At 43.6% G+C, this 72,089-nt stretch overlaps 2 protein-coding genes across 2 annotated transcripts; one reads left to right on the plus strand and one right to left on the minus strand.

Moving 5' to 3' along the window:
* The first annotated feature begins 831 nt into the window (after positions 1-831).
* Positions 832-13,704, plus strand: GPR37L1 (G protein-coupled receptor 37 like 1). Its single transcript, XM_073666847.1, has 2 exons — positions 832-1,548; positions 9,343-13,704. The coding sequence occupies exons 1-2, from the start codon at positions 985-987 to the stop codon at positions 10,111-10,113; spliced, it is 1,335 nt and encodes a 444-aa protein (XP_073522948.1). The 5' UTR covers positions 832-984; the 3' UTR covers positions 10,114-13,704.
* A 4,595-nt stretch (positions 13,705-18,299) lies between these two features.
* Positions 18,300-56,223, minus strand: ARL8A (ARF like GTPase 8A). Its single transcript, XM_073666848.1, has 7 exons — positions 55,941-56,223; positions 47,631-47,711; positions 45,106-45,179; positions 35,249-35,342; positions 24,784-24,851; positions 23,763-23,833; positions 18,300-19,378 (listed from the first exon to the last, which is right to left on the minus strand). Exons 1-7 carry the CDS (start codon positions 56,061-56,063, stop codon positions 19,329-19,331), a joined length of 561 nt encoding a protein of 186 aa, XP_073522949.1. The 5' UTR covers positions 56,064-56,223; the 3' UTR covers positions 18,300-19,328.
* Between the last annotated feature and the right edge of the window lie 15,866 nt (positions 56,224-72,089).

The following is a 72,089-nucleotide window of genomic DNA, read 5'->3' on the forward strand; positions in this document are numbered from 1 at the left end:
AAAAGCATACGTTCATTCTTTTCAGCATTTTTAGGGCACTTTTTCATGCAGGTTTCAGAGCGGACCGGCCTGAGAAAGACATTGTGTGAATGTACCCTTAAGGGAAAAATCATTAAAGCAACAATCTATTCAAAAATGAGTAGTATTGTTTTATCTCTGCAGATATGTGTTTAATGATATTTGGGGAGTCAGACGCATAAATGATATGTCTTCCTCTGTCCCAAGATACAAGTTATCCCAATTATTTGTTGTGGTTAACTTCTAGCATCTCTTGTGTCTCTTGAATTAATTCCACCAAATGATATTATATTTTCACAACCTTTTTGATTGTTTTCCCAGCAAAGGATACAGTATACTGCTGTGTTATGTATGTTAGCATGCTTCCTACATTACACGGGGATTATGTTATGTTTATTATTATATATGAAGCACCAAGATATTCCACATCACCTTACAGACATTATTATCACTGTCCTCAATATTTACATTCCCTATCAGTATGTCTTTGGAGTGTGGCAGGAAATACACACAAACGTGGGAAGAACATACAAACTCCTTGCAGATGGTGTCTTTAGTGGGATTTGAACCCAGGACCCCAGCACTGCAAAGTGCTAACCACTGAGCCACCATGCTAACCACTGAGCCACTGTGCTAACCACTGAGCCACCATAGGTTTTTTTATATATACGTTGTGAAGCTTTTCCACATTAGTAGCTAAAATGCACAATACTATAGACCTCTAAGTCACACCACTAGGAGGCGGCAGAGAGCAGAAAGCAGAGGCTGGTACACAATGTATGTAAATAGCGAATGAGGAAAGTGTCTGGCACAGTATCAGGTCATGTGGGAAAGACATTGTGCAGCATTCACAGAGGGATAAGTGCTTCTTTGTGTTACTCTATAGAGTTTCTCGCCACAGTATCACTGCTTTATCTCAGCCCTCTCCTCTCTGCTGTAAAGGGGATTTTTTGTCTTTTTGAAAGTATGAAACTTTCAAGGGTTTTACTGGAGTCTTTTCTGTTTCTTCTGCTTTTACATTTGACAAACATCAGGAGCAGTGTCTGTAATGAAGGATCCAGACACACAACAGCAGTCCATGCGGCTGCCAAAGCTAGAGTCAGGAGAGGGTCACAGGGAGAAGGATCCAAAAAAGATGCTGGGAATTTAGGATACCCAAGGCTAATCTATTCGCCAACTACTGGATTACCAGACGTCAATCGGATGCAAAATGGCTCGTCACAGTCACCCACCTGGGGACCAAAGCTGAAAAACTCACTGTATCCTCTGAGCGAGAACTCACTGAGTGCGTACGGAGTGCTCCTGCTGTCACTGGTGGTATTTGCTGTGGGCATTGTTGGCAACCTGTCCATCATGTGCATTGTGTGGCATAGCATGTCTATGAAGAGCGCCTGGGACTCCATCCTGGCCGGCGTCGCACTCTGGGACTTTCTGCTTCTCTTCTTCTGTTTGCCTGTAGTTGTCTTCCAAGAGATCACACATCGCAGACTTCTGGGGGTCCTCTCCTGCCGCATTGTGCCATTCATGGAGGTAAGTTTGCTCTTTCTTCATTTATCTATATACGAACAGAAAACTCAATGCAACAAATTTATTTTGTCAAAAAGTTACATTCTCAAGAGGAGGGAATTTCTCTTACTAGACATGATGTAATATTTGCATCACTATTTAATAGATATTCTTATCAATTTTTATATTAAATGCTAGGACCAGAATAATAACAAAGGAACACGTCCAAATTTCAGACAAATCAAATCTAGTATTGTACTGACTAAAATATATTTGTCCCCATTGATACTGCTTGTTCTCAGACCACCTGTATGATTTGTGGACTCTTAGCAATGAAGTCATTTACAGGGGGTCTGTCACCAGGATTTTGCCACCTAATAGAGTAGCAAGATGAAGGGGCAGAGACCCTGATTCCAGAGATGTATAACTTACTAGGCTGCTTAATTTAAGTTTGACAAAATAACTATTTCATCTGCAGGAGATTATCACTAGAAGACTACACTGTGTGCAGAATTATTAGGCAAGTTGTATTTTAGAGGATTATTTTTATTATTGATCAACAACTATGTTCTCAATCAACCAAAAAGACTCATAAATATCCAAGCTTAATATTTTTGGAAGTTGGAGTGGAGTTTTTTTAGATTTGGCTATCTTAGGAGGATATCTGTTTGTGCAGGTAACTATTGCTGTGCAGAATTATTAGGCAACTTAATAAAAACCAAATATAATCCCATCTCACTTGTTTATTTTCACCAGGTAAACCAATATCAGTGCACAAAATTTATAAATAAACATTTCTGACATGCAAAAAACAAAAAAAATGAGTGATGAATATAGCCACCTTTCTTTATGATGACACTCAACAGCCTTCCATCCATAGATTCTGTCAGTTGCTTGATCTGTTTTCGATCAACATTGCGTGCAGCAGCCACTACAGCCTCCCAGACACTGTTCCGAGAGGTGTACTGTTTTCCCTCCCTGTAGATCTCACATTTTATGATGGACCACAGGTTCTCTATGGGGTTCAGATCAGGTGAACAAGGGGGCCATGCCATTATTTTTTCTTCTTTTAGACCTTTACTGGCCAGCCACGCTGTGGAGTAGTTGGATGCATGTGATGGAGCATTGTCCTGCATTAAAATCATGTTTTTCTTGAACAATACAGACTTCTTCCTGTACCACTGCTTGAAGAAGTTGTCTGGGAGTTGAGCTTCACTCCATCCTCAATCCAAAAAGGTCCCACAAGTTAATCTTTGATGATACCAGCCCATACCAGTACCCCACCTCCACCTTGCTGGCGTCTGAGTCGGAGTGGAGCTCTCTGCCCTTTACTAATCCAGCCTCTGGCCCATCCATCTGGCCCATCAAGAGTCACTCTCATTTCATCAGTCCATAAAACCTTTGAAAAATCAGTCTTAAGATATTTCTTGGCCTATTCTTGACGTTTTATCTTATGTTTCATGTTCATAGGTGGTCGTTTTTCAGCCTTCCTTACCTTGGCCATGTCCCTGAGTATCGCACACCTTGTGCTTTTTGATACTCCAGTAATGTTGCAGCTCTGAAATATGGCAAAACTGGTGGCGAATGGCATCTTGGCCGCTTCACGCTTGATTTTCCTCAATTCGTGGGCAGTTATTTTGCTCCTTTTTTGGCCAAAACGCTTCTTGCGACCCTGTTGGCTATTTGCCATGAAACACTTGATTGTTCGGTGATCACGCTTCAAAAGTTTGGAAATTTCAAGACTGCTGCATCCCTCTGCAAGACATCTCACAATTTTGGACTTTTCAGAGCCCGTCAAATCTCTCTTCTGACCCATTTTGCCAAAGGAAAGGAAGTTGCCTAATAATTAAGCACACCTTATATAGGGTGTTGATGTCATTAGTCAACACCCCTCCTCATTACAGAGATGCACATCCCCAGATTTACTTAATTGGTAGTTGGTTCTCAAGCCTATGCAGCTTGGAGTAGGACAACATGTATAAAAAGTATCATGTGATCAAAATACGCATTGCCTAATAATTCTGCACGCGGTGTAGTAACCTGCTGCCATGTAGTCCTCCATATTCATGAGCTCTGTGTAACCCCACCCCCACTACTGATTGGCAGCTTTTTGCCTATGCACAGTGTACACAGAAAGCTGCCAATCAGTGGTGTGGGCGGGTTATACAGAGCTCAGCATTCAGAAAACTGCAGCAGATAAAACACTGATTTGATCAGAACTGTATCAACAGTCCAGTAAGTGACACATCGCTGGAATAAGGGTTTCTGTCCCAATATTATGGTGCTCTCAGATAAGGAACCTGGTAACAGATTAAAGGATTGTTTGGTGAAAACAAGGACGTGTCAGTGCAAGTTTTTTAAGCTACATGGATTCTTGCCAGAAATGAGAGAAATAAATCTTAACCATTGAATAATGCGGCTTTCTAGTGTACTTTGTGCTTCCGGTCCTCTCACTTTTTGAAATACCTAATTGCTGTCAGTAAATTGAACCAGTGGTCTCGTCTAATGAGCCGTTCACACTCACTCTTTGCCTTTACTGATGGTGGCGATGTAATAATGAGGGAAAGCCAGCAAGAACATTAGTGACAGAATAGAGGGGCATAATCTTTAAGTGTAGCTATGCATTTGCAAATACAATAGAAAAGCACATCCAGGGGAATAACTCAAAGCTCCTAGGCCCCAATGTAGACTCGGAAACAAGGCCCTCCACTCCCCCACTTACTATGCGCCATTTACAATGCTTATGTGTCAGACAGCATGTGAGGCTACTCAGGCGCCAGGGCCTGTCGATGTTATGTCACCACTGCAGTCGAACAACAGAGACCGGCTTTAAGAGACACTAAAAGAAATCAAGATTAAAAATGTGGTACTCAGTAAGGGTAATTTTTTTCAGACCAAACAGAGGGAAAAAATTATGGAATCACTCAATTCTGAGGAAAAAATTATGGAATCACCCTGTAAATTTTCATTTCCAAAACTAACACCTGCATCAAATTAGATCTGCTTGTTAGTCTGCATCTAAAAAGGAATGATCACACCTTGGAGAGCTGTTGCACCAAGTGGACTGACATGAATCATGGCTCCAACATGAGAGATATCAATTGAAACAAAGGAGAGGATTATCAAACTCTTAAAAGAAGGTAAATCATCACGCAATGTTGCAAAAGATGTTGGTTGTTCACAGTCAGCTGTGTCTAAAATATGGACCAAATACAAACAACATGGGAAGGTTGTTAAAGGCAAACATACTGGTAGACCAAGGAAGAAATCAAAGCATCAAGACCGGAAACTTAAAGCAATATGTATCCAAAACAGGAAATGCACAACAAAACAAATGAGGAACGAATGGGAGGAAACTGGAGTCAATGTCTGTGACCGAACTGTAAGAAACCGCCTAAAAGAAATGGGATCTACATACAGAAAGGCTAAACATAAGTCATCATTAATACCTAAACAGAAAAAAACAAGGTTACAATGGGCTAAGGAAAAGCAATCGTGGACTGTGGATGACTGGATGAAAGTCATATTCAGTGATGAATCGCGAATCTGCATTGGGCAAGGTGATGATGCTGGAACTTTTGTTTGGTGCTGTTCCAATGAGATTTATAAAGATGACTGCATGAAGAGACCATGCAAATTTCCACAGTCATTGATGATATGGGGCTGCATGTTTACATTGATATTTTGGACAGTTTTCTTATCCCATCAATTGACAGGATGTTTGGGGATGATATTTTTCAAGATGATAATGCATCCTGCCATAGAGCAAAAACTGTGAAAACATTCCTTGAAAGAAGACACATAAGGTCAATGTCATGGCCTGCAAATAGTCCGGATCTCAATCCAATTGAAAATCTTTGGTGGAAGTTGAAGAAAATGGTCCATGACAAGGCTCCTACCTACAAAGCTGATCTGGCAACAGCAATCAGAGAAAGTTGGAGCCAGATTGATGAAGAGTACTGTTTGTCACTCATTAAGTCCATGCCTCAGAGACTGCAAGCTGTTATTAAAGCCAGAGGTGGTGCAACAAAATACTAGTGATGTATTGGAGTGTTCTTTTGTGTGTTGGTTTTTCATGATTCCATAATTTTTTCCTCATAATTGAGTGATTCCATATTTTTATCCCTCTACTTGGTCTGAAAAAAAGTACCCTTACTGAGTACCACATTTTTAATCTTGATTTCTTTTAGTGTTTCTTAAAGCCCTAAAGTTGCCATTTGAAATGACTTTAGTTTTGTGCCAAGTCTGTGATCTGCTTTTTTTCAACAACATTAAACAACTGAATGAACATCCTCCGAGCCCGCTGATTCCATAATTTTTGCCAGGGGTTGTAGTTTGTAGAAAAAGCTAACAAAGCCATTTTAAAAGGAACCTGTCAGTAGGTGGTCTTTCATGTATGAACCAACACCACCACTTTCCTCAGCGCCTGTGCTGCATTCCAGAAAGTTGTACAGTACAGACCAAAAGTTTGGACACACCTTCTCATTTAAAGATTTTTCTGTATTTTCATGACTTTGAAAATTGTACATTCACATTGAAGGCATCAAAACTATGAATTAACACATTTGGAATTATATACTTAACAAAAAAGTGTGAAACAACTGAAAATATGTCTTATATTCTAGGTTCTTCAAAGTAGCCACCTTTTGCTTTGATGACTGCTTTGCACACTCTTGTCATTCTCTTGATGAGCTTCAAGAGGTAGTCACCAGAAATGGTTTTCACTTCACAGGTGTGCCCTGTCAGGTTTAATAAGTGGGATTTCTTGCCTTATAAATGGGGTTGGGACCATCAGTTGTGTTGTGCAGAAGTCTGGTGGATGCACAGCTGATAGTCCCACTGAATAGACAGTTAGAATTTGTATTATGGCAAGAAAAAAGCAGCTAAGTAAAGAAAAACGAGTGGCCATCATTACTTTAAGAAATGAAGGTCAGTCAGTCTGAAAAATTGGGCAAACTTTGAAAGTGTCCCCAAGTGCAGTTGCAAAAACCATCAAGCGCTACAAAGAAACTGTCTCACATGAGGACCGCCCCAGGAAAGGAAGACCAAGAGTCACCTCTGCTTCTGAGGATAAGTTTATCCGATTCACCAGCCTCAGAAATCGCAGGTTAACAGCAGCTCAGATTAGAGACCAGGTCAATGCCACACAGAGTTCTAGCAGCAGACACATCTCTACAACAACTGTTAAGAGGAGACTTTGTGCAGCAGGCCTTCATGGTAAAATAGCTGCTAGGAAACCACTGCTAAGGAGAGGCAACAAGCAGAAGAGACTTGTTTGGGCTAAAGAACACAAGGAATGGATATTAGACCAGTGGAAATCTGTGCTTTGGTCTGATGAGTCTAAATTTGAGATCTTTGGTTCCAACCACCGTGTCTTTGTGCGATGCAGAAAAGGTGAACGGATGGACTCTACATGCGTGGTTCCCACCGTAAAGCATGGAGGAGGAGGTGTGATGTGTGGGGGTGCTTTGCTGGTGAAAAAAATTGAAGGCATACTGAACCAGCATGGTTACCACAGCATCTTGCAGCGGCATGCTATTCCATTCGGTTTGCGTTTAGTTGGACCATCATTTATTTTTCAACAGTACAATGACCCCAAACACCCCTCCAGGCTGTGTAAGGGCTATTTGACCAAGAAGGAGAGTGATGGTGTGCTACACCAGATGACCTGGCCTCCACAGTCACCAGACCTGAACCCAATCAAGATGGTTTGGGATGAGACATATTTTCAGTGGTTTCACACTTTTTTTGTTAAGTATATAATTCCACATGTGTTAATTCATAGTTTTGATGCCTTCAGTGTGAATGTACAATTTTCAAAGTCATGAAAATACAGAAAAATCTTTAAATGAGAAGGTGTGTCCAAACTTTTGGTCTGTACTGTATATAATGTCCTTATCCCTTTATATCCCCCCAAAACTTTTGATATGCTCCCGCCTCCCGCACTGTATACAAATCCAGACAGTCCGATCCGATGGGCGGCATTGCAGCAGCATACGTCCCTCGTTTCCGCTGGTAATCGCCGTCCTTCCACTGTGATTGATATGCATGACGTGTCCTGCATCATCCACATAGCCGAATAAAATCTCGCACCTGCACAGGGACATCGCCGGCTCGCGCCGCGCAGGTGCAATTTGTGCTGCCCCACTGCAGGCAGAGCAAAAAACACAACTGCGTATGTGCTGGTGATGTCCATGCGCAGGTGCGAGATTTCATTCGGCTATGTGGATGACGCAAGACACGTCATGCATATCAAGCACCGGTGGGAGGACGGCGATTACCAGCGGAAAGGAGGGACACACGCTGCTGCAATGAAGCTCATTGGACATGACCGTCCGGATTTACATTCAGCGTGGGAGCAAATCAAAAGGTTTTCTGGGGGGCTATACAAAGGGGGGGGTGAGGGGGTCAGGACATAATAGACAACTTTCTGGAATACAGCTCAGCCGCTCAGGAAGGTGGTGATATTGGTTCACACACGAAAAAACTGGTGACAGGTTCCCTATAAAGGGGTTGTCCCCTTTTAGAAAATCCCAGTCCCCAAGCACAGTCTATTATAGAAATACAAACCACGCTTTGCTCACCATCCCCATTTCCAGTGCTGAGTCTCCGCTGTTGCTCTCTGTAACCAATCATTTAGCTCAGCAGCTCTGCTTGTGTAGACAGAACGCCCGACACAGAGTCGCTGATCTCACCGACTGACTGCCATGGTGTTGGTGAGTAAAGTGCTGTTTATTTTTTATAATGGACTGTACCCGAGGACCAGGATTTTCTGAAAGGGAACAACCTCTATAATTCCTATTACATATATCTTGATGACTACAAGCAATTTTCCATAAGGAGAAACTTTAAACATTAGATCCCCTGTCAGAGGCCTCTCACCCGGCCAAACCAGTTGGCTTGCTTTGCACTGATGAGGTGCAAACACCCCGAATCCTAAGTCATGTGTCAAGAACAATGGGTGGCACTATAATTCCTGCCCTCTTCCTATTTGAAGAGGCTATTTGCATATAGAAATTGTATATAAATCAGGTGCAGACAGTGCGGGGCCCCTGTGTAGAAAACATATGGGGCTCCACTGTTGTTTAACAGCTGATTTACCAAATGTGATGGGATCATTATAGAGCTCCCTACTATGATGTTCTTTTAATCTTTCATCTGACAGATAAGATTCTATCAATAATTTTGAGAAAAGAAAATCATGGTGCCCTTTGTTAGATGTGTAGCCCCTTTCCCTTATACAAATGACTTATATACTCTGAAAATAATATGAAGAATACTTAAAATGATTGTGTCATCAGAAAATGGCCTATTGTTTAAATCACGTGTTTGTGTTAAATTCCATATTACAATCTGTATTAAAATAAAAATGAGAAATATTGCAATTTTCACAAGGACCAATGGGACTATTCTAAACTCAGACTTCCTGATTTTTCTAGAAAAACAGTCCCATTAGCAGTCATAGACTGACTGCAACCATATCTTTTGTATTTGAGCATTTAATGAGGTCATTGTGAAAGCAGGGTCAGTTGTGAAATCGCCTATTGTGATTGGTGGATCCTGTTTTATCAGCTGTGTATAGTACTACCTGACGTTATTTTGCTGCCCTTGATGATAATGAACCTGCTGTAAATGCTTCATGAAAAGAACAGGATGTGTGAGTCTACAATAGCCCCAGTGGCCAATTTGTAAATTCTACTTACTAATTAGGTTGGCCAGGCTGTAGCAGCAATTTTAAGTCTACTAATGTCTAATCTAATGTCAGTATCGACATAAATGAAGGTTTGAGACGTATTTATTTTATTTTTTCTGGTATAGGTTTCTTCCCTTGGCGTTACAACCTTCTCCCTATGTGCACTGGGCATAGATCGCTTTCAGTCAATAACTTCGTCCCAGCTCTCTCCAAGACCAGTGGAGCAATGCCAGTCCATCCTGGGAAAGGTATCGGTTATCTGGATTGGATCCTTAACTCTTGCGCTCCCTGAAATCCTACTGTGGCAGCTAAACCAGGAGCGCTCGCCAGTGTCAGGGTTGGTCAGTGACTCCTGCGTGATGCACCCCTCTCCGGATCAGCTTCCAGTTCTGCACTCCTTAGTGCTGACGTACAAGCATGCCCGCATGTGGTGGTTCCTTGGATGCTACTTCTGCCTTCCCCTCCTTTTTACAATGACATCGCTACTGGTGACTTTGCGAATTGTTGGAAACACAAAGAATATGAAAAATGGCCAGTGTCAGCGTCAACTGAGCTGGATTGTGGCAGGGTTAGCTATTGTATATGGAGTGTGCATCCTCCCTGAAAACATCACAAATATCTTGGTAGCCTACACCAATCTGGACCTTCCCGAGAACCTCCTGACACTTATCACTCAGTTTTTCTTGTTCTTGAAGTCTGCAGTAACACCCGTCCTCCTCTTATGCGTCTCTAAACCTCTAGGACAGGCTTTCCTGGACTGTTGCTGCTGTTGCTGCGATGATGAGGCCAAACCAGGAGCTGAACATAATGCTGAGGAGAACAGTGCAAAAATGGAGCCCCTCAATCCTCCGTATGGTGCAAATGATTCGGCACTACAGCTGGGCACCCCCTGCTAAGAGAGAATGAATGCAAACCTTGTAGAAACTGGTAGTGATCCTCTCCCCATCACCTAACAAGGCAAATAGAAGACCACCGGAATAACACAGTCTGGGGATGTCTGAGGTGGACAGAAGAGAATGAATGGAGAAAAGAGTGAAGTGCAATGTTAGTGCTGGACAGTCTGGACTAAAAAACACAAGACAACCTAGAGGGACCGACAACTCGAAAACACCCCATTAAAAAGATATTCGGGTCTAAACTAGTCTTCATCTATCCACTGATAAGTGATAATTGTTAGATCGGTGTCAGTTCCACCGCTGTCTCTCCCATTCTTTCCTGGCTGCAAAAATGAAGTCAGGAACAGAGAGTCTGGTTGCACCAATGGGTCACGGTGCTCCATTTAAAGAGGACCTGTCACCAACTAAAAAGAGCCCAGTTTTTACTCTTAATTTATTCCCGCTGTTCCACTGAGAGTTCCATTTTTTATTTTTTTTAAATCCACCATACGGTCCCAGGGTTATGGGCCTTTTAATTTAGTGCTAATTTTTAGAAGATGTCATGGCCCACAGAGAAATAATGCAGAGCAGCCCAAGACACGTCCCAGAGAATCCTGTGATCACGTCCCATCTCAAAAGACCACAAAAATTAGCACTAAATAAAAAGGTCCATATATCTGGAACCATATGGGAGATTTAAAAAAATGAATATTCAGGGAAGCAGCAAAGTAAAAAGTAAGAGCAAAAAGTAAGAGCAAAAACTGGTCACTTTTGACCTGGTGACGAGACCTCTTAAGTCCATGGCAATGAAGAAAGGAAGATAATGGAGTGCAATGCAGTGACATAGGCTTGAATTGAGTGCATACAGTCTGGGCATATGTGTGTGGGACACAAGATCTGTCAAATGGCGGAGGTCCGGGTGGTTAGACCCACACCAGGCTAACAGTTGTCACCAATCCAGCATATAGATTCAAATAACTCTTTAAGTAGATTTTGTACAGTAACATTGGTGACTTAAAGGGAACCTGTCAGTAGATTCATGCCGCCCAAACCAGAGATGCCATGAATCAGAGCCTTGCTGTAAATGTGCAGTCAGGTTCTGGTACATGAATCTAAGGACAGGTTCCCTTTAAAATCTGCATTATACATCCGAATGGTGCATGGATTTCTGCAACCCCCTTTTAGATGAATGGGAGATATGCAGAAAGTTCTGCAACAAATTTGAGGCATGTGACTATTCCCTTATAGGAAACTATTTGCGCTATTTTACATTTAGCACAGCCCTGTTGGCCATAGCTTTAGGAATGCTATGATAAGTCGTAAAACTCAATTCCATTGCCTTATATATGTATGTCTTTGTAAGAAAAGTGTCATCCGTGTGTACTGCGGCCAGGCCGCTCGGCAGAACTCTACTGAACCGGAAATAAAGCCTAAACTAAAGTGTTTAGTAAGAAATAGAAAATGTGCTTAATTCAGCTCAAGCCAAATGTGAAGATACAGTAAAAATGACCATTGTTTTCTACGAGTATTTGTTGTAGCAACTTTAAAAGAAGGTGTATCCCCCAAAATGAATGCAAAACTATAAGAAACGAAGATTCCCCGGACGCCTGTGTTCATCCCATCACCAGCTACTAATCCTGTGGGATCCAGCACATTGACAATATAAAGTGAAACTCCGCATTTGAGAACGTCGCCAGATTAGATCAAAGCGTCTATGACCTGTGAACATTGTGACCTTGGTCTATTTTCTCTTTTCTGACTGAATGCTGTGACTTAACTTATTTTTTTTAAGGTCTGAAATGTTTTCATTATGTATTGCCCAGTAAAAAACAAACAAAATAATGCCTAATCTATCAAGTCCCTAAAATGTACTTTCCTCAAATGCAGTACATTGCACAGTCATCGTGAATGGCCGGCATCACTGACGACGTGCTGTATACTCACTTCAAGGGACTGTCCACCCATTCTTAAATGCCATAGTCCCCCGAGTAAAATAAAAACTTTTACTCACCTCCCGCACCGGTGCCATTCTGCCGGGCTACTTTACTCGCATTTCCATTGGATTCTGACGTACAATGAAGATGAGTGCGCTGCAGCCCATCAGTGGCCACTGATGGGCTGCAGCTCTCACGTGACGTAGTAATGTCATGAGAGCGTTGGGAGACGCGGTGCTGACATCACTGCAGGACTAGAATATAAGTTTATTTTACTCTGGGGACTACAGCATTTAAGGAGGGGTTTACCAAGTAGTGAACAACCCCCATAAAGGGGACCCGTCAGCTCGCCTGACATATCTGTTTATTCCCTATAACATACCAATGCTGGATACTGTTTACTAAGAACTCTGCTTTGTGCTAATCCTCTGTTATTCCTCCTGGAATATATATGAATTAATCGATAACTGGATGTTACCATTCCCCAAGTCAAAGGTGTGCGTCCCAACAGACACCACCAACTGGTAAGATGCAATCAGGAATAACAGAGGAACAACACAATATACTAGAGGGTCCCATTTAATCAATGCAGTAAGAGGGAAGTGAATTAAGGCAAATGCACAAGGCCATATATACATATGCCATATAGAAGTAGTGCACTTCAGACAGACAATATATACAGTGCATGTGCATAAGGTCCTGGACGGCCGGGGGATGTGACACTCAATGCAGAAGAGATGTGGTCTTTTTTCCAGACACCTGCAAAATCCGCAAATCGTGAAATCCCCAGTGATTATTCCAAACGATTTATTGCTGCCGAATTTACAAACCTAAGCGACATCCGTGCCTTGCCTGTGATTTTCAAGGACCCACAGACTTAACGTTGCCAGAAAAACAAACATGTAATAATAATCTTTATTTTTATATAGTGCTATCATATTCCACAGCGCTTTTACATGCATAATTATTATTGCTGTCCCCATTGGGGCTCATAATCTATGTTCCCTATTGGTATGTCTTTGGAGTGTGGGAGGAAGCTGGAGAACCTGGAGGAAACCCACGCAAACATGGTAAGAACATACAAACTCCTTGCAGATGTCGTCCTTGGTGGGATTTAAGCCCAAGGCCCTGGTGCTGCACGGCTGCAATGCTAACCACTGAGCCACCGTGCTGCCTGACATGTCTCTGTGAACAGCCACATAGACAATAATAGAAAGTATACGTGAAAAATGCATGTCTGAATGAGGCCTTAATGTACTTTAAGTTTCCATGGATTTTAATATGGAATCTGCATCCAAAATTTACAACACATCTGCCATGTCTGAACGTCACCGAATTGACCATACCCACTCAGCGATAAGATTTCCAAACGATACTGAACAGAACATGTTTTTACTAACGACAGTGTCTTATCTGTGGCAGTTTCCTCAATTTGATTGATAAGTTGATTTATATTTTTTTCATAATGTATAACTATATTTATTTAAATCCATCTGACCCCTGTACGACCAGAGTTTCTTCTCCCGGGTTCTTGTCTCCTTTCTGAAAAACGAACTGTAGATAAGCTATGGACCACAAAAATAAATGAGGAATGAACTTGTATTGTATATGCCATGTATCCGTGAACAGTTTTGTCCTAATCCTTTTTTCACATCTAATAAAACAAGTAATTGAGAAAGAGTAACTGAAAGGTTTCGATTTCCTCTCACAGACTGAAGTATCTACCTAATATAATGAAGTATTTATACACTTCGGATTACACCGATTCACGGCCTGAAGTAAGGCAGTTTTCTCTTTGCTCACGGACCATTTGTCTATTTCAGATCGCAGGCCGATTCCCTTGTATTAGCGTTAGATAAAAGGTTATTCTGGAGAATGAAGTGGTCCTGCTGGTCAGAGGCGGCCTCATCTTTTCTTCTTCATTGTGGCTGAGAAAGGTCTCTTTGTTTTCTTCGGCTGTGTGGGAGTGGGGACAGCTACTGTTGTGAGGAGAGAAAAGCATGGGGACGCTGAAGTCTCTATGGAAACCAAACTTGTAACGGCTACAAAAAATCATTTACATGTCCTGACTGAGGAAAAAAAAGAACCAAAACTAATTCATGACTGTACTCGGACACAATCAGGGATTCTTTAGGAAAGCTGTTTGGATATGTGTATAAAGGACTGTTGCATGGCCAAAGATGCCCACTTAGGAACCAAGTGAAAAGGAAAAATGTGCTGCCCATAACAGCCAATGGGATTCTACCTTTCAATTTTTAGAGGCCTTTTAGTAAATAAAAGCAGCAACCTAATTGGTTGTTATGGTACACTTTCCCTATGTAATAGTCTTGATAAATCTCTCCAATTGATCCTATATTAAGGGGAATTTGTCACCAGGTTTTTGCCACATAATCAGGGAGTAACATAATGTAGAGAAAGAAACTCTGGTTCCAGTGATGTATCACTTACTAAGCGGTTTGCTGTAGTTTTGATTAAATAAGTTTTAGCAGCAGGAGATTATCACTAGAGGACTAGTAAACCTGCTGCCATATAGTCCTCCACATTCATGAGCTCTGTATAACCCCGCCCCCACCACTGATTGGCAGTTTTTTGCCTATGCACAGTGTAAACAGAAAGCTGCCAATCAGTGGAGAAGATGGGGTTATACAGAGCTCAGCAGTCAGAGAACTGTTTAATCAAAACTGAACCAAGCAGCCCAGTAAGTGATAGATTGCTGGAATTAGAGTCTCTGCCCCTACATCATGTTGCTCTCAGATGGGGTAGCAAAAACCTGGTAACAGATTCCCTTTAAACAATCTTTTCAGAATTAGATGTGTGTAAAAACCACCCGTTATATCCCTAAGAATCAAACTTTATATCGGCATTCCCAAACATATACCATTTTTGACCTTGACTGAATTTTTGGCCTCACTGCTGGGACATCCACCACTCATGGGAAGAAAGGATCTTCAGCATTTGATTAGATGTCTCTTAAACTCGGCCTAAGTTGTGAACAGCACTCACTGTGCAGAGGAAAATCTATAGAAATCAAAATAGTGGCACAAAAAGATTGGACGGATGGACACCATCAGTATGAGAGGGCATATTTCAGGGTTGTGCCACCATTTGTTATAGTAGGATTGTTGTGCTGTTCAACCAGTTTGAAAACAGGTAATTTCCCCACATTCATGAACAGACACATTTTATTTTACACCTGGGATTATAGAGCTGTAAACATTTTTTCTTGTTCCGATATTTAATATTTTTTCCATCTCCTTTTCCCATGATATGATGGGCCTAATTTGTATATTCTTTTTTATGCTCTTTTTTTTACGCTATTTGGCGATATCAGTGGGAAAATAAAGGAAATACGTGCCTGTTTTTCACATTTTTTTTATCACCACAAAGAATCACTGAAATACATTTTAAAATGTGTTAGTTACAGGGCAAATTCAGCCTTTTGTCTGCATGGCAGAGCCGACAGGTTCTACTAAGACCCAGCAGCTCCAACTCCCTCTCTACACACAGTGATCACATGATCACTGGGTCTGGAGGAGGAAGAACTGTGAGCGCTTCCTATTGTTATATACACAGCGATTTTTTGTGTGCTGTGTATACAGCGATCGGGAAGACAGAAATAGTAATAAACCCTCTCCGACTCCGACTTCTCTATATGTAGTCAGGCTGTGTCTGACAGCTGACTTACTGCTCCTGCAGCTGCTATACTATGCAATGACATTTTAGAATATCACTGCAAATTATAATGGGGACAGCCTGGACTTTCAAAGTTTATAGTAGGTCTGGAAGTAGTTAAAGAGGACCTTGCACTGGATTTTTTTCAATTTAAACTGAGTGTGTACTCTAATTGGTACTGTTCCACTGGGTATGGAACAGTTTTTCATTACAATGTAATAAATACAGTGGGGAAAATAAGTATTTGATACACTGCCGATTTTGCAAGTTTTCCCACCTACAAATAATGGAAAGATCTGTAATTTGTATGGTAGGTATACTTCACTTAAATTGTATTTTATTGCATGAAATAAGCATTTGATCACCTACCAACCAGCAAGAATTCTGGTTCTCACAGACCTGTTAGTTTTTCTCTAAGAAGCCCTTTTACTCTGCACTCATTACCTGTATTAATTGCACCTGGTTGAACTCGTTACCTGTATAAAAGACACCTGTACACACAATCAATCACACTCCAACCTCTCCACCATGGCCAAGACCAAAGAGCTGTCTAAGGACACCAGGGACAATATTGTACACCTGCACAAGGCTGGGATGGGCTACAGGACAATAGGCAAGCAGCTTCGTGAGAAGGCAACAACTGTTGGCAGAATTATTGGAAAATGGAAGAAACACAAGATGACTGTCAATCTTCTTCAGTCTGGGGCTCCATGCAAGGTCTTGCCTCGTGGGGTAAGGATGATTCTGAGAAAGGTCAGGAATCATCCCAGAACTACACGGGAGGACCTGGTCAATGATCTGAAGAGAGCTGGGACCACAGCCTCAAACATTACCGTAACACACTATGCCGTCATTGACTAAAATCCTGCAGGGCACACAAGGTCCCCCTGTTCACGCCAGCACATGTCCAGGCCCATTTCAAGTTTGCTAATGACCATCTGGATGATCCAGAGGAGGCATAGGAGAAGGTCATGTGGCCAGATGAGACCAAAATAGAACTTTTTGGTATCAACTCCACTCACCGTGTTTGGAGGAAGAAGGATGAGAACAATCCCGAGAACACCGTTCCAACCGTGAAGCATGGCGGGGAAAACATCATACTTTTAAGGTGCTTTTCTGCAAAGGGGACAAGACGATTGCACCGTATTGAAGGGAGGATGGGAAGGGGTCAAGTATAGTGAGATTTTGCCCAAAAACCTCCTTCCCTCAGTAAGAGCATTGAAGATGGGTCATGGCTGGGTCTTCCAGCATGACAATGATCCAAAACACACAGCCAGGGCAACTAAGGAGTGGTTTCGTAAGAAGCATTTCAAGGTCCTGGAGTGGCCTAGCCAGTCTCCAGACCTGAACCCAATAGAAAATCTTTGGAGGGAGCTGAAACTCAATGCTGCCCAGTTACAGCCCCGAAACCTGAAAGATCTGGAGATCTGTATGGAGGAGTGGACCAAAATTCCTGCTGCAGTGTTTGCAAACTTGGTCAAGAACTACAGGAAAAATATGACCTCTGTAATTGCAAACAAAGGTTTCTGTACCAAATATTAAGTTCTGTTTTTCTATTGAATCAAATACGTATTTCATGCAAAAAAATGCAAATGAATTATGTAAAAATCATTCAATGTGATTTTCTGGTTTTTATTTTTAGATTCTGTCTCTCACAGTGAAGTGTACCTACGATAAAAATTACAGACCTCTCCATTCTTTGTAGGTGGGAAAACTTTAAAAATCGGCAGTGTATCAATACTTATTTTCTCCACTGTATGTAAGTTGTCCCATCAACGAACCTGGGGTATACCACACAACTATGTTGCTTTTTCTCTTCAATGATGTTGGCCAATCAAAACACAGCTGTTGTAGAGGGGGAAAAAAAGCAAGCTGTTGTAGAGGGGGAAAAAAGCAAACGCCCATATGAAAGATTGGCAGTTCCAATTGGGGGAGGTACAAAGGTTAAATGAAAAAAGGCAGTGAAGGGACAAATGGTCACAGTATTTTTTCAGCTAATTTCTTTAGTTTTTTTTGTGCCTTTATTATTATTGTATTTTTACAGAATTCGTTTTTAAAATAAATTTGACAAATTTCTAGAAATAAAATGTACAAAAAAATATTTGAAACATTTCAACCATACTCACTCTCAGCAGTTGCAGTGTATTTTAAGCCAAAAGGCTCAGACTACATCTTTGGTTGAATTCAGACTTACATGTATCAGGGTCTGTGTTTGGACCGCGATGCACGAACTGGCTGTAGGTCACCTGACCTGAACTCAACAGCCTCATATATGCCTATGAGGCTGTCAAGTTCAGGTTGTGAGACCCGTGGCCAGTCTTAGCCGACTCTACTATAACCAGGAGCGCTCATTTGACCGAGCAGTCTGGTGTTATCTATGAGAATGCTGCTACCAGACATCTCTGGTGGTGGCTTATTTTTGGGAGAACAAAAGGATCAGAGGTCCGAGTTTTAACATGGCAAATCCTTAATACCCCAGACAGTCAATTGTCTGGAGCTCCCATATACATTAGACCGTCGATATCTCTGGGTTTGGCGAACATTAATCTAATGTGTATGGGGGAACTTGAATAATACAGTAAATCAGAAAAAGTTTCAATGTTGACAAAGTTATTAATTTATTAGACAGCAAAAAAAAATATACACAAGAAACAGACCTCAAGAAACAAAAAAAAAGTCTTTGTAATTAGTAGACTGTATAACAGTGCCAATGTCGGCACTGACCAGGATATGGCAAACTGTTCTGGATAGCTATTAACAAACATTTGCTGTAGTCTTAGACATGAGCCGCACGTTACATACTCATACATATAGAATGCAGCTTTTCTGTATTTCTACGTGAGACAAGTACTTCATTAAAGATGCATTTCCTTCTAACAGGCGGTGAACTGGATTAAAATCATCCAAAACCTTTTGAAATGTCATACCGAGTCATCTTATAAAATAAATTCACACGGAAAATAAAAATAATTCAACCGGTTTTATCCACCTTTCTGTTCTGCTCATTAAGATGGCGGTTACCTCTTCAGGTGGTGACAGTGGGTCGCGCTGAGCACAGGCCATTATTGCCCATATACTTTGTCTTCTGTAGCAGGTTCGTATAAATAGTCTAGAAAATGGCCTGTTCTTTTTTTCTTTAGGTATAGTTTCTGTTGTGAACCATTAGTTTAGACATACCAGTCTGCGTACAACTATATGATATTTCATACATACATATATATATTGACAAGGTGGTCTTTATAAATTAATGTTGATACGTTATCAGTCAACCAGCAGATAACTAAATTCATACGTTTAAATAAAAACAGAGAAAATGAAATTATATACATGTACACGGGAATAGATATATACACACACTCCAACAACAAGAAAGGGCTATCATAGAGATGGCTGAATGAGCTAGGAGGTGGACAATATCTTACAATGGAAGTGAGGAGAGTGTAAAAATACCATTAAAATCGAGACGTAAGGAAATGAGAAGAAGAGAGAGAGAATACCCAAAAAGATAAGGAGGAAAAAGAGAGAAATGAGGACTTGGACGCCTTTCCTTTTTCTCGGTATTTGTGGTAAGTCCTAGAAGGAACACATTCTCCAGGATATTTAAAAGTGGTAGCCAGGAATTTGGTGTTCTCAGCTCCTCCGGGACTTGGAGTGCTGAATAAGCCACTGTAGAGTGATGTCTGAAAGAATCATACAAGATATTACAAAACGTGTAATCATCCATGTGCATAATATTTACTTATTTTATTGGTTCACATAGCGCCATCATATTCCACTGTCCCCATTGGGGCTCACAATCTAATTTCCCTATTAATATGTCTTAGGAGTGTGGGAGGTGATAAAGAAAAGAATCAATAAAGCTATTATAATTTACCAATATATTATGTTACTTGTTATATGCCAGCTATACACCAGCTTTATAAAATCAGTTTTCATGTCAGCAGAAAAGATGAACAAAATAGGATCAATTTCCTATATAAAGTATTCAGACCCCTTTACAGTTTTCACTCTTTGTTTCATTGCAGCCATTTGGTAAATTCTAAAAAGTTCATTTTTTTCTCATTAAAGTACACTCTGCACCCCATCTTGACTTAAAAAAACAGAAATGTAGAAATTTTTGCAAATTTATTAAAAAAGAAAAACTGAAATATCACGTGGTCATAAGTATTCAGACCCTTTGCTCAGACACTCATATTTAAGTCACATGCTGTCCATTTCCTTGTGATCCTCCTTGAGATGGTTCTACTCCTTCATTGGAGTCCAGCTGTGTTTAATTAAACTGAAAGGACTTGATTTGGAAAGGCACACACCTGTCTATATAAGACCTCACAGCTCACAGTGCATGTCAGACCAAATGAGAATCATGAGCTCAAAGGAACTGCCCAAGGAGCTCAGAGACAGAATTGTGGCAAGGCACAGATCTGGTCAAGGTTACAAAAGAATTTCTGCAGTACTCAAGGTTACTAAGAGCACACTGGCCTCTATAATCCTTAAATGGAAGAAGTTTGGGACCACCAGAAGTCTTCCTAGACCTGGCCGTCCAGCCAAACTGAGCAATCGTGGGAGAAGAGCCTTGGTGAGAGAGGTAAAGAAGAACCCCAAGATCACTGTGACTGAGCTCCAGAGATGCAGTAGGGAGATGGAAGAAAGTTCCACAAAGTCAACTATCACTGCGGCCCTCCACCAGTCGTGGCCTTATGGCAGAGTGGCACGACGGAAGCCTCTCCTCAGTGCAAGACATATGAAAGCCCACATAGAGTTTACTCAAAAACACACGAAGGACTTCCAGACTATGAGAAATAAGATTCTCTGGTCTGATGAGATGAAGATAGAACTTTTTGGTGATAATTCTAAGCGGTATGTGTGGAGAAGACCGGGCATGGCTCATCACCTGCCCAATACAATCCCAACCGTGAAACATGGTGGTGGCAGCATCATGCTATAGAAGTGTTTTTCAGCTGCAGGGATAGGACGACTGGTTGCAATTGAAGGAAACATAAATGCGGCCAAGGACAGAGATATCCTGGATGGAACCTCTTCCAGAGTGCTCTGGACCTCAGACTTGGCCGAAGGTTCACCCTCCAACAAGACAATAACCCTAAGGACACAGCTAAAATAACAAAGGAGTGGCTTCGGAACAACTCTGTGACCATTCTTGACTGGCCCAGCCAGAGCCCTGACCTAAACCCAATTGAGCATCTCTGGAGAGACCTGAAAATGGCTGTCCACTAACGTTCACCATCCAACCTGACGGAACTGGAGAGGATCTGCAAGGAAGAATAGCAGAGGATCCCCAAATCCAGGTGTGAAAAACTTGTTGCATCATTCCCAAGAAGACTCATTGCTGTACTAGCTCAAAAGGGTGCTTCTACTCAATACTGCGCAAAGGGTCTGAATACTTATGACCATGTTATAGTTCAGTTTTTCTTTTTTAATAAATTTGAAAAAATTTCTACATTTCTGTTTTTTTTTAGTTAAGATGGGGTGCAGAGTGGACTTTAATGAGAAAAAAAAAAATGAACTTTTTAGAATTTACCAAATGGCTGCAATGAAACAAAGAGTGAAAAATTTAAAGAAGTCTGAATACTTTCCGTACCCACTGTAGATCTTTTACATGGAGAAATAACTAGACTGCATGGGGGTCTTAACTATCCAGATTTATGCACCCTGAGCATCAATACTCCAAATAATTAGCTACAGGGCTCAAGACACCTCATACTATACAGATTCTGAACTGGACCAGACATTCTCATCCTCACTTCCCTTGGTGCTATGGGAGAACACTTAATAGCACACTGGCATGCCTGGAATTTAATCAGAATAGTTAAAAGACTAAATCCCCTTCTGTCCTTACATAAAAGCTTGGTTGAAAACCCAAGTAGCTGGGTTAGCTTAGCAGAGTGAAGTTTGGGCTGGAGCTGAACAGAGGTGTGCTTGCTTGGTGCAGACATTTAAACTGCTTGAGCTGATAGTGCCTTGAATAGCGAGACTGATGAGGCTGCTACATTAACTTTGTTTCATTGAGCCTGAAGAAAGGACTGTTTATATTATTAACTTGTACTGGAGAAAATCTGTTTTTGTTTTGAAGCTGTAAAATTCATAATGGACAATAAATTATATGCTGTTTTGATATAAAAACCCTGTGCCGGTGTGTATCCAAGTGGCTACCAGAGAACTGAAACCCCAAAGTACGTATTTGGCTGCATGGAATTATGTGCACCAATATATTCTGTATGTGATGACCTATATGTTTATTAATACACTGCTCAAAAAAATAAAGGGAACACTTAAACAACAGAATATAACTCCAAGTAAATCAAACTTCTGTGAAATCAAACTGTCCACTTAGGAAGCAACACTGATTGACAATCAATTTCACATGCTGTTGTGCAAATGGAATAGACAATAGATGGAAATTATTGGCAATTATCAAGACACCCTCAATAAAGGAGTGGTTCTACAGGTGGGGACCACAGACCACATCTCAGTACCAATACTTTCTGGCTGATGTTTTGGTCACTTTTGAATGTTGGTTGTGCTTTCACATGCGTAGTAGCATGAGACGGACTCTACAACCCACAGAAGTTGCTCAGGTAGTGCAGCTCATCCAGGATGGCACATCAATGCAAGCTGTGGCAAGAAGGTTTGCTGTGTCTGTCAGCGTAGTGTCCAGAGTCTGGAGGCGCTAACAGAAGACAGGCCAGTACACCAGGAGACGTGGAGGGGGCCGTAGGAGGGCAACAACCCAGCAGCAGGACCGCTACCTCCGCCTTTGTGCAAGGAGGAACAGGAGGAGCACTGCCAGAGCCCTGCAAAATGACCTCCAGCAGGCCACAAATGTGCATGTGTCTGCACAAACGGTTAGAAACCGACTCCATGAGGGTGGCATGAGGGCCCAACGTCCACAGATGGGGGTTGTGCTCACAGCCCAACACCGTGCAGGACGCTTGGCATTTGCCACAGAACACCAGGATTGGCAAAGTCGCCACTGGCGCCCTGTGCTCTTCACAGATGAAAGCAGGTTCACACTAAGCACATGTGACAGAGTCTGGAGACGCCGTGGAGAGCGATCTGTTGCCTGCAACATCCTTCAGCATGACCAGTTTGGCAGTGGGTCAGTAATGGTGTGGGGTGGCATTTCTTTGGAGGGCCACACAGCCCTCCATGTGCTTGCCAGAGGTAGCCTGAATACCATTAGGTACCGAGGTGAGATCCTCAGACCCCTTGTGAGACCATATGCTGGTGCGGTTGGCCCTGGGTTCCTCCTAATGCAGGACAATGCCAGATCTCATGTGGCTGGAGTGTGTCATCAGTTCCTGCAAGATGAAGGCATTGAAGCCATGGACTGGCCCGCCCGTTGGCGGATGCTTTAGTCCAGGTCTGGGAGGAGATCCCACAGGAGACCATCCGCAACCTCATCAGGAGCATGCCCAGGATGTTGTAGGGTGGTCATACAGGCACGTGGAGGCCACACACAATACTGAGCCTCATTTTGACTTGTTTTAAGGACATTACATCAAAGTTGGATCAGCCTGTAGTGTGTTTTTCCACTTTATTTTGGGGGTGACTCCAAATCCAGGCCTCCATTGGTTAATAAATTTGATTTCCATTGGTGATTTTTGTGTGATTTTGTTGTCAGCACATTCAACTTTGTACAGAACAAAGTATTCAATGAGAATATTTCATTCATTCAGATCTAGGATGTGTTATTTGAGTGTTCCCTTTATTTTTTTTGAGCAGTGTATATACAGAACGTAACTAATATGGTCATTATAAGAGTTATTTTGTGTGGTTAGATTATTTTATAATAAGGAAAGTCCCCCATAGAGAGTACAATAGGACTTGCAATACTTTCCTAATATGGTATATACTATTTTGTGGAAACCGTATTAGATGAGGAGTGAAACTCTATTGCCATTTTTCATCTGCCACAAAACCCAAGCAATAAAGATGACCGTCATAGTTAGGTGCTCCACTTGGTCCACAGCCATGCTTTCTCCAAGATCAAACTTGTTTTCCCCTATTGTAGCCATACATACGCCACTTTTTCTCTTTGTTACCTACCAATGTTATCCTTTTCTTTGCAGGAAATGGAGTAGCAGCAGATCTCCCGATCCTGGATTGCCGATAGGTTCCTAAAGAGAAAAGAGAACTGAATGAATAGAGTACAACTAGGCCTGTGAGGTAGAACCTTTTCTGTGTGGTTACATTATTATTATGGTTAAACGTGTTCATCAAGTTCAACCAAGGGAGAAGAAAGGATGTGAAGGACAACGGAGAAAAAGCATACTATATAAAACATAGAGAGGGGAGAAAGGCTGGTCATAAATGGACACAAATCACTAAGACGACCTACACAGCAGCACCAGGAATGGAAAATGATCAGGGCAAGCAACGTTAAGGCCTCCTATGAATTAAAGCACATGAGATCTGTAAAGTTCTGTACAGCATAGATACCATGGTTCTGCTATATATATTGGGCAATATTTCAGTACTCAGAAACAGGCTCAGTAGTTACATAGCCAATAAAAAATGCAAAAATTGACAAGCTGTGGATTAAGGGTATGTGCACACGATCAGTGTTCACTGCGGATTGGACGCAGCACAAGTGGTCTGCGTGCAATCCCCAGCGGTCAGATGTTACAGCATAGTGGATGGGATTTATACAAATCTCATGTCCACTATGCGTCTGCGGCTCACCCGCGGAAACTGACATGTGGCGCGTCTATCCAGACCACAGCATGTCAATTTCCTCCTCCGGGTCCGCATGCGAGCTTTCCCCATAGACCTAATCTCTATGAGGAAAGCTCACCTGTGAGAAAAAAAAAAAAATGCCCGCCGCTCATTTGCATAATCAGCGGAAGCCGGAGGCGGCTTTTCCGCAGCCTCGGGGCCACATTCCCTGCACATACCCTTAAAATCTGCTCGGCCATTGAATTGGTGCAATGCAGAGTTTCCACCAGGAAAATGGTGCAGGAACTTCAGCAGCGTGTCTGCCCTTATGGATCACGGTGCTAGTGGGAGAATTGTGAGCTTTCCATGACATTAACGTTTATTTTAATATAGTAGTATACCATATACTCACATTCTTTCAATTAACTCTTTCTCATCAAGAGCACCAGCAATGTCTCTCTTGTTTCCAAGAACAAGGACCTGAAACAGAAGCAAATAAAACGGCTTGAAATTACACTATTTGGTTTTACACAATTGCTCCACCAAATGACAAAAAAATACAAAACAAAACAGAAAATCCCTTTAAGGCCTTGTTCCCATGTAGCGTAAACCCTGCGTCTTTTTCTGCTGTATTTCTTTCAGAAGAAAACCTGCTGTTTACCAGTTCAAGCAAAGTGGCTGTGATTTCATGAAAACTCATGCCCACAGTAAAAATGCAAGTAAAATCACAGTTGCGTTAAAGAAGCACTCCTCCTCCCATCAAAGTTTTTATCCCCTTAATACACTGCAGTCATCATATTATATGGCACTGTGTACTTACAATTGCTAATTTTGCCTTTCTACCCAACTAATTTCTCTCTTTTCCATTAGGTCTGTGACATTGCGTGATTAAAAACTGACTAGCTGAATCCTTCTAAGCTCTATGTAGAAACAGGAGGTCCATTTTCGCTGTATGAGTCATAAGTCCCTGCAAAAGTGCCTGGCAGAGGGGTGGGGTGAGGGAGAAGCTGGGACAGGAGTTGAAGAGGGGAATGATAAATGCAGGGAAAAGAGACTACTTGTTTCTACATAGAGCAGAGAAAAGAGAAGAATTAGCTGTATAGAAAGGCAAAATGAGTAATTGTACGTACACAGTGCTGTATACAGTTAGGTCCATATATATTTGGACAGAGACAACATTTTTCAAATTTTGGTTCTAGACATTACCACAATGAATTTTAAACAAAACAATTCAGATGCAGATGAAGTTCAGACTTTCAGCTTTCATTTGAGGGTATCCACATTAAAATTGGATGAAGGGTTTAGGAGTTTCAGCTCCTTAACATGTGCCACCCTGTTTTTAAAGGGACCAAAAGTAATTGGACAATTGACTCCAAGGCTATTTCATGGACAGGTGTGAGCAATCCCTTCGTTATGTCATTCTCAATTAAGCAGATAAAAGACCTGGAGTTGATTTGAGGTGTGGTGCTTGCATTTGGAAGGTTTTGCTGTGAAGTAAACATGCGGTCAAAGGAGCTCTCCATATGCAGGTGAAACAAGCCATCCTTAAGCTGCAAAAACAGAAAAAACCCATCCGAGAAATTGCTACAATATTAGGAGTGGCAAAATCTACAGTTTGGTACATCCTGAGAAAGAAAGAAAGCACTGGTGAACTCATCAATGCAAAAAGACCTGGGCGCCCACGGAAGACAACAGTGGTGGATGATCGCAGAATAATCTCCATGGTGAAGAGAAACCCCTTCACAACAGCCAACCAAGTGAACAACACTCTCCAGGAGGCAGGCGTATCAATATCCAAATCTACCATAAAGAGAAGACTGCATGAAAGTAAATACAGAGGGTTCACTGCACGGTGCAAGCCACTCATAAGCATCAAGAATAAAAAGGCTAGACTGGACTTTGCTAAAAAACATCTAAAAAAGCCAGCACAGTTCTGGAAGAACATTCTTTGGACAGATGAAACCAAGATCAACCTCTACCAGAATGATGGAAAGAGAAAAGTATGGCGAAGGCGTGGTACAGCTCATGATCCAAAGCTTACCACATCATCTGTAAAACACGGTGGAGGCAGTGTGATGGCTTGGGCATGCATGGCTGCCAGTGGCACTGGGTCACTAGTGTTTATTGATGATGTGACACAGGACAGAAGCAGCCGAGTGAATTCTGATGTATTCAGAGCCATACTGTGTGCTCAGATCCAGTCATATGCAGCCATCGTTTCATACTACAGATGGACAATGACCCAAAACATAAAGCCAAAACAACCCAGGAGTTTATTAAAGCAAAGTAGCGGAATATTCTTGAATGGCCAAGTCAGTCACCTGATCTCAACCCAATTGAGCATGCATTTCACTTGTTAATGACTAAACTTCAGACAGAAAGGCCCACAAACAAACAGCAACTGAAAACCACCGCAATGAAGGCCTGGCAGAGCATCAAAAAGGAGGAAACACAGCGTCTGGTGATGTCCATGAGTTCAAGACTTCAGGCAGTCATTGCCAACAAAGGGTTTTCAACCAAGTACTAGAAATGAACATTTTATTTACAATTATTTAATCTATCCAATTACTTTTGGCCCTTTAAAAACAGGGTGGCACATGTTAAGGAGCTGAAACTCCTAAACCCTTCATCCAATTTTACTGTGGATACCCTCAAATGAAAGCTGAAAGTCTGAACTTCAACTGCATCTGAATTGTTTTGTTTAAAATTCATTGTGGTAATGTCTAGAACCAAAATTAGAAAAATGTTGTCTCTGTCCAAATATATATGGACCTAACTGTAATATGCTGACTGCTATATATTAAAAGGATAAAAACTTTGATGGGAGGAGGAGTGCTGCTTTAAGTGCAGCATTCCAGCATTAAAACATAAAAATACCCATTCCATCAAATCTGCACCAAAAAGGGTAAATGGCATGAAAAATGTAGCAAAAAGGCAATAATCAGAGCAGATTGGTATTGCGTATTTAGGTGAGGACACCTTAAGAAAAAAAGCAGCTGACGAAAAAAACCTGCATTTTTGTACAAGTAAACATGGCCTAACTCAAAGGTTTTCCTAAAACACAACCCAAAATGAGTTTCAAACGTCTGACATTACGGTTAAGTTCCCACAATGAGTTTTTGATGCCGTGTATTTTTGCTGTGAACAAAAAAAAAAATCAGTTTTATTTAAAATATGAAATAACAAAAAGCGACCAAAATTACAGCGTCAAAAATGCGATAGAAGCGCACGTAACAAAATGCAAGTAACCTAATAGGTGCAGAAATACTGCAGAAAATCTGCAACATAAAAACTGCAAAAAACACGGACATCACTATAGATTATAATGGGTACTCATCCATATTGTCATCCATGTGATATCTGTGTGACCCTATTTTACGTCCGTCTAGCATCTGTATTTATGCATGAACAGGTTTAGATGTACATGACCAAGTACAGTGTCCTAGGCTAATAATGGCAATGTGTGTGTAAATATCAGATGCTATACGGTTGATCCATTGGGATCCATTATTTTTTGCGCACCCATAGATTTCTTGCTTATTTTGGCCAAATATTCTCCAGTTTACTTTCTGTTGGTCACAAGGTGAGGGCATTTTCAGACGGGTTTAACTAGCTAATCTCCGGTGTTGAAATTTGTTTTGCAGTATGAATTCATTAACATACGCTATTTACGGATTTTAGGCTTCAATTAGACATCCATGAGATCATTAAGTTTTTTTGATGAAAATCAGACAATTTTTCATACGCTCATCTGACCCCGGTTTTACACTGAATTGTTCTCGGAGATTTATTAAGCATGGAAACAGCATACATTAGGAACAATACTCATGTGTCTAGATGGCCGAGTGGGCTCTGATACTGGCTAATTGTAAACTAAATCAAAGCATTAAGATTTTGTCTAGAAAAGGTCATCCCTCTGTGAATTGTAAGAAATGCCACAGAGAGGTCAACAATCACTTTTAATAGAAATCATATGGAGAAAGGCTGTTGGGGGCCACTGGACAAGTGTGTTGGATCTGCGTGGCAATGGTTAATTTTTTATTCTATCATATTCCTGCTATTACCCAAATCTTGGGAAATTCCAGACACCCCTCAGTCCAAAATTGGGCACATTCTGCCTTCTACCGCAGAGAAAAAAAAATCTGAATGGAGAAGGTAAACTAATAGTACAATATGTCACATGTCTGTTGTCGGGTATCCCGGGGCCCCTACCCTGTCCCTAATGCTAGGGGCACCCTAGCTGGCCCTGTTCCCCGGATTACTTCTGAAGGTGAAGACGCCAGGGGCCACATACCTTGTCTGACCTCCTCAATCCGCCCTCAGTCTGTTCCCTCTTCCCCCAGGGAAGAGAGCAATAGTAGTGTATGGTAGTGCACAAACCAGACTAACAAGGTAATATAAACAGGGCTAAAGGAAAATACCAACATTCAAATAAATGCACACAAACAACATGTTAACACCGGGAAGTGGAGGATGGGAAACAAACCAAAATAGGAGAAGAATAGGATTAACACGCAACCTAAACAACACAACAGTCTAAGCTGAAATCCACCAAACACCTTCTCAAATAACCACTCTCCACCACACTCCTAGAACCATGCAGCATAAGCTATCTCTGGCAATGATAGCCTGCCAAAGCCCAGTATATATAGGAGCGGGGAGTGGCTAACACTGGACAGCTGAAAGCCTAAATGAAGGTGAGCTTCCAGGAGCTCACAACTGAGCAGATTAACCTCTGCACTGCTAAAATAAACTTGCACCATTTAATATGAAGGAGAAAGGCTTCTAATGAATGCAGGAGTGGGAGGAATCAGACGCTGCGGTTTTCTGGCTCCTCTCTGTCGCGGTAAACCCGTGACACAATACTGAAAGGTGTTTTCCCACGAACGAAAATTGATTTATTTATTTAAATAAAATGTGCTGAGATAATCTTATAAATGTTCCCCTAAGTAATGGCTGTGTCTGACCATGTACTGAACATGGTCTGATCATACCACAGCTCCTGGGCAGGGGAGGAAGCAAAAGAGTATACAGACATTACAGCAGGGGATCACAGCTGATTATTTCTGTGAGGTAAATCATGTCACTGCCTGTCTTAAACAAAGTTTTACTTAAAAAAAAGAATCAGCTGCACACCTGCTGTAATGTCTGTATATTCTTTTGCTTCCTCCCCTGCCCATGAGATGTGGTATGATCAAACCATGTTCCTGTACGGTCAGACACAGCCATTACACAGTACACAGCAGGGGCACATTTATAAGATTATCTCAGCACAGGAACATTTTATTTAAATACATCCAATTGTGGAACTAATTATTCCAAGATCTATTGATTAAAATCAGGGCTGTGGAGTCAGAGTTGTGGAGTCGGTGTCCATTTTGGTGGAGTCAAAGTTGGTATAAAATGCACCGACTCCAACTCCTAAAATATATAATAAATTGGGTACAGTAGTTCAATGCAGTTTGTATGGAATATTTTTTCATAAGAACTTGGGAAAGTTATGAAATGTCCTATAAATGTCTGTCCTATTCCTGATCTAAGGACTTTTAGCTGAGATGAATCTGTGCTACAGTAAATTTATCACTTAAACATGAGCAATGTGTGAGGGAGTCGTGGAGTCGGTGGCATGGAAATTGAGGAGTCGGAGGTTTGGCTTACCGACTCCACAGCCCTGATTAAAATGAACTTTTGTTCATGGGAAGACCTCTTTAATTCTGACAACTATTTTGGTTTTGATCTGTCCTTTGTAATCTTTGTGTAATTCTGTATACAGGTCCCCGAGCTCCGCTATCACTACCAATATGTGGCCATTGAAGTGTAAGCCTACGGCCAGGTAGATATCTTCAGGCGGATAGATAAATGGCTGCACACATCCCTGCCTGTATGGCAGCTTGCCGGATCTCCGCTCACACAGCTGCGGTGCAGATACATAACTGTCCACGTGAGAAATTGCTGCTGATGTGTTGCCATATGGTTAATTAATACAACTTCTCATAGTGTCATTAATGTTGAGACTCTGCAGAGAATTTAATGAAATCGAATAAATCATGGAGTCAGATTTCTAGAATAGCAATGGGATATAGGTAATAATCATTTGCAAATTACTTTTATTATTCATTTATAAGTTTACTATGCATCTAAAGATGACCCATCACTTGCTCAAAAAATGTCGAGCCATACAACTTTTAAAATTTCATGAGCTCGTCTGATTCTGCCGCTCTTTTCCTTTTTGTGCTGCATCACTCCATTGCAGAGATAATCATAACTGTTGCTTTTGGAGCACAATATGTGACATTTCTACCTGCAGTGCATGTGGGTGTTTCTTCAGAGTCTTCTCTAGGGGTGGGTGCCTTCCCTATCAGATGCTGACAATCACAGCTCGGTCACGTCTGAGGCTGATTGGCAGCGTCTGGAAGGGAGGGGTTGAAGTATAAGCCCCAGAGAAGACTGCGATCCGTGTATCGACCGTGATTTCTACACCAGCCAATAGTCTCCAGATCCAAACTCAACAGCCTCATAGACTTATATAATATTGTTGGGTTCAGGTCAGTAGAACTCAAGTCGGTTCTTACATTAAAAACACACATGTCAACGCAGCCTAAAGGCTTGGACAGACGACCGTATTTTCGATCCAACAAAACAACGTATCGTACTCGGACCAATGTTATTCTATAAAAATTGCAGCATGCACAATTTGCAACCGATATTCTGATCACACTCGGCCATGCAAGTCAATGAGTCAGTGGAAAACATCGGACTGCACTCTGATGACATCAGAGTGCTTTGCAATTTTTACAGACTGACAAAATAGAGAAGTTGGAAACATTTTTTTTTCACATCTTTTCCACAATCAAGAAACTTGAATCACACTATGATCACATTCTGATTAGAATGTGATTATCATAATTGTCTAGATTCTCTTGGATGAGAGAATATACACTGGTGTTGTTTCTTACAGTCAATTGGGTATAAAGAAGATTAGTCATGGCTACTGGTCTTCTAGCAAGGCCAATCAGCTTTGATCAACATCCAAACTGATGTAGTTTTCTTTTAAACCTGGGGCATATTTAACGCTGTATTACCATACATTACCCTAGTTTAGGTACAGTTGAAACCAGAAGTTTACATACACTATATAAAAAGACACATATGCATGTTTTTTAATTTTTAATATTTGCCAAATGCCAGAATAATTAGAGCGAGATAATGTTTTAAAGTATTGTTATTACTTACTGCAAAGTCAAAAGTTTACATACACTAAGATTACAATGCCTTTAAACAATTCTGGACTGCCGATATGATGATGTCATGTGTTTGGAAGCTTCTGATAGTTTTTTGGGCAACATCTGAGTTAATTAGAGACACACTTGTGGATGTATTTAAATGCACACCTGAAACACATTGCTTCTTTGTGCAGCATATCATGGGAAAGTTTAAAGAAATCAGCCAAGATATCAGGAAGAGAATTGTGGACTTGTACAAGTCTGGCTCATCCCTGGGTACAATTTCAAGATACCTGAAGGTGCCTCGTTCATCTATACAAACAATTATACGCAAGTACAAACAAGATGGGAATGTCCAGTCATCATGCCGCTCAGGAAGGAGATGGGTTCTGTGTCCTAGAGATGAACTTGATTTGGTCCAACATGTGAATATCAACCCAAGGACAAAAGCAAAAGACCTTGTGAAGTTGATGGCGGAAGCTGGTAAGATTGTGTCAATATCCACAGTGAAATGAGTACTGTATCAACATGGATGAAAGGCCACTCTGCCAGGAAGATGCCATTACTCCAAAAGAAACATAAAAAAACCAGATCAATGTTTGCAAATGCACACAGGATCAAAGAACTTAATTTTTGGAGACATGTCCTGTGGTCGGATGAAACTAAAATTGAACTTTTTGGGCATAAAGACCATCGTTACGTTTGGAGGAAAAGGGGAGAAGCTTGGAAGCCTAAGAACACCATCCCAGCAGTGAAACACGGGGGTGGCAGCATCATGTTGTAGGGTTGTTTTGCTGCAGGAGGGACAGATGCACTTCACAAAATAGATGGCATCACGAGAAAAGAAGATTATGTGGCAATACTGAAGCAACATCTCAAGACATCAGCCAGGAAGATAAAGCTTTCAAATGGACAATGACCCAAAACATACTACTAAAATGGTAACAAAGTGGCTTAAGGATAACAAAGTCAATGTTTTGGAGGGCCATCACAAAGCCCTGATCTCAATGCTATCGAAAATTTAAGGGCAAAGCTTAAAAGGCAGGTGCGAGCAAGGCGACCTACATACCTGGATCAGTTACACCAGTTTTGTCAGGGGAATGGGCCCAAATTCTGACCAACTATTGTGAGAAGCTTCTGGAAGGATATCCCAAAAGTTTGACCCAAGTCATTCAGTTTAAGGGCAATGGTACCAAATATTAATGAAATGTATGTAGACTTTTGACTTTGCAGAAAGTAATAAAAAAGCCTTAAAACATTCTCTCTCTCATTATTCTGGCATTTCGCAAATATTAAAAATGATGGTAATCTTAATTGACCTAAAACGGGAAAGGTTTATTCTGATTTCATGTCGTATATGTGTCTTTTTACAGTTATATGAAAAAGTTTGGGCACCCCTATTAATCTTAAGCTTAATGTTTTATAAAAATTGGTGTTTTTGCAACAGCTATTTCAGTTTGATATATGTAATAACTGTTGGACACAGTAATGTTTCTGCCTTGAAATGAGGTTCATTGTACTAACAGAAAATGTGCAATCTGCATTCAAACAAAATTTGACAGGTGCATAAGTATGGGCACCTCACCAGAAAAGTGACATTAATATTTAGTAGATCCTCCTTTTGCAAAAATAACAGCCTCTAGTCGCTTCCTGTAGCTTTTAATGAGTTCCTGGATCCTGGATGAAGGTATTTTTGACCATTCCTCTTTATAAAACAATTCCAGTTCAGTTAAGTTTGATGGTCGCCGAGCATGGACAGCCCTCTTCAAATGATCCCACAGATGTTCAATGATATTCAGGTCTGGGGACTGGGATGGCCATTCCAGAACATTGTAATTGTTCCTGTGCATGAATGCCTGAGTAGATTTGGAGCGGTGTTTTGGATCATTGTCTTGCTCAAAGATCCATCCCCTGAATAACTTCAACTTTATCACTGATTCTTGAACATTATTGTCAAGAATCTGCTGATACTGAGTGGAATCCATGCATCCCTCAACTTTAACAAGATTCCCGGTGCCGGCATTGGCCACACAGCCCCAAAGCATGATGGAACCTCCACCAAATTTTACTGTGGGTAGCAAGTGTTTTTCTTGGAATGCTGTGTTTTTTTGCCGCCATGCATAACGCCTTTTTGTATGACCAAACAACTCAATCTTGGTTTCATCAGTCCACAGGACCTTCTTCCAAAAAGAAATTGGCTTCTTCAAATGTGCTTTTGCATACCTCAGCCGACTCTGTTTGTGGCGTGCTTGCAGAAACGGCTTCTTTCGCATCACTCTCCCATACAGCTTCTCCTTGTGCAAAGTGCGTTGTATAGTTGACCGATGCACAGTGACACCATCTGCAGCAAGTTGATGCTGCAGCTCTCTGGAGGTGGTCTGAGGATGGTCCTTGACTGATCTCACCATTCTTCTTCTCTGCCTTTCTGATGTTTTTCTTGGCCTGCCACTTCTGGCCTTAACAAGAACTGTCCCTGTGTTCTTCCATTTCCTTACTATGTTCCTCACAGTGGAAACTGACAGGTTAAATCTCTGAGACAGCTTTTTGTATCCTTCCCCTGAACAACTATGTTGAATCTTTGCTTTCAGATCATTTGACAGTTTTTTTGAGGAGCCCATGATGCCACTCTTCAGAGGAGATTCAAACAGGAGAACAACTTGCAAGTGGCCACTTGAAGTAGCTTTTCTCATGATTGCATACACCTGGCTATGAAGTTCAAAGCTCAATGAGGTTACAAAACCAAAAAAGTGCTTTAGTAAGTCAGTAAAAAGTAGGTAGGAGTATTTAAAACAAGAAAATGATAAGGGTGCCCATACTTATGCACCTGTCAAATTTTGTTTGAATGCAGATTGCACATTTTCTGTTAGTACAATAAACCTCATTTCTAGGCAGAAACATTACTGTGTCCAACAGTTATTACATATATCAAACTGAAATAGCTGTTGCAAAAACACCAATTTTTATAAAACATTAAGCTTAAGATTAATAGGGGTGCCCAAACTTTTTCATATAACTGTATATAGTGTATGTAAACTTCTGGCTTCAACTGTACCTAAATAAGGATGATTTACTATGTGTTTTAAGCACTTTCTTTGCCTCAATTGACAATTGCTTAGAGTAAAAGGGCATGGCTTAAAAGGGTTGTCCACTACTAGACAATCCCTTATGTAAAATGCAACATAAAATAATGGCTGCAGCAGTTACATGGCACTGTTTATGTCACGAGACTGGCGGGGGACACAAGACTCAGAGTGGAAAAGTAATACTGGTTCAGGAGGAAATTATACACTTTTTCAATTTTACATAGCATTTTGGGGCCATTCATAGGCGTTGTTCAGTAATGGACAACCTCTTTAACATGTGACAATATGTTCTAAATTGTGTCTAAACCTAGGCACGAAAAAAGTAAGACAACCAATAGGTTGTGTAAAGTTAGAATGTTTCCAAAGATGCACAAAATGTATCATACAGCAAGGGTCAGTTTTAGACTGTCTGGTCTAACTTTTCACTGTCTGTGTCAGACTAGACTATTAAATCTGCCCATTTAAAAAACACATGAAAAAACAGAGAGAAAAATGGCAGGAGAATAAACACAAACCCTAACAGAAAGTTTGCGTGAAGGAAGCCTTGGCTAACTTAAGACCGGAAACTTACCGGAATACCTTGCAGTTGAGCCTTATCCAGTAAATTATGGAGCTCATTTTTTGAGGCCTCAATTTTGTCTTGATCTGCAGCATCCACCATGTATCTATGGAAAGATAAAGGACATAAGTATTATATCTCAATAACTTAGAATCCACCTTGGCTAAAAGGAAGGATTTTAATCTGTCATAACTATGTAGAGCCAATTTAATTAAAATTACAGAATTTCCGCATCTTCTCTATCATTTTCATACTCTCCCAATCTATTTAGCTCCTAAACAGGAGAAAAGGATCAACTATTTATACCATTCATTTATCTGGCAGGGAAAAAAGCCATGTATAGCCTTTAAATTACTCCAACAGCTGAAGGGAAATGGGGGTACACTTCCCTGATATTAGACACTATAACCTAGCATCCCTAATCCAGGTGGTGGTGGACTGGCTGGGAGGGACATCCTGCTACGCCCAGTACGGCCTGGAGTGCTGTCTCGCACCGGGGCTGGCTCTTCCCGCTCTCTTACACCTCCCTTATACTGAATTGCTGGGTGAGGTAAGAGTAAACCCACTCCTGGTGTCTACATGGAAGGCATGGCAGAAAATATGGCAACAATTTCGGCTCTCTCCCCAGGCATCTCTCCTTCTCCCACTCGTTGATAACCCTCATTTTCAACATAGACATTCCCACCCTGTCTTTTAACGGTGGCACTCTCAAGGTATAACATCTATTAAACACCTAGTCCACTTGGAGGAACGTCTTGTGTACTCAACAGAGGAGATGCAGTCTACACACCCTACCGTCAGATTCCCTTCTTTCCAATATCTACAAAGTAAGAGCTACGTAAGAAAGATACTAGCACATCTTCCTGAGCAGGAGTGGAGACCGTGCCTGCTTAGATGGTTCACTAAATCTAATTTTTTGCCTGGCCAAATAGCCACCAATTACAAATTCATCCATGTTGCCCTGGATTATGAGCAATCCCAATTTCCGCTAACAAAATGGCAGATTGAGGACCCCACCATGTTCAGCAGCACCATTCTGAAAGCTCTAGATCAAGCACACAAGTTCTACCCTTCAGCTTGTTTTCTAGAAATGAGATTGAAAATCTGTCATAGATACTATTTACCTCTGCAAAAAAGTCATAGAATGGGGCATCACACAACCTCCATGTGTTTTAAGGCCCACTCCCCCGAAGCCAATTTGTTCCATTGCCTGTGGACATGCCCGGTCATTCGACCCTTTTGAGTCAGAATGTGACAGTTCACTACCACGCATCTAACAAACTTTGTTCCTGATGAGCCTCTATGGGCCATCATTGGATATTTAAAGGCAGATAAATATACATGCTCTCCAGGGGCCCGTAAACTACTACATTTGGTGGCGGCAGCCGGTATTAAAGTCATTCTGCAGGTATGGATCCACCACCAAGCTCCTCTCTTCATGATCTTTCTAGACAAACTGTCGTTTCTGCTTGAGATGGAGTGGGCTGAAGCCTCCTTGTATAAAGAGGGAAGGGTGCAGTCCTTTTTTAAACTTGGGAAAGTTTCATCTCCCTGCTTCCACAACGTATTCAGGATGACAGAACTATTTTTCAATCAACAGTGTGGTATCAAGAGCAACTACTATTAGGAGAAGCGCCTATATAAAAATATTCTTGAAAATCTGCGTAGAGACGCTTCTGGGTGTTGGTGGTCTACTCTGGTTTCCGTGGGTCCTGCACAACTCTTAAAGAGAGTTTAAGGTTACACACCCATGTTGGGTGATCAATATGTAAGAGATGTACCTGTTTCAGACATGTTCTCTTCTCCCCTCCTTTCCTCCCCCTTCCCAGTTTTTGGTTTATTTTCCTTCTGAATCAATGTAATTATGCCTGGAATAGGTACTTTGCTACCCACCATCTCATTACAGTGTAACATACATATGTTAATCCTTGTCATTAGTATATATGCTTTGGGTAATATTTGCATTGATGTATGTAAATTTTTTTACTAGAATGAAAGAAACAGCAAGTTGGAAATATTTTGGGATAGTTTTTTTAGAAAGCAAATTGACACATTGTTTTATGGCTCAACAATTTGAAGGCGATAACTTTTTTATTTTTCTGCAGAGATGTGTGAGGGCTTGTTCATTGTGGGGTAAGCTGTAGTTTTCATTTATACCGTTTACCTACCACTTTTTTAACATTTCTTATTCCACTTTTCTTTCAAATTAAGGTGCCCAATAATAAATGTTTTAATGGTGTCCAAAATGAAGGATAAATAATGTGATATTTTATTCGTCAGCCCTGTTATAGATGTCACGTTAGCTTTTAACTGTTTGTATATTTTTGGAACAAAGGGGAAGAGGTTTATTTTAGGCTTTGAATGTTTATTTTTACTATATTTTTGAATAGTTCTAGTACATTTCTATACATTTTTTATGCAGTTTTTCTTGCTTGAATATTTATTTAATCAGTTTAACAAAATACTGAAATACTTCTACATGTGGTGTCCTGTCAGTATAAGCTCTGCTTGTCACCACACAAACTACAGTCACCTCCTGCCCCATTTCCCCCCAGTATGCAGGCCCATACTACATGAACTGCAATTAACATCTGCCCCATTTTTCCGCAGGAATACAGGCCCTTATTACATGAACTGTAACCACCACCTGCCCCATCCCCCCCCCCCACAATAAAGGCCTTCATTATATGAAATATAACCACCACCTGCCCCATTTACCCCACAATAAAGGCCTTCATTATATGAAATATAACCACCACCTGCTCCATTTACCCCACAATAAAGGCCTTCATTATATGAAATATAACCACCACCTGCTCCATTTCCCCCACAATAAAGGCCTTCATTACATGAACTGTAACCACCACCTGCCCCACCCCCCCCCACAATAAAGGCCTTCATTATATGAAATATAACCACCACCTGCCCCATTTACCCCACAATAAAGGCCTTCAGTATATGAAATATAACCACCACCTGCTCCATTTCCCCCACAATAAAGGCCTTCATTACATGAACTGTAACCACCATCTGCCCTATGTCCCCTCACAATAAAAGCCTTCAATACATGAACTGTAACCACCACCTGCCTCATTTCCCCCCACAATAAAGGTCTTCATTATATGAACTGTAAACACCACCAGCTCCATTTCTCCCCACAATAAAGGTCCTAATAACATGAACTGTAACCACCACCTGCCCCATTTTCCTCCGCAATAAAGGCCTTCATTATATGAACTGTAACCATCACCCGCCCCATTCCCCCCCCACAATAAAGGCCTCCATTATATGAACTATAGCCACCACCTGCCCCATTTCCCCACAATCAAGGCCTTCATTATATGAATTGTAACCACCACCTGCTCCATTTTCCACCGCAATAAAGGCCTTCATTATATGAACTGTAACCATCACCTGCCCCATTCCCCCCCCCACAATAAAGGCCTTCATTATATGAAATATAACCACCAAGTGCCCCATTTCCCCCACAATAAAGGACTTCATTACATGAACTGTAACCACCATCTACCCCATTTCCCCACAATAAGCCCTTCATTACATGAACTATACCCACTACCTGCCCTATGTCCTCTCACAATAAAGGCCTTCATTATATTAACTGTAACCACCATCTGCTCTATGTCCCCTCACAATAAAAGCCTTCAATATGTGAATTGTAACCACCACCAGCTCCATTTTCCCCTTCAATAAAGGCCTTCATTACAAGAACTGTAAACATCACCTGCCCTATTTCCCCCACAATAAAGGCCTTCAATACATGAACTGTTAGGCTGAGTTCACACGATGCGTTTTTCATGCATTTCCGCGGCGTTTTTGCAGTTGCGTAAACGCCACGGAAACGCATGAAAAACGCATGGTAGAAGGGCAGCAATGTTCCCCAATTGAAATCCGCATGTGCTGTGCCCATGATGCGGATTTTTCCGCAGCGTAAACGCTGCGCTCAAAAATCCGCAGCATGTCAATTAATTTTGCGGAAACGCTGCTTTTTTGGCGCCATTGACTTGCATTAGACCGCATGGAATCCGCATCACTGTATATGTTGATGCGCTTTTCATGCGGTCTAATGTGCGGATGGTACCCGGGTGTGGATGAGAGGACTCGCATCCAGACCCAGGTACCATTAAAAAAAAAAAAGAATAAAATAAAAAATATATATATACTTACCTTCTGACGCCCGCGCTGCGCTCCTGTTTGGTTCCCCGCACTTCGCGGTTGAATGAAGAAAGACCTTCGCTGACGTTAGAGTCATGTGACGGGTCATGTGACGCTGACGTCGGCAGGTCCTTCAGTCTTCACTGCCGGTAGCCGGGACCGAGCGAAGCAAGACACCGGGGGCCATCAGAGGGTAAAGTATATATTTATTTTTCTATTTTTTGACATTCACACACTATATAAATCCATGCCGGTTGCATGGATTTATATAGTGTGAAGTTGACAAGCACTTTCCAAGTGATGCTAAAATCGCTTGGGAAGCGCTTGTCAACCTGCATGCGGAAATGCATGTGAAGAACGCTTCATTTCCGCATGTCCCTGGCAGGAAACCGCATGTACAATCCGCATGCGTTTTTTCCTGCCAGGGAGATGCAGAAATGCTCAGGAAAAAATCCTGAGCATTTCTGCATCATGTGCACATACCCTTACCACGACCTGCCTCACCCCCCCCCCACAATAAAGGCCTTCATTATATGAACTATAGCCACCACCTGCCCCATATGCCCACAATAAAAGCCTTCATTACATGAACTGTAACCACCACCTGCCCCATTTCCCCCCACAATAAAGGCCTTCATTATATGAACTGTAAACACCACCAGCTCCATTTCCCCCCATAATAAAGGCCCTAATAACATGAACTGTAACCATCACCTGCCCTATTCCCCCCCACAATAAAGGTCTTCATTATATGAACTGTAAACACCACCAGCTCCATTTCCCCCCATAATAAAGGCCCTAATAACATGAACTGTAACCACCACCTGCCCCATTTCCCCCCACAATAAAGGCCTTCATTATGTGAACTGTAAACACCACCAGCTCCATTTCCCCCCATAATAAAGGCCCTAATAACATGAACTGTAACCATCACCTGCCCCATTCCCCCCCACAATAAAGGCCTTCACTATATGAACTGTAACCACCACCTGCCCCATTTCCCACCACAATAAAGGCCTTCATTATATGAACTATAACCACCACCTGCCCCATTTCCCCACAATAAAGGACTTCATTAAAGGAACCATAACCACCACCAGCCTCATTTCCCCCCCACAATAAAGGCCTTCATTATATGAACTATAACCACCACCTGCCCCATTTCCCCACAATAAAGGCCTTCATTACATCAACTGTAAACACCATCTGCCCTATTTCCCCTCACAATAAAAGCCTTCAATACATGAACTGTAACCACCACCTGCCTCATTTCCACCCACAATAGAGGCCTTCATTATATGAACTGTAAACACCACCAGCTCCATTTCCCCCCATAATAAAAGGTCCTAATAACATGAACTGTAACCACCACCTGCCCCATTTTCCCCCGCAATAAAGGCCTTCATTATATGAACTGTAACCATCATCTGCCCCATTTCCCCCCACAATAAAGGCCTTCATTACATGAACTGTAACCACCACCTGCCCCCCCCCCCACAATAAAGGCCTTCATTATATGAACTGTAACCACCACCTGCCCCCCCCCACAATAAAGGCCTTCATTATATGTACTGTAACCACCATCTGCCCCATTTCCCCCCACAATAAAGGCCTTCATTACATGAACTGTAACCACCACCTGCCCCCCCCACAATAAAGGCCTTCATTATATGAACTGTAACCACCATCTGCCCCATTTCCCCACAATAAAGGCCTTCATTATTGAACTATAGCCACCACCTGCCCCATTTCCCCCCACAATAAAGGCCTTCATTACATGAACTGTAACCACCACCTGCCCCCCCCCACAATAAAGGCCTTCAGTATATGAAATATAGCCACCACCTGCCCCATTTCCCCACAATAAAGGCCTTCATTATATGAACTGTAACCACCATCTGCCCCATTTCCCCACAATAAAGGCCTTCATTATTGAACTATAGCCACCATCTGCCCCATTTCCCCCCACAATAAAGGCTTTCATTATATGAACTGTAACCACCACCTTCCCTATTTATCCCCCCACAGGCCTATATTACATGAACTATAGTCACCACCTGCCCCATTTACCCCCAGGATAAAGTCCCCTATTACAGGAACTGTGACACAAACAAACACCATTTTCCCCCACAATACAGGCCTTCAACAAATGAACGGTAACCACCACATGCCCCATTCGCCCCCCGTAACAAATGCCATTTCTCCCAGCATTCATTTACACGTAATGAAGTGATTTTTGATGCTGTATTATAAAGGATTAGAGAATGCCCTGAGATTTATGAAAACTGTCAAAAAAAGACCCAAAATGTGTTGATGCCAATAGCAACCAATCACAGTGTAGCTTTAGCTCCTCTTCAAGGGCATTTTGAGAAATAACAACTGCCCTGATTGGCTGCTTTTTTACACAGTTCTGATAAATCTGTCAGCTGTGTGGTTTTTTTTTGAAAAATTGCTGTTAAATAAAACCTATTGTGACGACACTGTGGGATCTGGACTGCGAGTGATTTCATAAAAACCCATTTACCACTGCTATGACAATATAGTACAGTAATAACACCAGCCTAGAATCTGAAGTATGCCGCTCCTGAAGTGGAAGGCACATTCCAGGAGCCATACGATTCTTACTTTTTCATCAAAGTAGCTGTATGAGGGCTGTTTTTTTAGGGTGAGTTCTATTTGTCAGTGGTAGCATTTTGGGGTACATATCACCAAACATTTATTAACTCTTTAGGGGGAGAAGTAGAATTTCTGCAGTTGTCTTTTGATGTTTTATATTGTTGTTTGATGTGTTTTTGATGTTTTACATTTTCTGCTATTCAAGTGATGCACAAATAAAGTGATATTAATCTGTGGGTCAGCACGATTATAATGATGCCAAATTTATATAGTTTTATTTATGTATTATTATTACTTTTCTCTAATAAATATACTGTTTGAAAAAAAAAATAATGTTGTTTTTGTGTTTGCCTTATTTTAAGAGCCAATGGAGCTGTATGAGGGCTTATTTGTTTTTGTTTCATTTTTCTTACTTTTTTGATGGTGTTATGTATAAAAGAAACAACAATTCTGGATTTTTTACTTTTTTTTTTTAAACATTTTACTATTTAGTTTAATTGACCTAATTTTACAGGTCGATACGATAATAACAATTCCCAATTTATATGGTGTTTTTGTGTTTTTCTACTCTCACACATACACACAAAATTATTATTTTTTTTTATGGGTTCACAGTCACCATATTGATGAATGACAGTGGAGTGCTTTCTCTCTGTTAAAGTCCTTATATGCTGCTGTCACACTTGACAGCAGCATATGAGGGGTTAAACTGTTGAGATTGTTGAGAATGCTGACCTAGCAATCATAGCAGGAGGCCGGCTGTGTATATCAGTTGGGCTCCAGTCCTGCAGATGATCGCACCAGTACATTAATCCCTTCTTGATATCAAGAAACACAATTTTTTTTCAAGTTTTAATTTTGGAAAAGAAGAAAAACATTTAAAAAATCTGAGTACTGACCACAATAAAGTTGCCATTTTTACTGCACAGTGAATGTTGTAAAAATGTAACCTCAATTTTATTGTAGGAATTGCTGTTTTTTCCCCATTCCACCGCGGAAATTTTTTTTAAAACTTTTCACTACACTAAAAGATCATTTAAAAAAATACACTTTGTTCTTCAAAAAATAAACCCACATAAGGGTTTGGAGATGAAAAAAAAAGAAAAAAAAAGCTATGGCTCTGGATGACGTGATGTAAAAATGTCTGTGGCAGGAAGAGGTTAATTTCAGCAGAACTGACGGATCTGTACATACATAATACATGGGTTCTCAGGAAAGAGAAGCCTCTATCGAAAGTGTCCGCCAAGCAGCTTACCCCCATCTCCCCATTCAGAACACATGCACTTCCTTCCGGGGTGAGTGCGCATGGGTATTGAGAGTCCGATGGGATCGCTGCTTATTGGACAATTATTTAAAATGTATGGCTGGGATTTCTCATAAGCCATTACAGTGCTGGCCAAAAGTATTGGCACCCCTGCAATTCTGTCAGATAATACTCAGTTTCTTCCTGAAAATGATTGCAATCACAAATTCTTTGGTATTATTATCTTCATTTAATTGGTCTTGAATGAAAAAAAAACACAAAAAGAATTGTCCTAAAGCCAAATTGGATATAATTCCACACCAAACCTAAAAAAGGGGGTGGACAAAAGTATTGGCACTGTTTGAAAAATCATGTGATGCTTCTCTAATTCATGTAATAACAGCACCTGTAACTTACCTGTGGCACCTAACAGGTGTTGGCAATAACTAAATCACACTTGCAGCCAGTTAACATGGATTAAAGTTGACTCAACCTCTGTCCTGTGTCCTTGTGTGTACCACATTGAGCATGGAGAAAAGAAAGAAGACCAAAGAACTGTCTGAGGACTTGAGAAACCAAATTGTGAGGAAGCATGAGCAATCTCAAGGCTACAAGTCCATCTCCAAAGACCTGATTGTTCCTGTGTCTTCCGTGCGCAGTGTCATCAAGAAGTTTAAAGCCCATGGCACTGTGGCTAACCTCCCTAGATGTGGACGGAAAAGAAAAATTGCCGAGAGATTTCAACGCAAGATTGTGCGGATGGTGGATAAAGAACCTCGACTAACATCCAAACAAGTTCAAGCTGCCCTGCAGTCCGAGGGTACAACAGTGTCAACCCGTACTATCCGTCGGCGTCTGAATGAAAAGGGACTGTATGGTAGGATACCCAGGAAGACCCCACTTCTTACCCCGAGACATAAAAAAGCCAGGCTGGAGTTTGCCAAAACTTACCTGAGAAAGCCTAAAACGTTTTGGAAAAATGTTCTCTGGTCAGATGAGACAAAAGTAGAGCTTTTTGGGAAAAAGCATCAACATAGAGTGTACAGGAAAAAAAAAGATTCATTCAAAGAAAAGAACACGGTCCCTACAGTCAAACATGGCGGAGGTTCCCCGATGTTTTGGGTTGCTTTGCTGCCTCTGGCACTGGACTGCTTGACCGTGTGCATGGCATTATGAAGTCTGAAGACTACCAGCAAATTTTGCAGCATAATGTAGGGCCCAGTGTGAGAAAGCTGGGTCTCCCTCAGAGGTCATGGGTCTTCCAGCAGGACAATGACCCAAAACACACTTCCAAAAGCACTATAAAATGGTTTGAGAGAAAGCACTGGAGACTTCTAAGGTGGTCAGCAATGAGTCTAGACCTGAATCCCATAGAACACCTGTGGAGAGATCTCAAAATGGCAGTTTGGAGAAGGCACCCTTCAAATATCAGGGACCTGGAGCAGTTTGCCAAAGAAGAATGGTCTACAATTCCAGCAGAGCATTGTAAGAAACTCATTGATGGTTACCGGAAGCGGTTGTTCGCAGTTATTTTGGCTAAAGGTTGTGCAACCAAGCATTAGGCTGAGGGTGCCAATACTTTTGTCCGGCCCTTTTTTGGAGTTTCGTGTGAAATGGTCAATGATTTGATTTTTGCTTCATTCTCTTTTGTGTTTTTTCCTTGCAAGCAAATTAAATGAAGATAATAATACCAAAGAATTTGTGATTGCAATCATTTTCAGGAAGAAACTGAGTATTATCTGACAGAATTACAGGGGTGCCAATACTTTTGGCCAGCACTGCATATGCTGCTTACCAATGAGATAAGGAAATCCTCTGCATGCAATACCATACTCACACAATGGCGCTTACACCTCGGCAATATCGTTCCCACATGCTTCGAAAACGTGGCTGACCTCCGATGTCCCAGAGCTGATAGAAAGGAGTAAAGAGCGTTATAAATGTCTTATGCACATTCTATATATTATGTAAGCACAGTCAGTTCAATTTTTGGACAGATTGTCTCGAAGAGGTTGACAAACCCTACATTAAAAAACAAAGAAAAAAAACAACAAAAAACATCCTGATTGCACTGAAATAAAATAGATAATACTCACCTTACTGATCCTCCGCTGCTCACAATCCAGCGCGGCCAGGTCCCACGTCGGTCTGTGTACTTACAGTTCAGTCCAGATGGATTGACTGAAGCGGTCACACCTCTACCTGGACCGAACAGGAAATACACGGACAGGCCAAGGACCTGGCCAGGGATGGAACAGGAACAGTGGGCGATCACTTACTGCAATCGGTTTTATTTTTTTTAATTATCAATGTTCAGTTCCTAGAAAAGTTGGCAACTATCAGAAGAGGAATACTTGGGAATGTCCCTTTGATTGACAGCTGCAGTATCTCAATACTTGTATGACACGTGCAGTTCTCTATACTTGATTGACAGCTGTAATATCTCTATACTTGATTGACAGCTGTAATATCTCTATACTTGATTGACAGCTGCAATATCTCTATACTTGATTAACAGCCGCAATATCTATACTTGATTGACAGCTGTAATATCTTTATACTTGATTGACAGCTGCAATATCTATACTTGATTGACAGCTGTAATATCTCTATACTTGATTAACAGCCGCAATGGCTATACTTGATTGACAGCTGTAATATCTCTATACTTGATTGACAGCTGTAATATCTCTATACTTGATTGACAGCTGCAATATCTATACTTGATTGACAGCTGTAATATCTCTATACTTGATTGACAGCTGCAATATCTATACTTGATTGACAGCTGTAATATCTCTATACTTGATTGACAGCTGCAATATCTATACTTGATTGACAGCTGTAATATCTCTATACTTGATTGACAGCTGCAATATCTATACTTGATTGACAGCTGTAATATCTCTATACTTGATTGACAGCTGTAATATCTCTATACTTGATTGACAGCCGCAATATCTATATACTTGATTGACAGCCGCAATATCTATACTTGATTAACAGCTGTAATATCTCTATACTTGATTGACAGCTGCAGTATATCTATACCTGATTGACAGTTGTAGTATCGCTACACTTGATTGACAGCTGCAGTAACTCTATACCTGATTGACAGTTGTAGTATCTCTATACTTGATTGACAGCTGCGGTATCTCTATATCATCATCTCTACACCATTTTTGCATCCTTTCCTCTACCCGGCAGTCAGCAGAACGCCAAGCCAGTGTCAAGTCAAAGTAGTGTTGAAAGCCTCAAACTCCTTAGCAGCCAGTCTGACTCCGATTCATGATAGGGCTGTCTACTACAATATTTCATGTTTCAAAATGCCCACAAAAAAACATACACTCACCTACAGAACCCAGAGCATTTCTCTCCACTGCTGTCCTTGTCCCCCCGCTGTTCTTGCTTCATTTTCTAGCAAAAGATATCATGTGACCACTGGAGTCAAGAAGCAATCACTGATTGGCTGCAGCCTTGACAATCTGCCCCAGCCTGAAGAAACAGTCTCTGAGGTCACTTCTCTTCTGCCTTGGATGGAACATCAAGGCTGCAGAAAATGCTGACTGACTGCAGCGTTCAAATGATATTGTCTACTGAAAGACTAAGGGAGGAGACCAGAAAAAGACATAGTGTAGGTAGTGGTGCAGGGTAAAGGTGGGGGTGCAGTTAAAACCCTTCCTGATTTATTGTATTATTTAAACTAGTGATTGGACCAATCCAAGACAAAGAGCTGACTCCCTACTGGGACTGATGGGAGCTGGCGTCTCATAATGGCTCTAAAACTACGGCGTTGAAACCCTGCCCACCTGACCCAAACCCCGCCAACCCATCAATTCCATTGGCTGGCTACAAGTACACGGATTTCAGCCACGAGTGGGCGAGGTTTCGGCTGCATTCTTTTCATATTAAATGTATCTTCACCTGTGGTGACCACATATTTAATAGGGATCCATAAGAGGTGGATCTTTTTGGCTCTCGAAGACAAGTGAACCAGAGCACCAAAAAGAGCCAGACTGCCCATCAATAATTTATGCCCCCTTACACATTAGACTAATGTTGGCCAAACCCAGAGATATCAACGGTTTGGCAAACACTCAATGTGTATAGGAGCGATGGTCAACTGATCATTGGGGGAGATGACATTTGGCCATGTCCGATTTCGGGCTGCCCATTGCTTTGCAATGTCTCTCTCATACAGACCATAGAAGCGCTCCTGTGTATGGGAGAGACTGCGGAGATGGTTGCCGGCCGGATGATCAGCCAAATCCTCATTCAGCCAACAGTCATCTAATTTGTATGAGGGTCTTTAGGACTGTAATAAAAGGCTCTTCCCACATAAACTGCAGTCATAGGCTTTACCTTGATGGTTACGTTTCCTTTGGTGATTTTCCGCATATTAAAGCCAACAGTCGGAATCATGTCTTCATTAAACTGTCCCGACTGCAAGAAACAGAGGTAGGAAATCTTCATGAATCATCACATTCAGGGTAGACAATGTCTGTACTGCTCACTGCAGTGAGTCACAAAGGGATGACTACAACCAGACAATAATTAGCCGTGTGCCCTGCTGGGAAGGCATGATCGATAAGAATCACTGGCAATGAGGTGACACAACAAATTTATAGCTCATAGTTATACAGGCAAAGTGATAGCTAGGAGACATTTAATTGTAGGATGTCCGATTGGCAAATCGCTGGAAGAAAGTGCAGCAGCATGCATTTCCCTTCAGCAGCAGAGATATTCGTGACCATGGTTGGTATACTGCATGTACAGGATAGGTGATAACTTGTAGATTAGTGGGGTCCGGTCGCAGGGGATCCGCACCAATCAGAATAAAGTGATTAGTGTAGACCCTCGATTGCTACGCCATTCTTTCCCTATGAGGCCACCGAGCACTGTGCTTGGCTTATTCTGGCAGCCCCATAGGGAATGAATGGAGCGGAGGTGGGACATCCAATCTTATAACAGAGCTAAAAGAAAAATTCAGCATGCTACTGATTGGTGCAGGTCCCAGCAGCCGGACCCCCACGGATCACTAAGTCATCACCTGTCCTGTGAATAGGTCAGAACTTGTTTTAATCGAAGAAACCCTTTAATGTTGAAAAACAATGTAAAAACGAAAACTGAAAAGGACCATTATGTTAGAAGGCTATATTCTCACCGGGGTAATCCCTTATGAAAACGAAGCTAGGTTCATTTTGGGCCACTGCAAAAGGAATTGTAATATAATATAGTGGCCATTAAAGGGAATCCATCAGCAGGTTTTGCTCTGCAATCCGATAGCAGTGTCATGTAGAGGCTGAGATGCTGATTCCAGCGATGTATCACTTATTGGTCGGCATGCTGCCATTTTGAAAAACATCACAGTTTTATCAGTTGCAGATCTAGCAGTGCTCAGAATGTTGAGCCCTGTATAACCTCATCTACACCAATGATTGGCAGCTTTTTGTGTACACTGTTCATAGGCAAAAAGCTGCTAATAAGTGGTGGATTACACAAAGCAGGAGGACTACATGGCACGAGACATCTAGTCCCCTGCTGATAAAACACTGATTTTATTGAAACGCCAACACACAGCCTTGTAAGTGACATCACTGGAATCAGGCTATCTCCCCCTACATCATGCTGCTCACCTTTCATAGCAAAAACCTGCTGCAGATTCTCTTTAAAGTGAAGGGATGTCTTAATACAAGGATGTGCAGAGGGCCAGCGCTGATTCTGAGCGGTCCAAGCAACCAGTGTCATGTTGCTGCTGCCAAGGCGCTTGAGATCATTAGTCTTCCAGTGTTTTTTAAGGAGTTTTTGGAGCTGAAACTGGGCGGAAAGTCTCCAAATCCTCCTCAACAATGTTGAGTTTTCTCTCAGTTTCCATTCTAAAAATTTACCAAAAGACTCAGTGTGCACATAGCCATAAATTACTTCCAGAATAATGTGCTCCACTGTATATGACATAGAGTTTAAGAGGAAAAACATGTCAATAGTCATCTCTATTCCATCACTTTGATTAGGAAAACTGATCAGGTGATTTTACTCTCAGCCATATTTGGAATGAGGACAGATATTTGTACCCTATTCCTGGAAGAACTGATAACTACCTATATGGGCTAAGATTTCGTCATCTTTTGGATCAATACAAAATAAAAATGTTCATATACAGTACATCATGTCATGTTTCCACCTGTGTAAGAGGTACAAGCCAGAAAAGCCTTCTATGGCTGTTGTACCTCCAATTTTAGGTTGTGTGTACCACTGTATAGCCCCACAGGTATATTGTAAAAATAATGTAAAATGAGTGGTATAGCGGTTTTTTTCTACTGTAAACGTCGGCCTCTGTCTGATGATTGAAGCTCCTTCTGGTGTGAGGCCAAAACGCAATGTGAACAGGGCCGCACACTGCATATACTTTGGGGTCTTGCTACGTACAGTGACTGTGTCATTTTGTTATGCACGCAGGTGGCGCACGTGGTTCGTGGACCCACTGTGCCACGGGCCCGGGCTTACCTAGGAGGGGCGTAGCTAAGCGGCTATCTGGTGTTCAGTGGAGCTCCTGTTGGTGGAGACAGGCTTGGCTGCAGGTAGCCGCCAGGTACCACTCCTAGGCAGTCCCCGCTACTGCAGCTGCTGACCCCAAGGGTCAGGTATGCAGACACAAAAAGGACTAGGGCTCCGTTCAGACTAAGGTTCTCTATCCTCTGCAGAACAGTTACTGACACGAAGTCTCAGACAGGGTTAATTTGGAGACTGTTAGGACAGTCTAGATACATGGAATACTCGGATAGGTACACGTTCAGACACACGGGTCTCGGATACTGATTCAGGGACTGGCCGCACAAGGAACAGACACTACGGGTTCAGGACTGGCCGCACAAGGACCAGAGACTATGGGTTCAGGACTGGCTGCACAAGGACCAGAGACTATGGGTTCAGGACTGGCCGCACAAGGACCACAGACTACGGGTTCAGGCCTGGCCGCACAAGGACCATGGGTTCAGGACTGGCCGCACAAGCAGAGCTGTGGAGTCGGTAAGCCAAACCTCCGACTCCTCAATTTCCATGACACTGACTCCCTCATACATGGCTCATTTTTAAGTGATAAATAAACTGTAGCACAGATTCATGTCAGCTAAAAGTCTAGACCCTTAGATCAGGAATAGAACAGACATTTATAGGACATTTCATAACTTTCCCAAATTCTTATGAAAAAATATTCCCCACAAACTGCATTGAATTATTGTACCCAATTTATTATATATTTTAGGAGTCGAAGTCGGTCCATTTTATACCGACTCCACCAAAATGGGCTCCGACTCCACAGCCCTGCGCACAAGAACCATGGACTATGGGTTCAGGACTGGCCGCACAAGAATCACGGATTATGGGTTCAGGACACTGGCCACATCAGGACCAGCAGACCTCACAACTCATTAGTAGACTACCACACTACCTAATGATTGACGCCAGGAGCACTTACACCATCATTCTTACAGGAAAGGTACTATTTGTTAGGGTAAAAGTAATGGAATATACAACAAGTCCTCCAAAAAAATGTGAACCCTGCCTAATGGATTTATGGTCAGTCAGATCACACATTGGCCCCGATTTATGATGACCTGCGATTTTCTCGCCAGACTTGAGGATGGGGCACACCATCCGGATTCATCAACAGGCGATTCAGTAGCACCTGACAAGTGGGGTATACCTGCGTGCGCCTGACCACGAATCTTACTCCAGACAGAGATATGCCCTGTTCTGCCCCTTTTCAAACCAATTCTGGCTGGTAATCGCACTGATGAACTGGAGCCACTGAATTTTTCTGCATGTATTAGGCTAGATTCACATACAGCATTTAGCAGTGTCTTTCACGGCACCACTCCAGTGGGTTTTTTTTTCAGCACCTGAGTGGCACTTTAAATGTAAGCCCCTTGCCCTCGTTCTTATATGCGCCATCCGGCGGCTTCACATTTTACTGACGCCGATCCGGTCCTGCGGCGCCATCTCGTGAGCGGAGCCTCCACTACAGCGGTGCAATAAAAAAAAACCCTGGAGTGGTGCTTTAAATGTAATTCCCCAGCCTCTTCTCATACTTACCTACCTCCGTCTTCATCATTTTCCAGCGTGGCTCCAGTTGGTGTCTGGCGAAAAGTGACCTGCAGGCAGCTCCAGTGTTTCATGGAGCGCGCTGGAGGCCTCGTTCTGGCTCTCATAGACTTGCATTAAGAGCTTGTGACGTAACGTCTGACTTCCAGCCAGTCAGAAGTTACAAGGAACTAGATGGCGCCGTGGCACTGAAGCGGCGTCGGTAAAAGGTGCAGCTGCCGTAAAGTGAGTATAAGAACGGGGGCCGGGGGGTTTACATGTAAAGCGCCACTTTAGCGATGGAAAAAAACAAACAGCTGGAGTGCTGCTTTAATGTGTCTATATTCATACGTTCCATGTGTTACGGTCTCCCGACTAGAAACCAACAACCTTATAGGCATATTATGAAGCTTTCATGTTCAGCTGGAGACCCGCGACCAGTCACTGCACTGCTGTCCGTACTCTGACAGTGACTCACGGATGTGTGAATACTGCACAAGTCAGTAGGAAATTACTGCAAAATTGACAGAACATTTTTGTCCATGGCGTTTTGGTGTAATTTTTATGGCCAATAGTATGGATATTTTTCACAATGCAGTATGCCATTTTTATGCTTTTTTTCACCCCACCGGCTTCTCTGAAGGATGCCAGAATAAAAGCAAAAACATAGAAAAATCAAGCTAGGAAAACAGGAAGAAATGGATTTTTTTTTAGAAGCGCACCATTCCAGCGTTTTTTATTTCAGCCCTGGAGTGGTGCCACTAATCTAAGTTCCCTGCCCCAGTCTCTTACTCACTCACCGCCATCTTCCTCTGTTCCCAGCACCGCTCCGGTCGGTCTCCAGCAGTTTGTGACCTGTCGTATCGCTCCAGTGTTTGCTGGGTGAGCCGGAAGTCACTACTCAGTGTAAGTCTATGAGAGGCAGAAGGAGGCCTGAACGAGTCTCCCATAGACTTACACTGAGGGCTTGTGCCCGCTACCTCTGACTTCTGGTCAGGAGTTGCGGTCACAAGATGACAGATCGGGACTGGAGCGGTGCTGGGAAGTTCTGAAGATGGCAGCTGATAAGTATGAGACTAGGGCCACAGGACTTATATTAGTGGCACCACTCCAGTGCAGAAATAAAAGCTAACACTGGAGTGGTGCTAAAAAAGCTCAAATACATAGTCTGTGTGAAGGAGGTCTGAAACTAAGTGTGAAGATCAGGCTTTGGTGTTTTATATGAGAAGGGCTGGCTACCTGTATATGGCCTCACACCCCGTCAATAAATATAGGTAAAGGAAGGCAGGAGAAGTGCAATGCCCAGGATTCCCAAAAGTACTTCAGCTGACTATGCATTATACCACAGCTTATATTATGCTGGTGGGAGCAGATGGTAATGAAGACCTGAGTATTAAGGTTTTTTTTATAAATCCACCATACGGTTCCAGAGGTGTGAACTTTTTATATTTGAGAAGCTGGATCCACCCTTTCTATGGACCCTACAGACAGCCTCCTGCTCCTTCCATACTTCTACTACAGCCAGGATTGGTAGCCGGCAGGAATGAGGTGAGGGAGCGCCAGTGTCACCTCGGCCTTGAGGAGGTTGGGATTTCACACCCTGGTCCTCGGCCCCCTTTTAGGCTGAGCTTGCACTTTTGCAGTCGTTGTACATTTTTGTGTTGTGAATTTCCATAATGTTGTAAAATTGTGGCAATAAAATCACCATATATGAACCCAGCCTCCCAGTCTGCCTGCGAACACCGGGTCTCCATCTGGAGGACTAAAAGGGGCTCCTATCTGTTACTCCACCAGCTGGACCCCTCATGGTCCGGGGAGCTTCGTTCACAAATTTATTCAAACCTTAAAACATAAGTAACGTTAACAAGTACCTAGACAACTTACCAAAGCTATGCTTGTACCCCTAAGATGTCAAGTACTCCATTAGTACCACTGAAAGGTACCACAAGGCCACGGGCACACGCTCAGCATTTGGTCAGTATTTTCCATCAGTATTTGTAAGCCAAAACCAGGAGAGGAACAATCAGAGGAAAAGTATAATAGAAACACGTCACCACTTCTGGATTTATCACCCACTCCTGGATTTAGCTTACAAATACTGAGGTAAAATACTGATCAAATACTGAACGTGGGAACATGACCTTATAGACATAATAATGGGACATGTCACCTCACAAGGAGCACAGTCATGGGGACAATTACCAAATATAGCGCAAGAGAAGAGGGGCAAAGTCTGTGCAGTCACTGGCATTGGGCAACCTTGTGTAAGGGTACATATATGTGAATCCACTGCAGGATAGACAGACAGAGAGATATATTGATAGAGATATATATAGATAGAGAGATGGATAGATAGACATATAGACAGACATTTGATAGATAGAAACATCTATAATATAAAGGCAGATGCGTGTCTCTGTCAGAAGTCTCTATAGACTGCGCATGCGCGATGCGTAGTCTGGCTCCAGACAGCAGAACGCATCCAGCCTTTACAGGTAAGAGGAGGTGTATGGCGCCGGAGATCACGGTATGCGTAGACACTGAACACATACCGCGATCTCCGGCACCATATTAACATACTTAACTGACCGGGAAGAGCGTTGCCACGGCACCACTCTCTTCGCCGGAGAACGGGGCAGGAGTGAGGCGTCGGATCGGCGCATGTGCATAGCGCTATCCGGTGGCATTTTACTGAAGACACATTTGCAGTGTGTCTTCAGCAAAATGCCGCTGGATAGCGCGGTATGGGAACGCGCGTACTCCGGCGTTGCACTCCTCCCCCAGTCTCCGGCAGAACAAGACACAGCAGCGCTGGAGCACAGGGAAGAAAGGTGAGTACAAGTGTTTATTTTTTTTGTATGTGTGTACAGTGTGAAAGGGATGAGGGGGCCACACATACCAGGATTGGGAGGTGAGGGGGCAACACATACCAGGATTGTGGGGTGAGGGGACCATGCATACCAGGATTGTGGGGTGAGGGGATCATGCATACCAGGAAGAGGGGTACCACACATACCAGGATTGGAGGGTGAGGGGACCATGCATACCAGGATGAGGGGTACCACACATACCAGGATTGGGGGGTGAGGCGACCATGCATACCAGGATTGGGGGGTGAGGGGTACCACACATACCAGGATTGTGGGGTGAGAGGACCATGCATACCAGGATGAGGGGTACCACACATACCAGGATTGGGGGGTGAGGGGACCATGCATACCAGGATGAGGGGTACCACACATACCAGGATTGGGGGGTGAGGCGACCATGCATACCAGGATTGGGGGGTGAGGGGTACCACACATACCAGGACTGGGAGGTGAGAGGACCATGCATACCAGGATGAGGGGTACCACACATACCATTACTGGGGGGTGAGGGTACCACACATACCAGGATTGGGGGGTGAGGGGACCATGCATACCAGGATTGGGGGGTGAGGGGTACCACACATACCAGGATTGGGGGGTGAGGGGACCATGCATACCAGGATGAGGGGTACCACACATACCAGGATTGGGGTGTGTGGGGACTATGCATACCAGGATTGGGGGGTGAGGGGACCATGCATACCAGGATTGGGGGGTGAGGGGTGCCATGCATACCAGAATAGAGATGTGAGGGGTGCCATGCATACCAGAATAGGGATGAGGGGTACCATACATACCAGGATAGGGATGAGGGGTACCATGTATGCCAGGATTGGGGATGAGGGGTGCCATGCATACCAGGATAGGGATGAGGGGGCCATGCATACCAGGATAGGGATGAGTGGTGCTATGCATACCAGGATAGGGATGAGGGGTGCCATGCATACCAGGATGGGGATGAGGGGTGCTATGCATACCAGGATTTGGATGAGGGGTACCATGCATACCAGGATTTGGATGAGGGGTACCATGCATACCAGGATTTGGATGAGGGGTACCATGCATACCAGGATTGGGGATGAGGGGTGCCATGCATACCAGGATTGGGGATGAGGGGTGCCATGCATACCAGGATGGGGATGAGGGGTGCCATGCATACCAGGATGGGGATGAGGGGTGCCATGCATACCAGGATAGGATGGTGGGGACAGGATGGGGGCAGCACAAATACCAGGAGGGGGGCAGCACATACCAGCATGGGAGACCATATACCAATAAAAATGCTGGCCACCCGGTGGTAAAACGGGTTCAATAGCTAGTATATATATATAATAGATAGATGATAGACAGATATATAGATAGGTAATAGGATAGATAATAGATATATGGTTAGATTGATACACAGATGATAAATGACAGCCATATACCGCAGACAGCTGTGGCACAGTGCAGACTGTAGGTGACATGTCTGTGATGCCCCCGGCTTCTTGCCCCTGCACATGTCTATGAGGACGGCCTACTACCCCCATCGTCCCCGTGCACGAGTCCTGCCCTGCAGTGCCTATGAGGGGAGCTCTGGCCTAGCATCACACAGCAGTGTGGTACACAACAAAATGGCTGCAGCCGTGCAGTGCTGTGATTCCCCCGGCACAGGGCTCCCAGCTACATGCAGGGCCGGGGTCCGTGCCCACCGCTGCCCACCCCGCTCTCTGCCCTCTCTCACCGCTATCACGTTGACAAAGGTGGTCTTCCCGGAGTACTGCAGCCCCACCAGGGTGAGCTCCATCTCCTCCTTCCAGAATAACGCCTTGAACCAGTCCAGTAGCTTGTTAAATAGCGCCAACATGATTGTAGCAGTGCTGGGAGGGCAGGACACGATCCAGAGCCCGCGACCGGCCGCAGCTTCGTACGGTGCGGGCAGTGATGGGTGCAGCAATCCCCGGAGTGTGTGGGTGGGTGGGGCGAGGAGCGGTACCCATCCCTGCCCCTCCTCCAGCACAGACAAAGGAGGATGAGAGGGCTGGTGGCGCCGCCCCCTGCTGCCGGGGTGCTGGAGCAGATCCGGAGGATGGGGCACACTGACAGCTGCTACAGCTCGGCCGCAGCCACTACACATCGGCTACAGCTCGGAGGGCATGGCTGATTTGATCGTAATGAACGATCGTCAGCCGGTTCAGTGAATCTGACCTACGACGCATTTAAATGACCGGTCGGGCAACGATTATGGTCGGTGGACAGTCGCGTGTAGCCCCAGCCTCATACAGGATAACGTCGGCAGTCCATACACGGGGATAAAGCTAGACTGGGAAAGCCGATTTCGACCATGACAAGCGATCGTCAGCTGGTGGAGAAAGGCCATGGATTTTGCCGCAGATTTCACTCTCAGTAGTTTTGTGGCATTTCTACTGGAAATCCGCATGAAAGAATTAGCAGTTTTTGCTTTCACTATGTGAGGGGTGTATGGTACCACCCACATGAACCCGACCCAGCAGTCTTCATTAGTAGTGATGGACGAGCACTAAAATGCTCGGGTGTTCGTTGCTCGGGTCGAGCAAATTGGAATACTCGGGTGCTCGACCCGAGCAACGAGCCCAATGTAAGTCTATGGGAAACTCGAGCATTTTTCAGGCGGCTCCCCCCCCCCCCCCCCCCCCGGCGATCTGCAGAGGGCCTAAAAATTGCCCAAATCGATGGGAACAGTGCTCAAATGACATGGGATCAGCATGGGGAAGACCCCTGGAAGCATTTCTGACTCCCAGGTCACTGCTGTCAACAACGTGGTCAGAGTATTACACCACTTTTACGGGGTCACAATAAAACATACAAAAACAAAACCAAAATGGATTTTCCTGGGTAATATGTTAAGGAACATCCTTTCCAGGGTAATGACTTGTATATAAGGCAAAATAAATAACCCAAACCAAAAATGCTCTTCCACACCTTGAGCTATGTTCACAAGTAGCGTTTTTGGTGGGTTTTTGCACTTTTGCATTGCTTTCAACCAAGACAAATGCATTCACCAGGAAATGTCATTTTAACATTTTACAACCTTATCTGGCCATGTGGTGTGTGAGACATCATCAGACACATCCTGTTTCATTTATGATGGAGGGACTCTGAAAGTCACAAAGCCTATTTTTACCTTGCTATTCTTAAAGGGCCAGCAGTTGGCCCTCACTATTGATAGCCATCAGCCGGCTATGATTTGTTGTTCCCATTATTAACGAATGGGTCTCCTATACTGTTTTTGCGTATGCAGTGACTGAAAGGGCTGCCAAAAATTTGGATGCACTCCAATGCCCCTTGCAAGAGATGTAGAGGTCAGAGAGCCTCCTAAAAACAATGTTCCCATTATTAGGAAGTGGGTCTCCCATAGTGTTTGTCTATGCAGTGAAGCAACGGCTGCCAAAAATTTGGAGGAACTCCAATGCCCCTTGCAAGAGACGTAGATATGTTGATATGGTGGTGATATGGTTGTGGAGGATGAGGATTCGGAGAAGGAAGATTACAAGAGCAAATAGACAAAATCAGGAAGCGTATACCCAGGTCTGGGTGTGAAGACAGAGGTGCATGGGAATAGAGTTAGACCTCCCAAAAAAAGACACTGGATTTGAGTTTATGTAACACTGCTATCATTCGGTGGTGTTGAGAAGTCTGGCCCAATCCAGCCCTTGTTCATTTTTATAAGAGTCAGCCTGTCAGCATTTTCAGTTGACAGGCGGATGCGCCTATCGGTTATAATTCCACCGGCGGCACTAAAAACCCGCTCTGACAAAACGCTAGTGGCAGGGCTGGCCAAGACCTCCAAGGCGTAGAGAGCCAGTTCATGCCATGTGTCCAGCTTGGATACTCAATAATTATAAGGCACAGAGGAATCACGGAGGACGTTGGTACGGTTGGAAAGGTACTCCCTTACCATCTTCCGAAACTTTATTGCACTCCTTGTGAGAGTACCCTACGCCTCAGGGCCTGTACGATGGGAGGGTCTGAGAAAACTGTTCCAGAACTTTGACCGTGTTCCTCTGCCTCTGCTGGATTGCATTTGTGGCTCTCTTGCCTGTACTCCTTGGTTGTCCAATGAACTGTGACCTCTGCTACCAGCGTTTTCAGATTGGAATTTTTTTAATAATTCCTCAACAAGGGCCTTCTCGTACTGCACCATTTTATTAGGCCTGTCCTGCAAGGGAATAAGAGACAGAAAGTTCTCACTGTAGTGTGGGTCTACAAGCGTCACCAACCAGTAATGACTGTCACCCAAAATTTGGATAACGCGAGGGTCACGGGAAAGGCAGCGTAACATAAACTTAACTATGTGTGCCAGACTGCAAAGAGGCAAGACTTCCGTGTCCTCACCAAGAGGACGACTGACCATGCTCTCTTCCTCATCCTCCTCCTCCTCCTTGTCCTCAGGCCATCCACGCTAAACAGACGGTATGAGAGTTGTGCAGGTAGTACCGTCTATAGCGCAGGAAATTAGCTCCTGTTCTTCCTCCTCCTCTTCCTCATTTTCACCCAATCCACGTTGGGATGAGATGAGGCTGGGCTGTATGTAATCACCCTGTATGTTTCCTTGCTCCATCTCATCATGCTCCACCTGCAATGCATCCTCTTTAATTGTGAGCAGAGAGCGAAGCGGGATGGTGACGCTAATTATGGCATCATCGCCGCTCACCATCTTGGTGGAGTCCTCAAAGTTTTGGAGGAAGGTATAGATGTCTGACATCCATGTCCACTCCTGAGGTTTTATGTGTGGAGTTTGACGTGAATACCGACGACCTTGTTGATGCAGGTAGTCAACAACTGCCCTCTTCTGCTCACAAATCCTTCCCAACATCTGCAATGTAGAGTTCCAACATGTGGGGATATCACACACCAGTCGGTGAGCCGGAAGCTGCAAATGAAGCATGGCAACGGCGGCGGAAGCAGTAGCTGACTTTCTAAAATGGGCACACAGGTGGCGTACTTTGACAAGCGGTTCCAACAGATCCGAGTAGGTTTTGGGATACCGCTGAACCACCAGGTTAAGCACATGCGCCAGGCATGGTAAGTGTGTGAGCTCGCCTCGCCTCAGAGCCACCACCAGATTCCGGCCATTGTTACACATGACCATGCCTGGCTGTAGGGTCAGCGGTGTCAGCCACAGATCTGCCTGCTCTTTCAGAGCTGTCCACAACTCTTCAGCGTTGTGTGGTTTGTCACCTAAGCATATTAGCTTCAGCACAGCCTGTTGCCGCTTGGCTGAGGCAGTGCTGCAGTGCTTACTGCTTGCGACTGATATGGTCATTTAGGAGATGGATGCTGAAGAGGAGGAGGAGACGCAGGAGCTGTATAATGTGGGGCAACCTTGATTGACCCAGAGCCCGCAATCCTCGGCGTCGGGAGGACGTGTTCCATCCCAAGGTCCGATTGGGTCCCGGCTTCCACTATGTTAACCCAGTGTGCCATCAGCGAGATGTACCGTCCCTGCCCACAAGCACTTGTCCACGTGTCCGTGGTTAGGTGGACTTTCCCAGTAACTGCATTGTTGAGGGCACGGCTAATGTTTTGGGACACGGGCTTGTGTAATGCAGGGACGGCACACCGGGAGAAATAGCGGCGGCTGGGGACCGAATACCGAGGGACGGCTGCCGCCATCAGGTTGCGGAAAGCTTCCATCTCCACGAGCCTAAAAGGCAACCTTTCAAGCACAAGCATTCACGAAATGTGTGAATTTAGTAGTGTGGTCTGTGGGGCGTTAGCTGCGTATTTGCGCTTGCATTCCAAGGACTGGGGTAGGGATAACTGAACGATGCACTGGGACAAGGAGGTGGACATGCTTGCTGATGGTGCTAGTTGAGAGTGCTCAATGACAGGTGCAGGGCGGGAGGCATCTTGGCATGCGCCATGGACAGGGGATTGGCGTGCACACACAACAGCGGAACAAGCAGTGGTGTCACCCGCAGACACTTGCTGGACCCTGGGGTTCGGCCCACTTAGTTGGGTGCTTTGCTGCCATGTGCCTGATCATGCTGGTGGTGGTCAGGCTGGTAGTTTTGCTATCCCTGCTGATGCTGGCCTGGCAGGTGGTGCAAATGGCCTTTTTGGGGTTACCGGCATAGTATTTAAAAAACAACCAGACTCGGGAAGACCTAACAGTTGTACTGACAACTTCCTTCGTGTTGGTGTTACGGGGAACGGTTGCCCGCCTTCTGTCTGCGGCCACCACACTGCTTCTTCTTGCCTGATGTGGTGCTACGCCTCCCTCCCCCTGTATGCTGCTGTCCTTGCTCTGCAGGTGACCTTGCCAGGTTGGGTCAGTGACTTCCTCGTCCACCACCTCATCTTCCACTTCTGCACCCTGGTCCCCCTCCTGACTTTCTGGCAATTGTGTCTCATCATCATCCACCTCTTGTGACAGTTTCCCACCGTCGCCTTTGTGTGACCGTGGCTGCTCAATTATTTGGGCACCGCTACATGCAATCTCTTCTTGCCCCGTTTCAAGTGGACCACCGGACGAGATGCCCGAATCTATAAATGGAAAAGTGAACAGCTCTTCGGAGTGTCCAAGTGTGGGATCAGTTGTCTCCGGGCACTCGGCATTGTGGGAGGAAGGAGGATCAGGGTGAGGAATATGCGGTCCAGACTCACAGCTACAGAGACTTGACCGTGTGGAAGACAGGGTGGTGGTGGCTAAGTGACTGGAAGCATTATCAGCTATCCAACCAATAACCTTTTCACACTGCTCTGTGTTCAATGGTGGTGTTCTGCGGTCCCCTATTAATCGGGACAGGAAGGTCGAGCGACAAGATGTGGGTGTTTGTTGTGGCTCAATTTCAGCTTGCCCACGGCCTCGGCCTCGTCCTCTGCATGCACCATCACGTCCACTTCCCCGTCCCTTGCCACGCGCCTTGCCCATTTTAAATGGAGGACAATATTTTCCACGTTCACTACAAATGGCTGGATTTAAACCGCAGTGATATGTGATACGTGTGACGGAAAACCACAGTTTTAAAGATCTGGATGTAAATTACTATTTTTCACAGTGACCTCGTGTCAATAACTTCACTGACACACTGCAACAAAATTTAAATGGAGGCCAGAAGTGGCTGAATTTGGAGCGAACTTTTATGTGATACGTGTGATGGAAAACCACAGTTTTAAATAGCTGGCCTGTAAATTACTATTTTTCACAGTGACCTGGTGTCAATAACTTCACTAACACACTGCAACAAAATTTAAATGGAGGCCAATATTTTCCACGTTCACTACAAATTTCTGGATTTTTATCACTGTAATATGGAAAGGAGCTGGCTGTATTCTGCAGTTGCAACAAGCAAATGGAGCAGAAAAACGATGTTCTCAGGATTGCTTTTTAACCAAATAATCAGGATTAAGATAAAAAAAATATCCCTGGCCCCTGATACCTGGGGCTATTTCTAGAAATATCTGTAACAGCAGCAGCAGAAAGAACTGGAATGGAGCCTCTTGTCTTGTATGAACTGCAGTCTGCCACATACACTGCCTGCCTGCCTAGCTCTGATATATATATATATATATATATATATATATATACAGTACAGACCAAAAGTTTGGACACGCCTTCTCATTTAAAGATTTTTCTGTATTTTCATGACTATGAAAATTGTACATTCACACTGAAGGCATCAAAACTATGAATTAACACATGTGGAATTATATAGTTAACAAAAAAGTGTGAAACAACTAAAAATATGTCTTATATTCTAGGTTCTTCAAAGTAGCCACCTTTTGCTTTGATGACTGCTTTGCACGCTCTTGGCATTCTCTTGATGAGCTTCAAGAGGTAGTCCCAGAGATGCTTAGCACTTGTTGGCCCTTTTGCCTTCACTCTGCGGTCTAGCTCACCCCAAACCATCTCGATTGGGTTCAGGTCTGGTGACTGTGGAGGCCAGGTCATCTGGTGTAGCACCCCATCACTCTCCTTCTTGGTCAAATAGCCCTTACAAAGCCTGGAGGTGTGTTTGGGGTCATTGTTCTGTTGAAAAATAAATGATGGTCCAACTAAACGCAAACCGGATGGAATAGCATGCTGCTGCAAGATGCTGTGGTAGCCATGCTGGTTCAGTATGCCTTCAATTTTGAATAAATCCCCAACAGTGTCACCAGCAAAGCACCCCCAGACCATCACACCTCCTCCTCCATGCTTCACGGTGGGAACCAGGCATGTAGAGTCCATCCGTTTAGCTTTACTGCATCACACATAGACACGGTGGTTGAAACCAAAGATCTCAATTTTGGACTCATCAGACCAAAGCACAGATTTCCACTGGTCTAATGTCCTTTCCTTATGTTCTTTAGCCCAAACAAGTCTCTTCTGCTTGTTGCCTGTCCTTAGCAGTGGTTTCCTAGCAGCTATTTTACCATGAAGGCCTGCTGCACAAAGTCTCCTCTTAACAGTTGTTGAAGAGATGTGTCTGCTGCTAGAACTCTGTGTGGCATTGACCTGGTCTCTAATCTGAGCTGCTGTTAACCTGCAATTTCTGAGGCTGGTGACTCGGATAAACTTATCCTCAGAAGCAGAGGTGACTCTTGGTCTTCCTTTCCTGGGGCTGTCCTCATGTGAGCCAGTTTCTTTGTAGCGTTTGATGGTTTTTGCAACTGCACTTGGGGACACTTTCAAAGTTTTCCCAATTTTTCACACTGACTGACCTTCATTTCTTAAAGTAATGATGGCCACTCGTTTTTCTTTACTTAGCTGCTTTTTTCTTGCCATAATACAAATTCTAACAGTCTATTCAGTAGGACTATCAGCTGTGTATCCACCAGACTTCTGCACAACACAACTGATGGTCCCAACCCCATTTATAAGGCAAGAAATACCACTTATTAAACCTGACAGGGCACACCTGTGAAGTGAAAACCATTTCCGGTGACTACCTCTTGAAGCTCATCAAGAGAATGCCAAGAGTGTACAAAGCAGTCATCAAAGCAAAAGGTGGCTCCTTGTAAGAAACCTAGAATATAAGACATATTTTCAGTTGTTTCACACTTTTTTGTTAAGTATATAATTCCACATGTGTTAATTCATAGTTTTGATGCCTTCAGTGTGAATGTACAATTTTCATAGTCATGAAAATACAGAAAAATCTTAAAATGAGAAGGTGTGTCCAAACTTTTGGTCTGTACTGTATAGGTTGTGGAATACCTAGACTAACAGGACGTTCAATGGACCCTCTTGCTATATGCACTGCAGTCTGCCACATACACTGCCTGCCTGCCTAACTCCTGCTGTCACCACTGAATAAATGCAGCTGGATTAGTCCTCAGAAGGACTGTTAGTTCAGATGGATATATATAAATGTTGTGGTATTCCTACACTAACTAATAAAGAAGCAAATCTCTCCCTAGGTCAGCAGCAGCTCTCCCTACTTTGCCTGATTCCGGGGTAGACTGTGACTAGCATGGCGGCACCAGGTCTTTTATAGACCAGATGACGCTGTGCGGCCAACCAATCACTGTAATGCCACAACCAACATGGCTACGGCATTACAGTGTGTGGCAGGCAATCCCTGCATGTACATTAGCTTTCTAAAGAGCGCCAAACATGCAGGGAGGGAACCCAAGCTCTCGTCCGAGCAACCAGGAAATACTCGCCGAGCATCTCGAGCAGTGAGGTGCTCGGATGAGTACCGAGTAGTGATGAGCGAGTATGTTTTGCTAACCCTTTCGCCGAGTATGTTCGGCCGAGCACCGAGTATTTATAGCGTGCTCGGTGATATGTTTGAATCACTCCCGTATGCATGATTTGCGACGGTTTGACAGCTTTAATACATGTGAGGAATGTGTAAGAAGCAGACATTCCTCACATGTATCAAAGCTGTCAAAAAGTCACAAATCATGCACACGGGAGTGATTCAAACATATCACCGAGCAGCTATAAATGCTCGGTGCTCGGCCGAGCATACTCGGTGAAAGGGTTAACAAAACATACTCTCTCATCACTAGTACCAAGCAGTGGCAAGCACGTTTGCTCATCACTAGTCTTCATCTCTCAAGCTTGTGTATGGGATCCCTAGAGTAATGCTGGCCTGCAAGGAAAGAAGGAACACAACACTGAGCTGCAGAGGGTAGGCAGGTCACCAGGAATATGGGTAGGAGGCTAAGCCTATGGTCACACAGTGTTTTTTTGTGGATTATGGAGCATATCCTCTTCAAAATCCATGTAAAAAAAACTCCAAATGAACATATGCTTAGGTAGGTGCTTGGATAGTTGGGTAGGTAGGATAGTTATCTTATCTACAACATGATGCAGGAAAGTTGGTAGGTAAATGGTAGATACTTGAAATTCAATGGTGACAATGAAGGGAATTTGGCAAATAGCACTTTGTCTAGCTACCAGGCTTAAAGGGAATCTGTTGGCAGGTTTTTGCTATGTAATCTGAGAGCCCCATATTGTAGGAGCGGATACTCGGATTACAGTGATGTGTCACTTTCTAGGCTGTGTTTTTCTGTTTTAGTACAATCAGTGATTTATCAGCAGTAGATTACCACTTCAGGACTAGGTATCTCGTGCATCCTAGTCCTACCCGCTTCATAACTGATGCACCCAGTAAACTAAATAATCCATCACTGGAGTCAGGGTCTCTGTCACTACATCATGCTGCTGTCAGATTACACAGCAAAAACCTCTGTGTGCCCACAGTGAGCTTTTAGTGAGTTTTTGACGCTGTGTATTTTCGCTGCATCAAAAACGCAGCGTCTTACAATTCCAGCAAGGTGGATGGGATTGATAGAAATCTCAGGCCTACTGCGCTTTATTTTTTATTCAGCATTAACTGACCTGCAGTGCGTGTTTCAAATCCGCAATATGTCAATTTCTCTTGCGGGTACACGAGTTTTCTGTGCGGATTTTCCTCATAGACTTGCATTAGATGTAATCCGCACATGACTGTATCAGAAAAGCTTTGTCAAAGCCAAATACTGGGAAGTATCAAAAACAAAGCAGCAAGTAACCTAATTTACATAATACATGAAAAATCTGCAATATCAAAAACACATTGAGTATTTGGTGAAGTTTTTTTACCTCAGTATTTGTAAGCCAAAACCAGGAGTGTGTGATAAATGCAGAAGTGGTGACGTGTTTCTATTATACTTTACTCTGATTGTTCCTCTCCTGGTTTTAGCATACAAATACTAAGGTAAAATACTGACCAAATACTGAATATGTGCACGTGGCCTTCAGAATACTTGTTTACTGATAATTATGTTGTTTAGGCCACGTGCACACATTGGGTATTTGGTCAGTTTTTTACCATTTTATATATTTAATCCAAAATATACAATGGTGTTACAAAATGGGAACAAAACAATACAGTATAAGCAATTACATAAAATAAAGAGGGATAACAAAAGAAATGTACTAAACCTGATGTCGCAGGAATGGCTCTGACTCTTATGAAGGGCAGCTCTTTGTTTTTGGAAACGGTACAGAACTACAGCAAACTGTATCTCCCAGGACTGATACTGATTATAATTTGGCATTTGATTTTATTAAATAAAAGTCATGCCCACATACCTCCCCTTTGTGAGCTCATATGGGGGTTGGTCATAGGATGTGGCTAGGCATTTAAGAAAATTATGGGATCCCCAACTTTTAGGATATCGTTGTCCCAGGCATGAGATATTAATGCCATATTCCATATCATGATTTTAGCTTTCCATAGATAGGAAACATAGCATATATACAGTGCATTGTGAAAGTATTTGGCCCCCTTGAACTTTTCTACCCTTTTCCACATTTCTGGCTTCAAACATAAATATATAAAATTCTAATTTTTGGGGGAAGAATCAACAACATGTGGGACACAGTTGTGAAGTGGAACAAAATTTATTGGATATTTTAAACTTTTAAAAAAAAAAAAAAAAAATGAAAAGTGGGGCGTGCAATATTATTCGGCCCCCTTGAGTTAATACTTTGTAGCGCCACCTTTTGCTGCGATTACAGCTGCAAGTCACTTGGGGTATGTCTCTATCAGTTTTGCACATCGAGAGGCTGAAATTCTTGCCCATTCTTCCTTGCAAAACAGCTCGAGCTCATTGAGGTTGGATGGAGGGCGTTTGTGAACAGCAGTTTTCAGCTCTTTCTACAGATTCTCGATTGGATTCAGGTCTGGACTTTGACTTGGCCATTCTAACACCTGGATATGTTTATTTTTGAACCATTCCATTGTAGATTTTGCTTTATGTTTGGGATCATTGTCTTGTTGGAAGATAAATCTCCGTCCCAGTCTCAGGTCTTTTGCAGACTCCAACAGGTTTTCTTCCAGAATGGTCCTGTATTTGGCTCCATCCGTCTTCCCATCAATTTTAACCATCTTCCCTGTCCCTGCTGAAGAAAAGCAGGCCCAAACCATGATGCTGCCACCACCATGTTTGACAGTGGGGATGGTGTTTTGAGGGTGATGAGCTGTGTTGCTTTTACGCCAAACATATCGTTTTGCATTGTGGCCAAAAAGTTTGATTTTGGTTTCATCTGACCAGAACACCTTGTTCCACATGTTTGGTGTGTCTCCCAGGTGGCTTGTGGCAAACTTCAAACGAGACTTTTTATGGATATCTTTGAGAAATGGCTTTCTTCTTGCCACTCTTCCATAAAGGCCAGATTTGTGCGACTGATTGTTGTCCTATGGACAGACTCTCCCACCTCAGCTGTAGATCTCTGCAGTTCATCCAGAGTGATCATGGGCCTTTTGGCTGCATCTCTGATCAGTCTTCTCCTTGTTCGAGATGAAAGTTTAGAGGGACGGCCGGGTCTTGGTAGATATGCAGTGGTCTGATACTCCTTCCATTTCAATATGATCGCTTGCACAGTGCTCCTTGAGATGTTTAAAACTTGGGAAATCTTTTTGTATCCAAATCCGTCTTTAAACTTCACCACAACAGTATCTCGGAGCTGCCTGGTGTGTTCCTTGGTCTTCATGTTGCGCTCTGCACTTGAAACAGAACCCTGAGGCTGCGTGCACACGATGCGTTTTTCATGCGTTTAGGCTATGTGCCCACGATGCAGAAATGAACCAGAAAATTTCTGCAGCATTTCTGCATCTCCCTGGCAGAAAAAACACATGCAGATTGTGCATGCGTTTTTCCTGCAGAATACATGCGAATTCACATGCGTATCCACATGCGGACTGACAAGCTCTTTCCAGGCGATAGCATCTCTTGTAAAGTGCTTGACAACTAGGTCACACTGTATAAATCCATGCAAATGGCATGGATTTATACAGTGTGACCATAAAAATAAAAAAAATAAAAGCTATACTTACCTCCGATGCCGCCGCGTGTGCTGCAGCGCTCGTCCTGGCTTCTTCCGGGTTGCCGGCACATCGCGAGACAGCCTGCGGTCACATGACCGCGACGTCATCTCAGGTCCTGGAAGGAGAAGCGCTGCCGGCAAGCAGAGAGAAGCCGCCGGACAGGTGAATATAAACTTTATTTTTTATTTTATTCTTTTTTTCACAGGTACAATGGTATCCAGGTCTGGATGAGAGTCTTCTCTCCTCCAGACCTGGGTACCATCCGCACATAGAGACGCATAAAATCCGCTTGTACAAATGTACAGACGCGGATATTATGCGTCTCAATGCAAGTCAATGGCGGCGCTTCCGCAAAATTAATGAACATGCTGCGGATTTATTTGCGCTGCAGAAACGCTGCGGAAAAATCCGCAGCATGTGCATTGACATTGCGGAATGCCATTGGGGACCATGGGGTGCGGATTACCATGCGTTTCTGATGCGTTTCCGCTGCGGAAATTCCGCAGCATAAACGCATGAAAAACGCATCGTGTGCACGCAGCCTTATGCTGTGGAATTTCCGCAGCGGAAACGCATCAGAAACGCATGGTAATCCGCACCCCATGGTCCCCAATGGCATTCCGCAATGTCAATGCACATGCTGCGGATTTTTCCGCAGCGTTTCTGCAGCGCAAATAAATCCGCAGCATGTTCATTCATTTTGCGGAAGCGCCGCCATTGACTTGCATTGAGACGCATAGAATCCGTGTCTGTACATTTGTACAAGCGGATTCTATGCGTCTCTATGTGCGGATGGTACCCAGTTCTGGAGGAGAGAAGACTCTCATCCAGACCTGGGTACCATTGTACCTGTGAAAAAAAGAATAAAATAAAAAATAAAGTTATATTCACCTGTCCGGCGGCTCCTGCAGCGCTTACCTTCCAGGACCTGAGATGACGTAGCGGTCATGCGACCGCAGGCTGTCTCGCGAGATACCGGAAGAAGCCAGGACGAGCGCGACAGCACACGCGCCGGGGGATCGGAGGTAAGTATAGCTTTATTTTTTTATTTTTACGGTCACACTATATAAATCCATGCCGTTTGCATGGATTTATACAGTGTGACCTAGTTGTCAAGCACTTTCCAAGTGATGCTATCGCCTGGAAAGTGCTTGTCAGTCCGCATGCGGAAACACATGCATTAACGCATGTGGGTACGCATGTGAATCCGCATGTATTCTGCAGGAAAAACGCATGCACAATCTGCATGCGTTTTTTCTGCCAGGGAGATGCAGAAATGCTGCAGAAATTTTCTGCTTCATTTCTGCATCGTGGGCACATAGCCTGAGACTATCACAGAGCAGATGCATTTATACAGAGACTTGATTACACACAGGCGGATTCTATTTATCATTACCAGTCATTTAGGACAACATTGGATCATTCAGAGATCCTCACTGAACTTCTGGAGTGAGTTTGCTGCACTGAAAGTAAAGGGGCCGAATAATATTGCACGCCCCACTTTTCATTTTTTATTTTTTTTTTTAAAAGTTTAAAATCTACTATATAATTGTCTTATCCCGTCTGTCTGTCTGTCTGTCTGTCTATCTGTCTGTCTGTCTGTCTGTTCAGGAAATCCCGCATCGCTCATTGGTCCGGCAGCGGGCAATCAGCGCCGCGGGATTTCAGAAAAAAGATGGCGGCCGTTAGCGGCTCATCTGCGGGACGGAGATCAGCGGCGTTGCAGCCGGGAGATGAGCGCCGCGAGGCGCTCATCTCCCGGCCGGTACCAGCAGAAGGACCCCGACCGCCGGACCCATCTGCGGGACGGAGATGCAGCCGGGAGATGAGCGGCGCGAGGCGCTCATGTCCCGGCCGGTAGCAGCGGAAGGACCACCGGCGTCGCTGACATCCATGCGGAAGGGAGGACCGGGGAGCGGCGCTGCGGGTCGGGATACTTCTGCTGCGAGCGCCCGCTCATGTCCCGGGTTCTCGCAGCGGAAGTAGCCGCACAGGCAGCGCCGCTCCCCGGTCCTCACCAAGACGATTCGATGATTGGTCGCGGTCTTCGGACCCGACCAATCACTGATCTTAGCGCAAAAGTTAAATACCGCTGTGCTGATTGGTCGCGGACGCTGCCCGCGACCAATCACTGATTTGGGCGCCAAATTTAAATATCGGCCGCGACCAATCAGCACAGTAGTGGTTAACTTTAGCCGCAAGATCAGTGATTGGTCGCGGGCCAAGACCGCGACCAATCACCGATTTGTGCGGCACATTTAAATAGCGGCCGCGACCAATTGGATGTCAACGCCGCTTCCCGGTCCTCCCTTCACACCCTTGCCGCATGGATGTCAGCGGCGCTGCCTGTGCGGCTACTTCCGCTGCGAGAACCCGGGACATGAGCGGGCGCTCGCAGCAGAAGTATCCCGACCCGCAGCGCCGCTCCCCGGTCCTCCCTTCACACCCTAGCCGCTGATGTCCCCACAGTATCCGCATGGTGTTACAAAGATCCGGACATTTGTGTTAAAAATCGCTGATTGGTCGCTGGCGCTGCCCGCGACCAATCACCGATTTGGGCGCCAAATTTAAATATCGGCCGTGACCAATCAGCACAGCGGTGTTTAAATCTGGAGCCAAGATCGGTGATTGGTCGCGTCCGATATTTAAATTTGGCGCCCAAATCGGTGATTGGTCGCGGGCAGCGGCCGCGACCAATCAGCAGAGCGGTGTTTAACTTTAGCGCCAAGATCACTAATTGGTCGCGTGCGGAGAGCGCGACCAATCAGCGAATCGTATTGGTGAGGAGCGGGAAGCGGAATCGTATTAGTGAGGACCGGGGAGCGCCGCTGCCTGTGCGGATACTTCCACTGCGAGAAGCCTGGAGATGAGCGACTGCTCGCAGCAGAAGTATCCCGACCCGCAGCGCCGCTCCCCGGTCCTCTCTTCACACCCTAGCCGCTGATCTCCCCACAGTATCCGCATGGTGTTACAAAGATCCGGACATTTGTGTTAAAAATCGCTGATTGGTCGCTGGCGCTGCCAGCGACCAATCACCGATTTGGGCGCCAAATTTAAATATCGGCCGCGACCAATCAGCACAGCGGTGTTTAAATCTGGAGCCAAGATCGGTGATTGGTCGCGTCCGATATTTAAATTTGGCGCCCAAATTGGTGATTGGTCGCGGGCAGCGCCAGCGACCAATCAGCGATTTTTAACACAAATGTCCGGACCTTTGTAACACCATGCGGATACTGTGGGGACATCAGCGGCTAGGGTGTGAAGGGAGGACCGGGGAGCGGCGCTGCCTGTGCGGATACTTCCGCTGCGAGAACCAGGGACATGAGCGGGCGCTCGCAGCAGAAGTATCCCGACCCGCAGAGCCGCTCCCCGGTCCTCCCTTCACACCCTAGCCGCTGATGTCCCCACAGTATCAGCATGGTGTTACAAAGGTCCGGACATTTGTGTTAAAAATCGCTGATTGGTCGCTGGCGCTGCCCGCGACCAATCACCGATTTGGGTGCCAAATTTAAATATCGGCCGCGACCAATCACCGATCTTGGCTCCACATTTAAACACCGCTGTACTGATTGGTCGCGGGCGCTATTTAAATGTGGCGCCAAAATCGGTGATTGGTCGCGCCCAGCGTCGGCGACCAATCAGCACAGCGGTGTTTAAATGTGGAGCCAAGATCGGTGATTGGTCGCGGCCGGCGACCAATCAGCGATTTTGGTGCCAAATTTAAACCCCGCTCTGTATCGCTCTGCTGATTGGTCGCGGTCGGCGGCCGCGACCAATCAGCAGTATTGAGGCCAAATTTAAACACCACTCTGCTGATTGGTCGCGGTTGCCTAATGCGACCAATCAGCGATTTGGGCGCCAAATTTAAACGCCGCTCTCCAGTCCTCACTAACGCGGTTCGCAGATTGGTCGCGGCCGCCGCCCGCGACCAATCACCGATATTGCCGCCAAATTTAAACACCGCTTTGCTGATTGGTCACGTTAGGCAACCGCGACCAATCAGCGATTTGGGCGCCAAATTTAAACGCCGCTCTGCTAATTGCGCCCCGTCGGCCGCATACCTATTCTAGAATACCCGATGCGTTCGAATCGGGCTACCATCTAGTATCCAATAAATTTCGTTCCACTTCACGATTGTGTCCCACTTGTTGTTGATTCTTCTAAAAAAAAAAATAGAATTCTATGTCTTTATGTTTGAAGCCAGAAATGTGGCAAAAGGTAGAAAAGTTCAAGGGGGCCAAATACTTTTACAATGCACTGTATGTCATCCATCTGTCAGACTTTAATTTGGGACTAATGCGGCGACCATCCAGTGATGTAAGTCAATGTGTTACGTTCATCACAACACCAAAAATATGTGCCATAAATGTAGGACCTATGCAATTCACAAAAAAAACAATATCCATAACTGGACACCAAAGCCATGGTGTCTGGCTGAAATTGTCCAATGTTACTTTGAAGAAAAGAAAGGTTACCTCTGGAGGTGCTAGATATTTCACTTATCAGCCTCTTAAATATACAGATATCAGACTTTGTGTCGGGCCCCCAGCAGATATTCGTCTTTAATTACCTGTTCACAGCAGGAGGTCCTAGTTCAATAG

The sequence above is a fragment of the Phyllobates terribilis genome, unplaced genomic scaffold (assembly GCF_046119375.1).
Source record: "Phyllobates terribilis strain yellow unplaced genomic scaffold, ASM4611937v1 Scaffold_2__4_contigs__length_985480577, whole genome shotgun sequence".
Taxonomy (NCBI): Eukaryota; Metazoa; Chordata; class Amphibia; order Anura; family Dendrobatidae; genus Phyllobates; species Phyllobates terribilis.

Excerpts from the sequence above, each read along its gene's own strand:
- GPR37L1 (XM_073666847.1), top strand. The coding sequence starts at position 985 with ATGAAACTTTCAAGGGTTTTACTGGAGTCTTTTCTGTTTCTTCTGCTT. Across the intron at positions 1,549-9,342 it reads GCATTGTGCCATTCATGGAG|GTTTCTTCCCTTGGCGTTAC; the intron begins GTAAGTTTGCTC and ends TTTCTGGTATAG.
- ARL8A (XM_073666848.1), bottom strand. The coding sequence starts at position 56,063 with ATGTTGGCGCTATTTAACAAGCTACTGGACTGGTTCAAGGCGTTATTC. Across the intron at positions 47,712-55,940 it reads CCTTTGTCAACGTGATAGCG|TCGGGACAGTTTAATGAAGA; the intron begins GTGAGAGAGGGC and ends TGTTTCTTGCAG. Across the intron at positions 19,379-23,762 it reads CAAAGAAAAGGATAACATTG|ACATCACTCTACAGTGGCTT; the intron begins GTAGGTAACAAA and ends TGATTCTTTCAG.